General features: G+C 43.0%; 1 protein-coding gene across 1 annotated transcript; it reads right to left on the minus strand.

The window, feature by feature from the left end:
* Positions 1-28,866: 28,866 nt before the first annotated feature.
* fhdc1 (FH2 domain containing 1) lies at positions 28,867-59,208 on the minus strand (the record flags this gene model as incomplete). The annotated part of the gene is made up of 13 exons (XM_080760505.1): positions 28,867-31,107; positions 31,567-31,731; positions 33,052-33,169; positions 34,998-35,068; positions 37,446-37,553; positions 40,385-40,455; positions 41,868-41,968; positions 45,701-45,786; positions 46,337-46,439; positions 51,641-51,702; positions 57,271-57,492; positions 58,292-58,538; positions 59,126-59,208. 13 exons carry the CDS (start codon positions 59,206-59,208, stop codon positions 28,867-28,869), a joined length of 3,678 nt encoding a protein of 1,225 aa, XP_080616631.1.
* Positions 59,209-72,089: the final 12,881 nt, after the last annotated feature.

A 72,089-nucleotide genomic window follows, 5' to 3' on the forward strand; every position in this document is an offset into this window, starting at 1 on the left:
AGGTGAAAAGAAGCAGCTTGGACTCCTCATGCATAGAAGGAGGCATGAGGTCAGTCCGCTGCCCCCCCAGGTTGGCAGAGGAAGTGTAGCGCCCAGGATTACATTAGACAATTGGCACTGGGTGAAAAAGAAAAACTGGTTTACAAAATCGTGGGATAAAAATTTTGGAAAAAAAAAGATCAGCATAACATAATGCTATAACACCAAAAGGGGTTTCCGTTCAGAATGGGTTAACTTTCAATAGTGGTTGCATTTGCATAGACTAGCCCAGCTGAAATTGATACATTGTTAATGATTCAAGGTGAAGTTGACCACACCTCACACACGCGCGCACACAAACGCACACGCACGCACATGCACACACACATTGAAAGTCAATGAAGAAAATTGGGGAAACACGTAACTCTGTCATTTCTCAACCGTTTCAGACGCGGGGTGGCTCGCCGGAACCGGGCCGCCCCCCTGAGCGAAACCAAATGGACACACACACACACACCAACACACAAACACTCTCTTCCTATTGGCTGGCCTTTACACAGCTCTAACTTTTGCTTGCAGCATGCTACAGTCTTGAAACTTGCTCCATGGACTTGGACCACCAATAGGAGCACGCTGTAAATGTTTAATTGCTTAAGCCCCGCCCCTCTGTCTTCCTATTGGCTGGCCTTTACACAGCTCTAACTATTGTTTACAACATGCTACAGCCTCAAACTTTGGTACATGGACGTAGACCATCAAGAGGAACAAGCTGTAATGGCTTAATTGCTTAAGCCCCGCCCCTCTGTATTCCTATTGGCTGGCCTTTACACAGCTATAACTTTTGTTTGCAACATGCTACAGTCTTGAAACTTGCTCCATGGACTTGGACAACCAATAGGAGCACGCTGTAAATGCTTAATTTCTTAAGCCCCGCCCCTCTGTCTTCCTATTGGCTGGCCTTTACACAGCTCTAACTATTGTTTACAACATGCTACAGCCTCAAACTTTGGTACATGGACGTAGACCATCAAGAGGAACAAGCTGTAATGGCTTAATTGATTAAGCCCCGCCCCTCTGTATTCCTATTGGCTGGCCTTTACACAGCTATAACTTTTGTTTGCAACATGCTACAGTCTTGAAACATGCTCCATGCACTTAGACCAAGTTGACCACCTCTCACACACGCGCACACACGAACGCACATGCACGCACATGCACACATGTGCACGCACACACACACAATGGAGAAAATCGGGGAAACGCGTAACTGTCATTTCTCGACCGTTTCAGAAGCAGGGCGGCCAGCCGGAACCGGGCCGCCCCCCTGAACGAAAGCATAGCATTAGCATGTTAGCATTAGCATGTTAGCATGGTAGCATTAGCATGTTAGCATTAGCATGTTAGCAGGTTAGCATTAAAATGTTATCATGCTAGCATGTTAGCATGTTAGTATTAGCATGTTAGCATTATAATGTTGGTGGCAACATAATGCGCAATAAACTTAGACAAAATACCCCATTGAAAGTCAATGGGGAGACCTGGCTCACATGTAACCAAATGGACCCTTCTGAGAGGCTAAATGTCATCAAATGGTGGTCCGTGGCTCAAATAATGCACAGACTTGGCGAGCTTCAGGCACCCAGTAAAATTTCTTGAAATTTTGTTTCTAGTTTTCCTTTAGTTTCCATTTAGTTTTCATCTGTGAAAAAAGGTAGTCAACGGACATTTTTTGTCTTAGTCGACGAAATCAACACTGGTGGAGACAACGCTGGTGTGCCTGCAAAGTACCTTTCTGTCTGAAACTCTTGTCACAATGTTTGCAGTGGTAAGGTTTTTCTCCAGTGTGGATACGCAGGTGTGTCCGTAAACAACTGACAGGGAATAATTATATTCTCTGTCTGTTCATATACAATCCCCCTTATTTTTCATTTTACCATGTTACATTGTGAGAGGCCTGCACAGGCTTGCGCAGCTGTGTACACTCCTCTGCTTTCCACTCCCATGCTTTCCCCAAGGTCTCGCTATATCTTGCCACAGTCATCAAATGGGCCAGTCAACGTAACTGGTTGAAACCAGTTGCTGCCCAGTATCTCAGAACTTGCCATGTCAGGCCACACCCCCTTTGCTGATTTCATGTCTTTATATATGCAATGAAAGTCTATCTTTTCTCATGTTTTTCCCGATCTCTCTTTAAGAGAGGTCGTGATCTCATCACTCGTGCACGTTTGAATTACTTTATAATAAATTGAACATCGTCAGACCAGACTTCTCTCTTCTTGACTTTATTTCACACTGTGCTGAAAAGTTCCCCTGACACAACATATGTCAATGAAACTCTTGTCACAATGTTTGCAGTGGTAAGGTTTTTCTCCAGTGTGGATACGCAGGTGTGTCCGTAAACAACATATGTCAATGAAACTCTTGTCACAATGTTTGCAGTGGTAAGGTTTTTCTCCAGTGTGGATATGCAGGTGTGTCCGTAAACAACATATGTCAATGAAACTCTTGTCACAATGTTTGCAGTGGTAAGGTTTTTCTCCAGTGTGGATACGCAGGTGTGTCCGCAAACAACCTATATCAATGAAACTCTTGTAACACTGTTTACAGCAACAAGGTCTTTCTCCGGTGTGTAGACGCTGGTGTCTTGTCAGCGTAGCATCTGGGAGAAGCTCTTGTCACATTGTTCACAATGGAAAGGTTTTTCAGAATCATAGGTGTTATATATGGTCGTGATTCACCAGGATCTTAAATGGTTGGATTCTATAGGCTTAAAATAATTTATATCAATATTTATTTTGTAAATCTCTATGGGGAATAATGGCAGATTTTTCAGTGGGTCCATAAAACCAAGCCCACTGTCCATCCATAGGGTTGAAGCGGTTCATTTTGAAGTGCTTCTGGACAAGTCTTGTTTCAGCGTTATTTGGCATGACCCTCTACACCATATACTGCAACGTTTCATAAACACTTGACTCTGCATGGATGTATTAGGGGCAGAAGAAGAATTTTCATAAAACTGCAATTTTCATTGGCTCATAAAACTAATAATTTTTTTCAACAAAAAAAAGTACTCCCAATGTTTTAATTTTACTTTATTTGTTTATTTGGACAGGACAATGCATATTAATGGACGTCACATGGACGTAAATACACAGGATATAGCACAGTTGCTAATTTTCATCCACAGTCCTCACAAGAAACACAAAACTAAGAAGTGGTGCAAAAAAAATATTCAGGGCCTTATTCTTCCGGTCATCACCCACAGCTTCGCAAAACGTATAAAAGGTTAACCCATGTTGACCTGGTTAACCCATGTTGACCTGGGAACGATTCTACAAAATGTTTTCTAAATCCTGACAGTAATCTGAAAAACCCTATGTTTCAAACATTTTTCACGTCAAGGACCCCCAAGATTATATCTAATTGGCCGCCGTAGCTGCAGGTGTCAGATTATGTGATTCCACGACTTTAGTATCTACCACTTGTCATTGTCATCCTGGAATAGAATGAAAGATCATTCGATTGTATGTTATATCATGTGTCAACTCAAATGGGGAAAATGGGGATTTATTACTATTACAACTAACCACTTCTTCCCTGTATAATTCTCAATTTCCTCCTCATTATCCTCAGATGTGCATTTTGACCCAAGCATTTGCCACTAACAGTCCCCCCCCCCCCCTGTATGAGTCTTCATTCATCTATGGGCTTTTCCCCTGTATGAGTCCTCATGTGTGATTTTAGATTACTACTCTGAACAAAGCCTTTGCCACAGACGTTACAAGTAAAGGGCTTTTCACCTGTATGAGTCATCATGTGTGTTTTTAGTTTAGTAAAGCCTTTACCACACACGTTACAAGTAAAGGGCTTTTCACCTGTATGAGTCCTCATGTGTCTTTTTAGTTCACCACTCTGAGTAAAGCCTTTACCACACACGTTACAAGTAAAGGGTTTTTCCCCTGTATGAGTCCTTATGTGTGTTTTTAGTTCACCACTATTTGTATAGCCTTTACCACACACGTTACAAGTAAAGGGCTTTTCCCCTGTATGAGTCCTCATGTGTGTTTTTAGATCACCACTCTGTCTACAGCCTTTACCACAGACGTTACAAGTAAAGGGCTTTTCACCTGTATGAGTCCTCATGTGTGATTTTAGAAAGTCACTCCGAGCAAAGCCTTTACCACAGACGTCACAAGTAAAGGGCTTTTCCCCTGTATGAGTCCTCATGTGTACTTTCAAACAACCACTCCGAATAAAACCTTTACCACAGACGTTACAAGTAAAGGGCTTTTCACCTGTATGAGTCATCATGTGTGATTTTAGATTACTACTCTGAACAAAGCCTTTGCCACAGACGTTACAAGTAAAGGTCTTTTCACCTGTATGAGTCCTCATGTGTGATTTCAAATGATCACTCCTAACAAAACCTTTACCACAGACGTTACAAGTAAAGGGCTTTTCCCCTGTATGAGTCCTCATGTGTGTTTTAAGAGCATTACTCTGTGTACAGCCTTTACCACAAACTGTACAAGTAAAGGGCTTTTCCCCTGTATGAATCCTTGTGTGCATCGTCAGAGTATACGTCCGATTAAAACATTTGCCACACTCTGTACAACTAAGGTGTTTCTTCCCTGTGTGGCTCCTCATGGAGTGAGTTTGTTTTGATGGTCCTTGATGGTCCTTGGACAGCTTGCTGCTCAAAGACAAGCTTTGTCCTTCCACATTTGTCTTGTGTGATTTTAGTGTGTTTAAAGTTGACTGACCTTCACTGGGCTCCTGCCACTCATCACTGTCTTCAGTGTCAGATTCAGAACAGTGTGAAGAGAGGAGCTGGTCATCAGCAGTTGGTTGTGATGTTCCACAGTCCTCTAGATCAGCTTGTGTTTTAATGTGTTGAGTTGAGGTGCCGGCTACAGGCTCTGTCTCTCTGTTTTCATCATCATGAACATCTTCACTTTTCACTGCTTGTAATGTCAACGTTGACCCAAGTGGTCTTTGAAGTATCTCCTCTTGTTCGTCATTAATCTGTGGTGGTTGTGCTTCCTCCTGGACCAGACTGGAGCTCCTCTCCTGTTGTTCAGTAAAAACCTCCTCTTTACACACAGGGAGGTGCGGGACGGCTAGAAAAAAAAAGACACAAAGAGAGAAAAACATTTAATGTTTGAACTTTGCATTTTTTAAGGAACATCATCTTCTCCATTTCTAATCAAAGACAGTTTTCAGGGCTTGACATTACATTTTTGAGCCACTTGTCATTTGGACAAGAACATTTACTTACTTGTCCAAGTAAAGATTTTAGAAGACATCTTGTGTTTGTATTGATTATAATGTTTCATTTGCATAATGTTCAACAGAAGGTTATGACAAAATGACACAAGAAAAAAATAAAAGAAAACTGTAAACAATTGACACAAACTCAATGTTCCAATAATACAATGATGTTTGAGTGTGTCATACATTTATTGTGTAGTGGTGACTCCAGGTCTTAATCTTTAGTTGATGCATGATTTGTATAAATGAAATAATATCACAATTACATTTTTTTTTTAAATACCATTTTTATTAAGAATCCCACCCGTGGGTCCTGGGACCCATTGCAGACCTAACAACATCACTGTTGTACATTCCGTTTCCTAGACGGGCTCTCTACCCATTCAGCTATGGCTGTCCCTCTCTAAGGAAGGACAATATCAGTCACTAGAACCAGGGATGGGTGTTTTCTGTGTATCTACAATGGTTAAAATGGAGTTTGAAGTTACAATGGGTTGTTCTGATAAAAATGAATATACAATATCTAAATACTGAATCGAGCAAATTAAAAACTGTCCAGAGTATTCACAAAAAGCCAGAGTAGACGATAACATTACCCACAATTATTTTGAAAGTGAAATATCCCTTTATGTAAGTAGGTAAATAAAACAGCACATACCTATACGGTACAACTTTACTACAGGTTGCATCTTCGCATCAAACAGTCCACGTCTCTGGTCCACCTCTGGCTGTTCCTCTGACAACGTTGAATGTCTTTTGGAGGCCATCTCTCTAGATACGGTAGACCTCTCCCTGTGGTGCTCTGTGGAAATCACCAGTAGAAACAACTTGTACTCATCATTCAATAAGGGTTTACTGAACAACTGAACAACCAGGAGTAGTCTGGTGACCACCGGAGAGACGCGTGACAGCTGGAATGTAGACGGCACCCGGGAGCAGTATGGGTTGGTGCCCCAGCCTGTGTCTTCCGTGAGGAGGAAGCCCAACAACCCCACGGTGAGGCCTTTAGGAAGGCCATTCAGGCTGCAAGCGGAGTCTGCAGCACCACCGTTGCCCAGGTGGAGCCTGCAGCACCACCGTTTCCCAGGTGGAGCCTGCAGCACCATTGTGGCTCAAGAATCCACCACTCCTGAATGAAGTGTCTGATTGATGACCATTTATGCCAAAAATCTTAATCGCTAAACATGATTATGGGTTCAAACCTGTTGGGCTATACTTTCGTAGCGGCACGAGCACCAACATGCTGTGTGTCTGTCTGTCTGTCTTTTGGGGGAACATGAGTTACCAAACTATATATTTATCGTTAGTTGCTGAATGACCCTTTAGTCTAGTTAGAATGAAAGAACGGAAATACATCACATAGATGCACCTGGTATCCTCAGTGATGTATCCCAAGGTCATCGGGGTTCAGGGTCTCGCGAACATCATACCCCTCACTCGGGTGACCCAGCCGAGTGAGCCGAGTAAGTCCCGACTTACGTCCCAGTAGCTACCCTCGATCTAGACTGGAACTCAGCTATGCTTTCTATGGCATAGGCAGCTCCCGGCAGTATCCGCCGGGAGAAACTAGACTGCAGGAAATTAGACTAATTAATTAGAGCGACAGACAGGAGAGTGTGTGTGTGTGTGTGTGTGTGTGTGTGTGTGTGTGTGTGTGTGTGTGTGTGTGTGTGTGTGTGTGTGTGTGTACGTGTCTGCGTCAATTTAACAAAGGTGCAGACGATCAGAAATCAGCAGAGAGAGACTGACGTTTGCACTACTGTATGCCAAATTGAAGTGGACTCTGCCCCAACCTTTTTTTTTCTCCCTGGAAATAAAAACGTCTGGGTTTCCGATAGGGCTGCGAATCTTTAGGTGTCCCACGATTCGATTCGATTCCGATTCTTGGGGTGACGATTCGATTCAAAAACGATCTTTTCGATTTTTTCGATTCTCGATTCAAAAAAGATTTTTTTCGATTCTAAAGCAGTTTATTTTATTTTATTAAAAACAATTAAATAGAATTTTAGCATGATCTACTCCAGTCTTCTGGCATGAAAGCAGAGTACATTTAGTAAAAAGCTTGTATAATTGTAAAGGTTTTATCAACTGAATGATTTAAACACACAAAGGTTAAATCCAAGAGTAAGAACATGTCTCATGTATTTAGCTTGCACAAATTTGAACCAGTACAAAAGTTACAAAATCTCTTCTCACTCAATACCAGAACAATACATTAGTATTAAAACAGGTGTAAAATAAATACAATTGGCAGGCTTAGCTTAGCTGGTAGTAAATGCACTATGCAGAAACCCAGGCCATAATGCATTGCATGCACAGGTACATTTGTGAAAGAAAAGAAAAATTTAAAAAAAAAAAAGGTTTTTTCTTTTTTTTTGAAAAATCGATTTTTGGAAAATGAGAATCGATTCTGAATCGGACAGCATTAGAATCGCGATTCTAACTCGAATCGATTTTTTTTGACAGGCCTAGTTTCCGAGGCTACCCTCGATCAGACCCACTAGGGAAAGACCAGGTGGAGGGACTAGGCTCTGTGGGTTGACTCCAGTCCGGGCCCCTCCTACGTCTCACCAGGTCCACTCCTGCTCTCACCACGAGTACAGCCAGGACCTGTGCGTTGGACCAGACTCCCAGCACCAGACACTTCATTCAGGAGTAGTGGATTCTGAGAATAATACTAATAAAAATATAATAAAAATATAAATTTGTTTTACCTGAGAGAGTATCGCACCACATCTTCCTACGTAGTAATGTTAAAGTTCACTCACCAGTCTCCTCTTCCTGTTCTTCTTTAATCTGTGGAGGGTGTGGTTCCTCCTGGACCAGACTGGAACTCCTCTCCTGTTGTTCCTCTTTAATCTGTGGATGTTGTGGTTCCTCTAGGACCAGACTGGATCTCCTCTCCTCATATTCAGATGAAACCTCTTTACACACAGACAGGAGGAGAGAGAAGGTAGCATCAGCAGAGCAACTCAAAGATGACATTTATTCTCCTATTTGTTTTGTCAGGATAACCCTCGTTTCAAAAAATAAGTGTCTCGCCTTAAGGCGTTTCGAATAGAAACTGACATCGGTCTCCCTGATGTATCCATCATTTTAGGCGCCGATGCCCGATATCAGACATTATTTCACTGATGTGGCCGAAGTCTTTTTTTATCATCATTAATGTAACCTACACATGTAAAATGAGGCACCCTTGTTAACACGCTCTTTTGGTTTGATAATAATTCATTTCTAACAGCTGCCTGTGACTCTGGAGCCTAGGCTGCAGCAGAAAACTCTGCCCTGCGAGTGACTGTCATAATTGGAAGTCCAGCTGTCATTCCGGACCCCTCGCCCTGAGAAAATGCCGTTTGTGTACAGGCCCGTGAAAATATATGAGAGATGTTTGAAAAGATAAGACATATTTGAATAAACAAGCATTTTCTAGCAGAACTTTTACATGGATAACTAGAGGTCAGTATCTCACTCCACGTCTTTGGACATATTTATTGGGCGAGTACAAACGGAGCGCGGAGCACATTTATTGAAATGTATTGAAAAGATTTCCTGCACAGGATGAAGTCCTCTACGCCAGACTCATAAACAGACATAATATACATCAATTGAGTGTCAAATCTGCCCCAAATCTGATTGTTTGTAGTACACTCACGTCGCCACAGCATTTATAAAGTGATCGCAAGCAGCTGATCCTTCCTTAACCCACTAATGGCCAAGGACGTGTTTTTTGACGTGCTATCAACTAATCCCTCAAGGCCAAGGACGTTGTGGACGTGGTAGACAATAATTCCAAAAAAAATTAATAAAATTATCATTCTTTTCCGATTTTTTTGCATTTTATTTTTATGTAATCTACTAAAAACCGGCCGAAATCCGCGCGATCGTGCACTATCGTGCACGCGCGCCGTCTCTATGTGAATCGCGGCAAAAAATCTGATATTTTGGGATCTTCTGGGCTCGATTTGGGTGATTTTAGACTAACTTATGATGAAGCTATTGTTAGCCTAGCATTCCGACAGAGTGAGGCTATCTTGTAGGGGACAATCTTTCATTGGTTGTTTACGTCCTTTTGAACCGGAAGTGTTATACCAGTTTACACATTATAGAGATTTTCTGCATAATGGTACGTTCCCGCCATCTGGTGGAAATCTTGGGGTACTACTTGAAAATGACTCTAAAAGATGGTATGATTGTATTTTAACGCAGAAGTTTATTTTTGCATAAAAATGATGAATTAAGAAATGGGGATTTCGCCAGAATTGGCTGGCGTTGGCCAGCAATCTAATGGCAATCTAAAAATGTGAGATGTGACCACAATGTCACAGATTGTCTCATTTTGAAGCTGCAAGTCTGTAGTTTACAATGATATAAGAATCTTCTTTCTAGCATTTGCCATTATTTATTAATAAGCATTTTAATACACCTTGGTTTCAGTGAACTAAAATGCTTCATTTTTGCTATAAGTGCTATAAGTAAACAATGGAACATGCTAGAGACATGGTTATTATTTCTTTGTAAAGTGAAGAAATGCAGCTTGAAAATGAGATATTTGGTGACATTGTGCTCATATCGCACATATTTCTATTGTCATTCAAAAAGTCGCCAAATCTGGCCTAAGGCACAAAAAGATGTGATTTAAGGCTGGTAATAAGAGGGTTTTAATTTTGTTGCCTTGCTGTCATGTCCACGCACGCACGCATGCACGCACCTCAAGGCTACATGACACATCGCCATGAATGCCCCCCGCCAAATGCAGCTTCAATTTAATTAAAGTGCAAACATGTAGGCTACTGTTGCAGAATATGGAACATAGTGCAGGCACAGGCTTAAAACATTTTTTTTTTAATCAGGGAAAAACAATCAGTTTATTTATCCAAAAAGCCCAGCACATTGCAGCATGACATCTTGTAGATCTGCTGCCCAAACTCCCCAAAGCCATGTGTTGTTGTTTTTACTCCACCACTGAAATTTGCCACTTTCAAGATCCTAATTTTAGGTCTGGTGCTGGGAGTCTGGTCCAACGCACAGGTCCTGGCTGTACTCGTGGTGAGAGCAGGAGTGGACCTGGTGAGACATAGGAGCATAGGAGCTAGCGTTGGCTAATGTAGCCTTAGTTCTAGGTCTACCACTGTTACACCTTCTGTCCCTCTCAGCGTGGATTTTATTTTTGTTAATGCAAGATGAAAACAGCAATGCTTATGGTTACAAGGTTACTCCTTCTAGCCCTGGTCCTCTCTCTCTTTACTCCTTGTGTGTGGAACTGGGAGGGAGGGAGGAGCAGTCGGAGCGTGCTGTCACTGCTGTGCTCTGTGTCTACTCCTCTCGGTGTTACAGAGACACGCAGCTAAGCTATACATCTCCTTACAACCGTACTCTACCGAATTTTCAATGAGAGTGGAGTGGTTGTTGTACTTTTTGCGCATCACTACCAGAAATGCGCCCAGTGAGAAACGTTCCGCGGTGAAAAATAAAAGTGCAAATCTTTATTTAACCGTCAATTTGTAACGTATAGCGTTTGGTGGACGCTACGTCACTACTTGGGTCTAAAATAGCTACACTACAGAAAACGCTACTTGGTTCAAAAGGAGCGACGCTACCATCAAGCTACTGCCCAACACTGATAATCAACGTTTATGGAGTGATTTGATCATTGATGAACGAATCATAAACATATGGATGAAGGCTTGTGTGCTGGTATGTGCTGGCGACGCACGCCGCGGTCCCGACTTCCCGACTCCCGCTTTTATCTGAAGCTGTATGCTTGTCATTGTCACTTGGAAATAAAGGCATGCAGTCCATTTATGCCTAATTTTTTTTTAATAATATCAGTGATTATATAGGCATCTGATGTCACACTCATGCGCTCCCAAATCATCTCACCAGTGCGCTCGCATAACAAGGCCAGTAAAGCACTGTTTGATTAAGCACAAACTAATACATTGTAAACATGTTATATTGTTTTTAATTATTGATGTATCCGTCATTTTAGGTGCCAATGCCCGATATTGGACATTATTTCACTGATGTAGCCGAAGTTTGTTTTTATCATCATTAATGTAACCTACTACACTTTAGAATGTAATACGCCCTTATGAAACACGCTCTTCTACATCCTGACAGTTTTCTGAAAAAGCTGTTTTGTCAGTCGTTCTTCGATTTTTCAAAAATAGCAGATCTGCCACGAGCTTGTAGATCTTCAATAGTTCAATAGTCAAAAAGCTAAAGCATAACATAATGCTAACACCAAAAGGGGTTCCCGCCCAAAATGGGTTAAGCACAAACTAATACATTGTAATCATGTTATATTGTTTTTAATAATTGCGTGATATTAATTGCTTGTAAAGTTGGAAATCTATCTTTTTCTTTTACATGCATATACATACAGTTTTATTTTAACATTTTAGGAGTGAATACATATGCTTAGATGCCTGTGACAGCATGTCAGCAGTTCAGACAATGCTGCTCTGCTTGTGTACGACAGAAAAACAGGTGAGGACGTTCAAGTTAAAGGTTTTGCGGAAATGGTAAATGCCTGAGAGAGTATTGCACAACATCTTCCTACGTAGTAATGTCAAAGTTGACTCACCAGTCTCCTCTTCCTGTTCCTCTTTAATCTGTGGAGGTTGTGGTTCCTCCAGGACCAGACTGGATCTCCTCTCCTGATGTTGTGGAGGTTGTGGTTCCTCCTGGACCAGACTGGATCTCCTCTCCTCATATTCAGATGAAACCTCTTTACACACAGACAGGAGGAGGGGAGAGAAGGTAGCATCAGCAGAGCAAAAAGATATGCCAGGAACACACTTACACAAACACATGGGAAATTAACTTTCCACCGAACTGTTCTCATGGACACACATGTCTTACACAAAACCGCCTTCTCTCCTATTCTTTTTGTCAGGATAACCATCGTTTAAAAAATGTCAAATGCAAAAAATGCAGAGCAAGGTGTTGCGAGTAGAGCCCGACATCGGTCTCACCGATGTATCCGCCATTTTTTGCACTGATGCAGACATTATTTCACCAATGCGTTTATCATTAATGTAACCTACACATGTCTTTTAGAATGTAATACGCTCTTATGAAAAGCGCTCTTTCGGTTTAATATTAATTTCTTACAGCTGTGGAGAATGGATTTAAAAAGGCTCTGCATGCCGTGCCTGTGACTCTGGAGCCTAGCTCTGCAGCAGAAAACCCTGCCCTGCGAGTGACTGTCATAAATGGAAGTCCAGTTGTCATTCCGGACCCCTCGACCTGAGAACTTTTACATGGATGTGAAACTAGAGGACAATATCTCACTCCACGTCTTTGGAATTATTTATTGGGTGAGTACAAACTGAGCACGGAGCACATTTATGCTGCCCATGTCTCCTTGCTCACTGGCAGCGGAGGCGTCTGATCTATTGTAGCCCTGATACATGACTGCCATGATGATTATCATGACAGTCATGACGTAACTGCACCCTGTTTTTTGCGATCGCTACATTTACACAAAATCCGTATATATAAACATTCGGATTACAAATATAAAGTACTCACTTTTTATCCTACGGGTGTTAGTTAGTTGCTGCTCTAGCGATTAGAATTGCTGCATCCGGCGTTGTTTAATAAAAAGCATTTTTATCCGAGCGCCCCGGCTACTTTTTTCAAACGGGGTTCGTTTGGGAAATCCACAGTTGCACACCGGGAGCGCACTCGCCTATTAGTCTGTATTGGCAGGGCGGTCAGCGTACCTATATCGAACACACCGAGAGCCACCCTCCTCCCGACCGATAGGGGAGCGTAGTTGAAAGCCAATGGCAAAATAACAGCTCGGATAAAAATGCTTTTTATTAAACAGCAATTCTAATCGCTGGAGCAGCAACTAACTAACACCCGTGGGATAAAAAGTGAGTACTTTATATTTGTAATCCGAATGTTTATATATACGGATTTCGTGTAAATGTAGCGATCGCAAAAAACAGGGTGCAGTTACGTCATGACTCTCGTATGAATACGAGAGTCATGAATCATGGCTAGATCTATGGCTGTGTTTACAGGAATATTATGTAATTTATGTATGATCACAGACATTCTAGGGCTAGTACAACTACTGGGAGAGTTCCGTTCAGCTAGTTTAATGATACTTGTAGCTAAGCTGGTGTTGTTCAGAATCTACTAACCCGCAGTGTGTATATCGATGTCCATATCAAAATCAATGTCCAGCAGTTTGTTTTGTGTCTCCAGCAGAGTTTGTAGTGTCTCCATCTCTCTCTGGAAGAGGTTGACCATGAACTCTCCCACCGCGCTGAGGCGCTCCAACACAAACACTCTGACGCTAAGCTCCGCACTACAAACATCAGCAGCGCCATACTGCTGTTTGTCCACAACAAACAATATCTCTTCTCCCACCGACGCTAGCTGTTCATTTATCTTCAGCCGTACAGACTCCATTTGACGCTTTTCACCTCCTTTAGGAGACATTTCCACCAAGCTTTCTGTTCCTGCTGTAATATAGAATGTGTAATAAAGGCACAAACATCAACAATTCCCGAGAGACACGACAACATGTTTGACTTGTTCAACAGCGGCCATCGTGATGAAAAACTAGACGCAGTCACGTGACGTGATCACGTCACGTGACTGCGTCTAGATTGCCATTATGATCATTCCATTACGTCGTGATGGCATCACGTGATGCGAGAGAGAGAGAGAGAGTGCAGTGCACGGCTCAACATTCACAGGTCTCATTCTCTCCTGATTGTTAGATTTTTTAAATCAAACTAATATCTGTTGCAAAGGTGTTGTCATCCAAACAGGACAGGGCTGTTTCTGTGTAGCTGCATGACTGACTAGACTGGCTGGGAAAGTGAGTGTGGAGAATGGAGATTGACTCCAAATTCCAATCAAGGTTTGGGGGATTTAGCAGGTGTTGGGAATTCACTAATCAGGCCTAGGCTGGGGTTGCTATTTCTACATATTTTAAAAAGTGGTTTTCAACCAGTGGTCCAGGGACCACCAGTTGTCCTTGAGGTGCAATATTGGAAGCTTTTTATGGTACAGTTTTTAAAATGACAATCTTTTTTTGATTAATCGTTAATATTGAATTTGACTAATCAATTTTCATTTTGGACACAATTACACATCCCTACAAATTAATTGTATTTTTACAAGATGATAATCTATTAAAATAAGACAATAGGCTATTTATGCCGTGCATCATGTGGATGCCATCGGTCTGTTCAGTTTCATTAATTCATGCATTAGTGCGTTCAATAATCAATGCATTACAATAATATAACGTTACCAGTGTGCCCTGGTTGTGCTTTGACATCACTTGTATAAAAAAGTGAATAAATGTCAAATGATCATGGCTGTTTCCCTTTGCAATATCTGTGATCAGACTGCTTCTTGACAAAATGGCATTCATATTGGAATTCAATTGACACCATTGAGTTCTTCCACATCAAAATACATTCATTTTGATATTTGGATCATGAACACATTTCTGTGCATTGAAGTTGTACATCGAAAACCTTTGTGCATTTGAAGAGGTGGCCATCTTGACAACTGGTGGCCATCTTGGATTTTAAGCTGGATAACATACTTTTCTTAGAAAGTGTAGGATAAATGATGATGGGACACACTGTCCGTCGGATTGGATGAAGACCGCAGTTCAAGGTTTTAACATGGTATATTTATTGTAGCACAAGGGATGGGGACATGGGAGCAACATGACATGATGAGCACTCAGGTTCCACTACAGCACTCTCCAAATTCTGCCCAAACTCTCCTTTTCTGGAAGTATATATGTTCCATGGGTTGTACCCCCAGATTTGGGTTTCGTCCAATAGAATCACTCCATATCATTTTCCTGTCCAAAGTTGTTATCGCACGTGAATCTGGCTTGTTATTCACTTTTAGAGTTACCCAATAGAATCACAGCACTGTTGTTCCTACATTGCTAGGGCCTCTTCCTTACATGTGTCTAGTGTGCGTGTGCCTACGCAAGTGTCTCTGTATGGCGTGGCAGATGTGTGTGCGCTACACACTGTTTACTCTGAACCAGCTGGTCGTATATCCTGTTATTGAGTTCTCCTATTTCTTGACCATAACATATAGACCAACCTGAGACCTTAACTTAATGCAGCTTGGTGTCTAGTATGCGTGTGTGTGTCTTCATCTTACCCTCATCTTACCGACACACAATAATTGTGAAATATATAGCCCATAATTAATTGGAGAAATACAAGTATGTTTTGTGTGTGTTCTACAAATTACACTACAAAAGTACATCCTGGACATAATTTGTGCCAGATTTGGTGCTTGTACCACCAAGTGAAGGATTATTATGGAATATTGACTTAATCTGCCCCAGTTTATTGTTTAATTCCCATTGTATCATCATAATAAATTCAGAATTGGATACTCAAAAACATATATTTTGAAGTAAAGCCCATCAAAATAGGATTTTAGAGCTCAATATAGCTCAAACACTGTTTAAAACCACCTCGAATGGTGGCCATCTTGAAAAATGGTGTCCATTTTGTTTTTTTCAAGTGGACAACGTACTTTTCTGAGAGAGTAGGTTCCGAAGCACTTGTGTGCCAATTTTGGTACTTGTACCATCAATTGAACAATTCGGATGATATATTGACTTAATATCCTCCACTAAAAGAGGAAATACAATATGACAGTCAGACAGTTTGTACCAGCATCAACTAAGATGCTGAACGAGGCTCTGAAACAGCGTTAACTGCGTGAGGCTAGATTATCCACATCATGTGTGCAATTGTGTAATGTTGTGTCTTCCTCTGTAATGCATTTTTGTTGTCACTTGTCATTGATGTTTTATGTGTGGCTGTAGCTGGGGTGAAAGCCCAAGACAAATTTCCCTTGTGGACAATAAAGTTTACCTTGACCTTGAGACAGACAGACAGACAGACAGGCAGACAGACAGACAGATCACCTGCCAAAAAGGAGTCTCTAAAAGCGTAGTGTTATTGTGTTACCTGAACAGAACTTAAAAATAAAATCTGACAAAGCATAGAAATGATTAACATAAAAACCCAAGAAGACAAAATACAAAACATTAAAGCAGTAGTCAACTATAAATACATAGACCTCCAGATACTGTCGGTATAAGTGCGTGCATGCGTACAGTTGTGTGTGTACGTCCGTGCGTGTATGAGAAAAAGAGAGAGAGAGAGATAGAGAGAACCAATACAAAGGAAACAAAAGTCCATTATATTATGGCTATGGATGTACAATATCAGACACTCATGGGTGACATGGAGGTATGACGTCTGCGTCTGGGTCTTTATGGCGGCCCTATAGGACCTCTGTCTGTCTGGGTCTTGTCTTTCAGAGTGCTGCCTCCTGGATGGAGATAATTAAGGCTATGTAAAGAAGGAAAGGAAAGGACACAAACACAAACGTCACCTTTCTCGGTCCGGCAAAACCAGCCAGGAGATTCATTGCCCTAGTAGTTTCTGAATGTAAATTAATACAATTATATAGTGTGCAGGCAGATTGATTGATTGGTTGATTGGATTGATCGATTTAATACTGTATTAGTCAGAAATGTAAACAGTACAGAGTTACAGTAAGGCATTTACTGTAGGCTAAAAGAAGACCGTTTATGGGTATTTTTACCTTTGACACTGGTGACAGAAAAGACAATGACAGGTGGCAGAAAAGTCTGATATTTTTAGACAGACAGACAGACTTGATTGTTAAAAATCATTGTTTATGTCACCTGAACAGATCACCTCCAATCTGTGTCTGGACTGTTCATATTCCTGAATTCTTCCACACTCCCTCAGCGAAGACTCAGATCCGTCACATGAAGATATGAAGCGCCCTACAGGTAAATACCGAGCTCGAGAACTCATTTTTGCTGAAACGGCAGAGCCACAGTTCAGTCGCCGACACAGCACAGCAGATGCATTGTGGCTCCATTCATCGGAAGCAGCCACTGGTCTCCACTCTTCCTTGTGTTTCACCCAAGGGGCCAGCTATGCACTCCAATGTTGAAGCGCTGGGCCCTAGTGGTAAGAGGAAGGACTGCAGGCGGACCCGTGGATTCTTGACAAGGAAACCCCGTGCAACCGAGCGCCCAATGTAAAGCCCAGGTGCACTCTGGGTGCACTTCCGCATTTGGACACCAAAATTTGGTGTCCAAATGCGGAAGTGAAATGCTGAATCAGCGAAATAGACGGTACTTCCGGCAGCCTTCCGGGTGCTTCAAAACGCCACTGAGCAACTTCCACTGACATGAATAGCGGAGGGGGCGGAGCTTCGCGCTAGTTTAGTCTCTATCCTTTTAATACTCTATGGTTTCACCTCCAGTGCACCAGAGCAGTGGCTGGCTCCTCCCACCAACATGACATCATCAGACTCTGTACGGAGACAAGAGATTAAAGGCCTGGTCAAACCCAGACATGATCAGAGTGAAAGACGTACAGAGTACAGGGACGTGCACACGTAGACATCAAAGGGGGCTTCAGCCCCTGCCCTTTTACCCGTCTGTAAAACAACTGCCCTCTCCAGACCACGAATACAGCAATTGCTGGTGAAAGAAATGCAAATGTAGTTTCAGTAGCACACTTTGACAGTAGTGTGCAGACGTGGGAGGAATACTGTGAAATTCTTGATCTTTTCTTGACAAATGGTGAGAAGAAACGGGCTGTTTTGCTAAGGTGGGCGGTGGGCGCACAGACATACCCACACGGAAAGGACTTATATGAAACGTTCATATGTGCATTATGAGACATATATGCAACATATATGCCCCATTCAGGTCCATATACTGTATGCAGTGTTGGGGAGTATTAAGCTACATGTAGCTGAGCTACGTAGCTTAGCTACATTTTGCTGTAGCTTGTGGTATTTTAGCTACATTGATGTACCTCGTCAAGTAGCTCAGCTACTTTTTGGGTCATTTTTTGTAGCTTAGCTACTCAAGTTACAAGCTACAATTGTGGGTCTCCCAGAGGGGAGGAGGGGTCTCCCAGAGGGGAGCAGGGTGGGAGGGGTCTCCCAGAGGGGAGCAGGGGTCTCCCAGAGGGGAGCAGGGTGGGAGGGGTCTCCCAGAGGGGAGCAGGGGTCTCCCAGAGGGGAGGAGGGGTCTCCCAGAGGGGAGGAGGGGTCTCCCAGAGGGGAGCAGGGGTCTCCCAGAGGGGAGCAGGGTGGGAGGGGTCTCCCAGAGGGGAGCAGGGGTCTCCCAGAGGGGAGCAGGGTGGGAGTGGTCTCCCAGAGGGGAGCAGGGGGAGGAGGGGTCTCCCAGATGGGAGCAGGGGGAGGAGGGGTCTCCCAGAGGGGAGCAGGGTGGGAGGGGTCTCCCAGAGGGGAGCAGGGGTCTCCCAGAGGGGAGCAGGGGTCTCCCAGAGGGGAGGAGGGGTCTCCCGCATGTACATTCTCAATTTAACGCTGAAAAATAAAAAGTAGCTGAGCTACTTTTCCTATGTAGCTGTAGCTTTACAAGCTACATTTCTCCAGGGGTAGCTATGTAGCTTGATCAAGCTACTGCCATGGTGAGCTACTTGTAGCTTTACAAGCTACGCTTTCAAAGTAACTTCCCCAACACTGACTGTATGTGCATACTGTATGAAGGCAATGTTGCTGCTAATATACGTCACGCCCCGCTGTCAACAAATTGCGTTCCTGAGATTCCTCGTTGACACCTCAGCTGGTGGTGACTCGACTCGTACTAACCACGAAACATTAAATATCAATAAAATAAAAATTTACGTAATTAACATTCAGTTTCTGTTGTGCGACGGGCAGATGCAGCCACCCGCCTACCCGGAAATGTAGTCTCTGGGTTGTTTGACTCATTTCTAACGCTTATTTTGTTACTCTTTGGTTATATTTGTACATTTCCACCTTCAGTTGATGCTTCATATCCGTAGGAGTGAAAAACCTTCTCACCTATTACGTCCTCCCTACCCCTATAAATCTCAACCAATGGCTGGGCGAAGATCCATCATGCCCCCTGTGTTCAACACCAGCTACACTAAGACACATACTCGTTGGGTGCAAAGTGGGCCTCTCCCAAGGACGATACACCTGGAGGCACAACCAAGTACTCAAGGGCTTGGCAGCAACTCTGGAAAGCAGGAGAACCACCATCAATGCCTTGCCGCTGAAAAGGAAATAAGACCCTAGCTGGTCTCCCAAATAACTATAACGCAGCTCAATTTTTTTTACGTGCGTATGCCCCCATGCGCACGTATCTATATATCCTCCCGGAAGGTCCAGCACAAATCTGCTGCGCGTCTGACAGATCGATGTAGCCAGGGCATTTGGCTTAGACACGCATGGTCCGCGCATTTTTTTGAGTAAACGCACGAGAAAAGCCTGGTGTAGCTTGGCCGTCAGGAGACTTTGACCTGTGTGTCCACGAAGGCAGCGCCCAGCTCCTGCACTGCGTCGCCAAGGTCTGCCGCTCACTCACTCACACCTGAAACAGGCAGGGAAAGCATATGTTTTTTTTAAATGACTGGTTAGTTTGATTAGAAAGTTCTGCATTGTCCCTATATAACTCATGCATCAAATCACAAAACGTGTCGGCTGAGTAAAAATACAGAAGGGATTATTCTAATGGTTTGTTTGTTTGATTGATTGATTGATTGATTGATTGATTGATTGAATACTTTAATAACAGCTTGCAAAGAAGTACAGATATACAGATAATGCTAAAAGGATAACACAGGCCTTGTTTCCATTCTGGTTCTATGTTCAACTCATCAAGCGTGGGCAGTGTGTGTGTACAGGTTGACCTTGCAACAGTGCATATAAAAGTGAGATTATACAAAAGTTGCCTGCTAGTGATTGTAACCATTTTTTGCAATTATATACTCTGTTCATCTCTCTCTCTCTCTCTCTCTCTCTCTCTCTCTCTCTCTCTCTCTCTCTCTTGCCCTGCCTACAAATCTGTCAGACCTCACTTCTGCATTGCTGCACTGAAACGTCCCACACCTGTCCTCAGACGATTGAGGGTTGTCCACTCCATGCGGGGCAGGTGCTGGCTGGCCAGGAACATCTGTTGCATCCTTGATGTAGTGGTGAAGCCTGGATGTTCTGCTGCCTTCCACTTATCCCTCCATCTCGCCATCACCCAGGAAGCATTGCCTCCAATGCTGGTGTTGTGTGAAGCAGTTCCTGGGCCTGTGGCAAAGGGGCACAGGGACTTGTTGTATGGTTAACCCATTCTGGGCGGGAACCCCATTTGGTGTTTTAAGCGTTATACTTTAGCTATTGAAAAATAGCAGATCTACAGATCTACGTGCTACGAGCTTGTAGTTCTGCTATGTTTGGAAAATCTTGAAAATGTGTCGCAAAATCCGCAAATATTAGAATAATTCAGAGCAAACGTTTTAAACGTTTTTAACTCCAATCTTTACTCGCGGGGGGGGGGGGGGGGGGGGGGTCCCTGGAACTACATATTTTTAGATGGGGGTCAGCGGCCAAATACAGATAATTCTGGGGTTCCGTGACATAGGTTGAGCACCACTGACATGAAAGCATAGGTTTTTCAGAAAACTGTCAACTACAACTACAACTGTTGAAAATACTGATTAAGGTATCAGATAAAAAAATAAAAAAATCATCCGCTTGCAGCAAGCTATACACCTTGAAAATTACAGTCATGACTCTTACTAAACACCAAAGCTCAAGTGTAGGCTACACTTAAACTGTATGTTGGCTTGTTTACTGTTGAGTGAGAGACCCACAGTTTGGAAAACACTGCATTAGATCAATGTGTCTCCCAAATAGAAGGGAATGAAACAGATTGTTTTAAATTCTGGCTATTCCAAAGGTATAAAACAGGAGGGGGTTAGACAAAAAAGAAAAGGATGAGCTGTTATGTTATAATTGCTACTTTTTTGTGTGTGTAAGAGGTGTAATTACAGAGCTGTCTATACTGCGGCCCGTCCGCACCCACGTTGCAAAATGTAAAACGTATGTGTAAAATGTCAAATGTAAAAGAGATGAATTGTAGTTAACACAGTACCTCAGTTCAACCAGCAGGTGTCCTACTAGACCACAGAGCATGGAGATCAATGGCTCTGATGGAGACCAAAGCGCTGCAGATGGATTAACCTCTTACAAGTCTAGATTCCATAGAAAACCAGTGGTTTTCAACCCTTTCCATATCAAGGTCCATTATTTATTCTGCATCTGAGCCATTTGATGACATTTTGTTGTCGTCGGCTACGATTTTGTCTACAATTCCACTGTGGTTTTTTTCTTATTATTTGACAAAAGTATTTATAAAACAATTATTCGCAAACACACACACACACACACACACACACACATCTCTACATTCATCTAAAGTCTAATTACCATTACATCCTGATATATATGAGAGAAAATATTACAAAAGACACAGATACAATAAGTTGTTTTTGTATAGCCTATGGACAATGCAAATCAGTTGGAAATATTACATTTTGACACCACATGTAGGTGTCGTATTTAAATTGTATCTTGTATTGGCATAATAACCACAATCCAGCCAGTGCTTTATAGGTGACACAGCAATATGTGATTTTATTGATTTCTTATTTTATATCATCATCAGAAGTACATCAACTGCAGTAGAGTACAGTAACAATATACACAGCCCTGTGGTATGACGTCATATATGATGATGATACTCTGCTCTCCATGGAAACCAACCATCACACACACATCATGTTGTAAAGCTTCATTTATACCAGAGCCATTGAAAATAGAGTTCTGCGATTATTGAGGGGGCAGAAAACGGCCCGGTTCGTGTAACTCGTTTGTCCATAGACTCGGTTCAGTCCGTCAGTTCGTCACACTTCGCCAATAGAAGTCTATGTAGAAGAGTCCATGGGACTGGGCCCATGAAGTGAACGGAGTTGTAACTCTCTCATTCATACGACTGTGATTTGTACCAGTGCTTTTCAAACTGATGTCTGATGTGGACCAACGTGGGGTCCTTGAGTCCGCAAGCAGAGTGCGCAAGTACTGCGATCGGCTGGGTATGTATGTCGATGTTGTCCACCGGCCAATAAGATGTATTGTATGTCGGTGTTGTTGCCAGTAAGGGAGCTCCAAGGTGACGTAACAAAGGTACGTTTCAAGGTTGGTATAAGGTCAATAACGGGTCTAAAGGATTTAGAACAGCAGTTGTATAATAGACATTACTTAGTAGCAGTACGCTACTTGCACGCTCTGCTTGCGAACAAGTAGGCCATGAATGGCCTACTTGGCTATGAATGGCCTACTTGTGTGCAAGGAACCTCGACGGTCATGTGGTCTATCCCAATGGTTCTCAAATGTTTAGATGTCAAGTTAACTCTGACACACATGGAACCAAATAGACCCGGCTAACACAGGGATATTTCGTTCCATGTGTGTCAGAGTTACACGGTCAATTTAGATCCCCCGCCTAAAGGAACCTAACCTGACTCGGCCAGCTGGTGGCAGTAGTGAGTTCCTCCTCCTGAGAATCCCTGGAATCCACTTTGAGAACCACAGGTCTATCCTAACATTAAACTGGGGGTCTGTGGTCTGATGTGCATCTTTTCTGGGTGTCCTTGACACGGACAAAGTATGGAAACGTGACACTGACACACTATAAGGATGGAGAAGTAAGCTTTACAACAGGGCTCAAGTAAGTATAGTACCACCAGGGGAGCAGAGCAGCTATTTAACCTCCTCAGAAGGTGTGAGATCTACAGCAGAAACATGCTCAGAAACATATTTACCACACAAGAAACACTTTTTAGAACAAGCAGAGAAACACCTTGGACATTTCCCCTCTGCGTGTGCACAAACTGTCGACCTTAAAGCCTGATGCTTCCTTTTGCCTATCCACAATGCGACACATGATGTGAGCTTGTAGATCTGCTATATAAAAAAAGAAGAAACAAAAAATAAAAGGTTTTTGGCGTGCCCAAAATAGGGACACCAGGTTCAACGTGACTATAAGAAACCCATGCTGACGTGTGAGATTAACATGTAGCAATTGTGGTGGATGGTACACAGATGAAACGTTTCACATACTTCAAACATCAAAGTCACAGTTGTCATTGTGCAGGTGACTGTTAGAAAGAGTGTGGGCCAAAAGAAGCTGCTGACATTCAGGGTCAATAATGTCACAGGCGTCAATGGCGCCTGTAGTGTGTGGGTGAGTTGGGGCGCCAGGGGTTGTAACTCTGACAGGATTTGGAGGAGGCCTGCATTGACTGCAGCTTTAGAGGGCCATTAGTTTTAGACTTTTAGTGTTTCTTTCTCTTTTTTTGTCTCCCGTCCATCAGTCTCCTCTATGGACTGTGTGTTGCAGACTCCCCCTTTTAGCCCAGGTTACTATGGCAACCAGCCCATAACTAGGAACATGGGAACGGTAGGAAGGGTGACTGCATAGGGTACTTTTTTTTTTAGGGTACTGCAACTTTAAAGGCAGCACTGGCTTCATTGCATTTCTTTCTTTCTTTCTTTCTTTTTTATCCCCCAACGTCAAAATGTTCACATCTATCATCTACCAAATCTATTAGTTTAAATCCAGAGTGGACTGGACTTGTTTTTACGTCCGTATACCCCGTCCAGGACAGTAAGAAAAATGTTTCACCCACGTGAATTATTATTTGTTTTGAATAAAAACTATTTTTTGGTCCAGCATCAAGAATCAAAGACAAAAAGAAAAAAACAGAAGCACCCTATGCTGTCCAAGTATAGGTATTGAAATTCCACAGAGCCTCATAGCCACCCCTCCCACTGTCGTTGGTCGGCGACATTTAATGTAAAGGCCACCTATTGTAGCAGCCCTGGGCTCCTAGAAAGGACTCGCAGCAGGAGGCATTGTGGGATAGTCTTGGGAGGTCTTCTCTTGAGAGGGAAGCCTGAATAGAAAGCCGAGGATTGGGGGGGTATAAATTGTGTCTGTCCGTGTGTGTGTGTGTGTGTGTGTGTGTGTGTGTGTGTGTGTGTGCGTGTGCGTGTGTGTGTGCGTGTGTGTGTGTGTGGGGGGGGGGGGGGGGGGTAGCCTGCACAGCAGCTCAGCTGTGAGATGGACTGTATAGTAAAGCTACAGTGTATAACGTCATGTCTGTTACAACAACACACAGTATTACGGGCGGCAGTGGCTCAGGAGGTAGAATGGCCCTCTGGGGGATTGCTTATATAGTGTCCATGAGCTCCATGCACGATTAGTCTTTCATCATATCGGCTGGTATTTACTTAAACACATTTTGGTGTTATAGCATTATGTTATAATTATGTTATAATGCCACCGAGTGGCGCGCTATACGAGCTTGTAGGTCTGCTATTTTTTTTAAATGGAAGCACCACTGACATAGAAACATAGCTTTTTCAGAAAACTGTCAGGATGTCGAAGACATTTTTAGAATCTGATCTCAGGTCAAAATGGGTTAAACATCAAATAAATTGGTAGGCCATTTCCCAAATAATCCCATTATCTTTAGCCAATATTCTATTTCATAATCTTTACTTTGAATGTGAATCTGAACCAGCCTTTTGTTTCTGATACAAGATGCTAGAAGATTCAATCAGTGTTTTCTGGTTGAGCTTTCAAAAGGGTCAACCTGTGGAGAATAAAAAGCAAACGAGTTGTAAAAAAGATAATTGCTACATCTTCAGTACATTTAAGTCATTATATTATTCAGAGTTATACTATGTCTATCAGAAGACCTAACAAACCAGGTGATAAGAATGTATTGTGTGTGTGTGTGTGTGTGTGTGTGTGTGTGTGTGTGTGTGTGTGTGTGTGTGTGTTTTCTTTTTTAGAAGTCTTCTGTACCTCGAATCACAGTTACTCTAACAACAGGTGTAAGTAAAAACTTTACCGGTTGTCAGATGTACCCTATCAGACAAAATGCCAATAATTTGTGCATCATAAAGCCCAAACCACAAAGGGTCGGGTCGGGACAAAAGCTTTTTTTAAGGTCAACCACACAGATGCAACTCCTTGTGGTGTGGTTTAGCTTAACCCATTTTGGGGCGGGAACCCCTGTTGGTGTTGTAAGCATTATGTTCTACTTTCTATTGAAAAACCGCAGATCTACAAGCTCATAGCGTTCCACCGAGTGGCGCGCCAAGAGCTTGTATAGGTCTGCTATTTTTGAAAAGTCGTGAAAATGGGCGCAAATCTTTGAATATATATTTCAGAGTGAACATTTTTAACTGAAATATTGGCTTCTGGGGGGGTCCCTGGAACAACATATTTTCAGATGGGCCAAATACAGATAATTCTGGAGGTCCTTGACATGAAAAAGGCTGAGCACCACTGACATAGAAACATCGTTTTTTCGGATTTTTTTCGGATTTAGAAGCCTTTCTTTTAATCGACCTCAGTCCAAAATGTGTTAAAAAAAAAGGTTTTGTCCCGACCCGACCCTTTGGTGTGGTTTGGGCTTTACAGAGCGGGACACTTTAACCCACAACTGCACCACTCGCTCTGGGAAAATCACCACTGGGTCCAAGGAGAGTTGTCATGTTCAAATCCTTCCTTCCTTTCATGATGTTGCAATCATCACACCGAGTGAGGTTGAGATAATTATTATGTATGCTGAATATCGTCACTTGTCAGACAGAAACCTTATTTCCATATTACCGTGAGTTTCTTTTTAATAAATTTATGCCCTACTTGATTTGTGTGTCACTCAAAAGTATCAGAAATAGCAGATCGACAAACTCAAAATGCATTGCACCGGAATGCGTTTTGAGCTTGTGGATCTGCTCTTTTACAGTTTTGTTTGCCACCCAACAGCAACATGTTAAGGCAAAAGACACATGGATATTGCATTAATGTATGTGACGGTGTATGTGAAAGTTACCCCCCCCCCCCCCACACACACACACACACATACTGTATGCAGTGTGCACCGTTTGTAAAATGTTTGCATGTTTGATGTTTGTAAAACAAAAAAGAAGAAAAAAAGAAAGCCTACATTTTGATTTTATCAAACGTAATTTGACTTTACACAAACTCTTTACTGTGGGAAATAACAATGCTGTCTGTCTCTTGCTGCATATGCTGTTCACAAACAGTGACATACAACACAATCTAATCTCAGTATGCTGTACTCGTTGTCAGTGCTTTCTTTGCACAGAAGTGTTTAGGAAAATAAGTGAAAGTATCAGCAGTCTGGCTCGAGAGACTAAGTTTGCCATAGATGGCATCTTACACTGTGTAACCCTGAGTGTTAGTTATATTCTGAGAGTGCACTTACAAGTGGATCAATTAACACTGAGGATATTGGTGTCCACCACGATGCAGTTTTTTCATCATTATTTGTAATGAAAGATATGCAGTACCTTCTTTCAACTGCAGAGCCAGAGGAGCGATAAAGATTATGTTTTATATATTTATTGATATTGTATGCTTCATGGTCACTGTGTTTTTTTCACCCTTCAATGTATGCTATGTAAACATATTGATCTAGCTCTAGATATTATAGTCCAAAAATACTATGTCTTTACATTATTTACAACGTGACTTACTAAGCAGGGTGGATCACAACATCCACTTGTGTTTTAGGCGTGATGGAATGTAAAGGGTCGAGTTCTACTAACTCTTATTTACAATCAAGTGTCTACTGGTGATGTGTTTTTGTGTTGTTGTTGTTGCTGGAGCGGCTACATTAGGCTTTATGGTAATGTCCCGTTGTTTTGATGTTGCTGTTGTCTAGGCAATGGCGCTGTGTGAGGAAGGCAAGCGTGTGAGGTGCAAAAACAGGGCTGGAGTATCCTATAGTCTATAACTCTATAAAATAAATGGTATATGTCATGGTGGGGGTTTCAAAATGTACATACAGTATATATATATATTCTTGGCCAGGTTTTGTACATTTGTAATATAACTATATACACAGTAGTATAATTGTTTTGGTATGGGATGAGCAGCTGTGTTGATCATTTTCTATTCTTGAGACGCCAGCGCGAGTTCGCACAAAATAAAAGGAAATCTTATATATAAAAATATAACAACATTCACCACAGGAAGAAAATGAAATCAAACATTACCGCAAGAATAGCATCCAAAATAATTACATTGAAAATATCATGTTTGTCAATAATCACGTCTGGGGTTATTTAAATTCCAACGGCTACAGTATGTGTTCAATGCTTTTGTTTCATAGCATTAGCGTTGATCTACAGGATTAGTCTATAATACAGGAAAAAATACTTTTTTTCCTACGTGCAGTCTACTCCATATCCAATGGAGGTGTTCTAAAACATTTACACATTGTGACCACTGATATACACTGTACATACATACGTATTGTACATACATACATACAATTAGTGGAAGATGCACCACAGCTGGTTTGCACTGGTATAATTCCAGTAACCCCACGTAATGCAACAACAACAACGTTGCACTGCAGATGAAATCACAATGCCGACTTGAACAAGAACCAATTCCAGGCTCTGTTAAGGCTCATACATAGTCTGGATTTTCGGTGGTCAGGTGACCACCGAACTACAACATGACGTCACGAGCTGCGGTGAAGAGCAAACCACCGCCACCGCTCAGCCCTTCTCTCTGTTTTTACTCATCACCACTCAACGTTATTTCAGCTCCGGTGGTCAGCTCACCACCGGAGCGGTGGTCACCTCACCACCGAAAATCCAGACTATGAATAGGCCTTTAGGGTCCCGATCAGACAGCACGCATTTGAGCAGCTTGGGCCGAGCAGCTTTGTAATTCCTTTTAGTGAAGCTTTTTCCCGGGGCAACTTGCATTCTTGTGCTCTATGTGCCTTGAGTGTTTGGAGTGCCCTGGACAACTCAAAACAGTAAAACGTCACACACCCCCCCCCCCCCCCCCACACTGTCAAGACAGTATGCTGTAGTTAAACTCTTTTAACTAGCCGCCGTACGTACATGTGATATTAATATACACTGAGCAACTGCATTGGCGCATTTGCTGCCTATACAACGTTATCAGCAACATATTATGTAAAATTGAGGTTGTTTGCACACATGCCGCCATTGTTCTTTTAGCACAGTCACCATGCAACAACTATAGCGACAAAAGAGAGTAACAGGTTGCCTCTCGACACAATAGAAAAACAACACTGCAAGCTGCTGTAGGCTAGACTGTAGACTGTAGACTGTTTGATCAGGGGCCCTTAGTCGTTCTGGTACAAGGCCACTACAGTCTAACTGAGGTATGAAGCAGGGAGATACGTAGAAAAACAGAACAGCATTCAGGACAAACAAAGAGGCAAAGAAAGAACAAGCAGCCAGGTAAAGTGTCACGACCCTGAAATGAAAGACAATCACATGTCTCACATTGTCAAAGCTAATTACAGTAGCAGCATTATATATTTCAGTAGTGTTTGTTTAGCCTACTTGGACCGAGTCATAACAGACAGTAGTATTACAGTAGACCACTAAGCTGGCCATGAACGCTCTGTGTCGAATGTGGGATCATTTGCCTTTCATCAGTTTAGTTCATCGTCTGGTATTATTTCTCTTCGCAATTCATGAACCAAACAATGAAAGCAAAGTGGAGCATCCTCACACAGACGAATATTCGGTACACAAGTCCATGTTCTCAAGTCAGGAAGGAAACTAAACGTCTATTGAAGGGAATCAGTCCCCCTTCATTGAAGTTCCCGCAGGTCTATAGTTCTATTTCCAGCTTGGTTTGGGGTATTTGCTGGATGGTACAGAGTCTTTGGTCTGGACGGACTTCTCAGTAAAGCTATTACTCTTGCGAGCGTCTTCTCGAGTTGAAGGTGCCGGTGGTGGTGGTGGTGGTGGTGGTGGTGGTGGGGTGTCGCTACAGTAGGAACTCTGTCTGGGGGACTTTGTGCTCTGCGCCTTACGCAGACTGCCTGTCTCACTGTGTGGAGCAGTGGCATGGGTCGTAGGCGATATTTTATTCTGTTTGGCGGAGGCTGTCCGAGCCAGAAGCGAGGGGCTCCTGGAAGGAGTGGAGGGTACAGATGGGGGGCCGAGCTCCTTCTTGGTCCTGGAGGAGGAGGCTACGGTATTCCGGGCAAAGCTGGGAACCTCCGAGGTGATCTTGGGGACAAGCGTCTGTGAACCGCTGACCTCAGAGGAGCTCACCCCGGCCTGGTTCAGGTTCTGGCTCTGGCTATGGGCCATGAGGGCCAGGGCTCTCATGGTGGAGCGGCACATCTTCTCCTCCGGCGCCAGCTTGGGGATGTTCCTCAGAGGCTTGGCGCTGGGCTTGCGGAAGGAGGACTTTATCGGAGTGGAGTCACGCATCGCCCATCTGGAGACGCTGCACGTGAGGCTGCCTGACCTGACTTTGGACTCGTCCGGAGGCAGGCTGGAGTGTCGCGGGGTCCGGCAGGTCTTCTCACTTCTTCCTCTGGCCGGGGTACTCTGGTCACGAAGGGGCCGATGTGGCTCACTGCCGTCCAGGCATGCGCCTCGCTCTGTCCGTTTCACGTGGATGCCGGCCCTGGTGGATTTGGTTATAGGCACAACCTTACGCATGCCCTGGTTCTCACTGGTGGTCAACGTTCTGATGCCATGAGTTCCACTGGCCTTGGATGCTTTGGAAGCCACCTTGCTCTTGAAGTTGGTCTGTACGGCTTTCTCCCCCACCTGTCTGCCTTCGGCAGTGTCACAGCTATCAGTGTCCCACTCTTCAGCCGCAGCACGCGGAGTAATGGACGCCACGCCCGGAGAGCGTGGCGCAGAGAGCTCATTGGTTGATGTGGAGATAGTCCGGTCGTTGGTAGACATGGACTCCAGGTTAGATGACAGGGAACTGGGATTCTGCTGGTTCTCCTGGCTGTCCTTGTTATAGTCTAAGGTTCTCAAGTCGGACGTCAGTCCTTCTCTCGTCAGCGGTGAGCTGTCGATGTCGGAGCAGTCGAAGGCAACAGAGCAGTCCGTTTCTGTGCAGTCTAGGATGTAGAGTACTGGCTTCTTATTCGATACCGAGGGATCCAGAGGGAGGGTCGTATCGCAGGTCGTGGATGAGACGGTGCTGTTGTTGTCTTCATCTTCTTCTTTCCCTTTATGAAGAGACGTCACCAACTGGGCATGAGGGACCGTGTTTCCTTCCTTGGGACTCACTGCTCTTCCTGAGGTCTTATGACCTGGAAGGTTGTCCAGGACAGGTGACTGTGGAGGGGTCTCCATCTCCAAATCAGTAAGAAGTACGTCCCCTTGGTGGACAAAGGGTGTGTGACGATTGTTATTGTTTGGACTGCACAGGTCAAAAGCTTGCGGCACGCGGACCAGCAGGTGCTTCTCAACGCTGACATTCATATGCCCCATGGTTGCCAGGTTGTGCGCTTGACTTGTCTTCTGAAAGACATAAGAGTTGCGAGGCAGGACGCTGCCCTCGGACACAGACGAGTAGCTTATCGTGTTGTTGTTGAACGGGTCTTCGTCTGCGCCGAACCCCGAGGTGGAATATCTGACCAGCGGGCTGATGGGTTCCGTCTCGGCTCGCGGGGACGTCGCCGCGAGCGGCCTGTCCCGGCCCGTCAGCTCACGGTTGTCGTCCTGGGACAAGAGCCAGGGGGTGGTCCTCCGCTGAGGGGTTCGCCCGGAGCGAGGCAGGCTGTTGAACTTGGAGTAGTCGGAGGAGCTGCCGCCGAACAGCTCCAGGTAACCTTGGAGCTCACGTTCGGCGGCCACGGCGGAGACAGTGTGGCGGTGGCGACGTGCGCTGGCGGAGCGTCCCAGAGGGCTGTGGGGGCTCTGGGACCTCTGCTGGAAGAAGTCCAGGAGACCCTCCTTGGTGAGCAGCTCCATGTCGCTCTCGCTGCTGCTCCGGCCGATGCCTCCGCTCTGGTCGGCAGCTGACCAAGCGAATCGCTTCTCCTCCAGCTCTCGAAGGCGACGCTGCCTGGCCTCCTCCTTCAGCTCCCGGTCCAGGTTGTCCTGACGGTGGAAGGTCAAGAGGTCAAAGATCAAGACTTTGTGGGTGTTCTAGCTAACATGTTAAAGGAGTAGTACACCCACAAAATATTCAATCAATTACACACCTCATGAAGCCTTGAATTCATGTAGATGTTTTAGGTTTTTTTTCAGATTCGTAAGCCAATAAGCCTAAAGAGTCTCAGAAGGAGACTCAAAGGGTCTCTTACTAAGACTCCTATTGATCAATAACCCGGTCATCAAATGATTGGCTCAGCAATGAGACAAATAATAATAATAATAAAGACTTCATGGGGTGTGTAATTGATCGAAAATAAGTGCTTTTTTGGGCGAACTACTCCGTTATGACAATCTTTGCCCCCAAAGGGAAGATCAATACAACGAGAATAAGATAGAAAAATGTTTATTTCGGGAGATTGCTCAACCACCTCAAGTAAGAAAGTATGTTAAAGAGAAGCTCACCTTCACAGCCTTCTTGAACTTGAGACAGAAGTCCTGAAAGATGCGAAATCCCTCGTCCAGTTTGAAGGTATCCTTGTCTTCACAAAAGAAGTCAATGAGAGCGTTTCCTTCTTTGCGAAGCTCCAACCTGCGCCGTTGCAGGTCCTGCAGGGTCCGTACTGAACTCTGACACGCACGCACGTGCACACACACACACACACACACACACACACACACACACACACACACACACACACACACACACACACACACACACACACACACACACACGCAGAACACCATTAGATTAGTTAGATCACTGTTTCCCCAAACACTGGGTCGGGAGTCTGGACCCATTTGTGTTTCGTGGACACATTTGTATGGGTCCTTTTACTTTTTGTTTTCTATATTTTGTTTAAAATTATTATTATTTCAAAAACTTTATAAAAAAACATTCCCAAAAAAGCAAAACATTGGAGGTGATGGAGGGTAAAGGAACTGGTTAGAATAACGTGTTCCATGTGGCCACAAGGGGGCGGGCCACGCTCATATTTTCTGGTCTTGTCCTAAAATTCAGAAATACTGGCAGGGAATTCACTCCACCTTGGAGACCGTTCTATGTTTTGAGATACCTCTGTCTGTTTCTTTTCTACTGTTGGGAAATATCCCTGAAGAGTTTCTAACACATGATAAATATCTAATCAAGATCCTCTTAGCATCAAGTAAAAAAGCAATCACACGACGCTGGTACCAACAGGACCCACCAACGAAAGATCAATGGATGGACATTATTGAGGAACTGTATTCTATGGAAAAACTAACATTCATACTGAGACTACAAGAGGATAAATTCTATAAAAAGTGGGAAAAGTGGAATCTATTCTCTCAGCCTAGCGATATTGCAATAGGATTTCATTAAATGTTTGTTGTAATGTGAAAAATGCAGCCTTTTTTCTTTTACTTTTTGTCCTTTTCTTTTCTTTTTCTTTCCCGTATTGTCTTGTTAGTTGAGTTCTTTTTTTGTCTGTTCTTCCTTCAATAAAAATTAAGTGAAAAAAAATAATAATAATAACATGTTCCTTCCACGCGCTACGTCCAACCAGGGAAACTCCCCCCTGTCAGGTGAAAAGAAGCGGATTTGGACTCCTCATGCATATAAGTTACCATAAGGTCAGTCCGTTGCTCTCCCCAGGTTGGCATAGGGAGTGTAGCACCCAGGAATACATTAGATAATTGACACAGAGTGTAAAAAATAATGGGTGCAAAATCTTTTTTTGGGTCACAGTCTAAAAAGTTTGGGAACCACTGTGTTAGATGACAATTGATACAATAAGATTACATACGATGAGAATGAGATCAGATCAGATAAGAGTAGGCCTACACAAGCAGTGTAGTTTGTTGGTCCGTGCATAGTTGCGTGCGTGCTTGTGTGCGCGCACGTGTGTGTGTGTGTGTGTGTGTGTGTGTGTGTGTGTGTGTGTGTGTGTGTGTGTGTGTGTGTTTCACCTGCAGAAAGGGCTCCAGCTGCAGCAGGAGGTCCTGTTCTCCTTGGACCTTCTCCTCCATGGACCTGGTCCTCACATAGAGGGAGGAGAAGTCCATCTCAATGTTCTCCACTGAGATCCTGTAGGAGAACATGGACACACAGTAGACATTACCAATAAATACTGACCCTACTGAGATCTTATAAGAGAAGACAGTAGACAAGTAGTCACTGAATGTGTGGATTGTTGTAAATCCACCACATAAGTTAATCGACTAAAACGGCATATTTTGGGTTCAATGCTGAATCCGATTTTGGAGAGCCCTATTAGACTACCAATTACTGATGTTTTGACCAATACTTAAAAAACCCTACTTAAAATTATTCAAAAATAACAGTTTTTTTGTTTGTTTTTACTTGAGTAATGACATGCCCAAAATAGCGACACCTTGTTGAAAGTGCATGGTCAAAAAATTAGGACACATTGGCTGCATAATAATATTGATGATGTGAATGTCGTCCAATAAGTCAAATAATGGCCAGACTACTGTATATCAGCAATAATGTCTGGCTCTAGAGAACCGACAGCACATAAACCCCCTCCTGCTGCTACTGTATGTGTGTGTTGAAGCTCTCAGTTTTATTATCATAATGTTGAGCATTATGCTGTGTCATTATATTCTGCAGCTTTGTAGACTGCAGTCTAACAGCCTGCGGAGCGTGGGAGACACTTTAAAGGACTCCACAATACAGCCAGTACACTACAGTATGCTGTGAAACAGCCCCACACGCAAACATTGTTTGTCATACACTGTTTGGTTTCAGAAACCGAAAACATTTCATTTCCCCCACCGAGTCAGGCAGAAAACTCGTATGTCCATTGTCCATATTCTAACGGTTTGTGTTTATCTGTAAATTAACGCCCTACTTTATTATACCACAGCCGGCGTCACACAAAAGTAGCAGATTGGCTGCGTTTTTTTTCAAGCTTGCAGATCTGCTACTTTTGCTATTTTTGAATTTGAACAAAGTAACAGCTTTGGACATATGAGGTTTCCACCTGACAGAGACGATATGTATAGTATACTGTAGTATTAGTATAGTAGTAGTGTCTGAAATCTATATTTGTGTTGACTAATCCTTGTCTCTCCGACGTCCATCCATATGGCGTGATGATTACTAGTCATGTTAGTACCATGATGCTGCCATGCAGCGATGACCGTGACAAACTCACAGAGCCTGGCAAGCCACTGCCTCCCAGAGGGACTAGAGTACAAACAGTACAGTCTCGGTCTAAGTACTGTACTGTACTGTACCTGGCTTGCATATTAATGTGTCTGCAGCATGCACTGTAATGGCTTCAATCCAACAATGAAATACACAGAGCTCTATGTTTAGCAGATTCTGATTCACACCAAACATGCACAGACAGATAGTATACTGTATGTAAAGCAAATTACAAAAAAAGGGGGAAAAAAAGGTAGAAATATATGAATTGCTGCAGAGTGTGAATTCAGTTTCAGCTTCACCCAGCTGAAGGCTGCTCACAACATATGGTCAGGTGAGGAGCTGTTTATATAGTTACTTTAGGGGTTAAGTGTTTTATGAAAGGACTGTTTATCAAACACTGGGTTGGGGACCCATGAACTTAAAGGGGGTGTCAGTGATTTCAGTCAAAAAACCTTAGGTTTCGTTTTTGGCTGTGGGACCCAAGCTTTCATCCAATCAGGATAGAGAACAAAAACGAAACCTAAGGTTTTTTGACCCCCAGGGGTTAACTGGGGACAGGGAGGAACGGCTTATATGGTCAGCACACTCTATAGTAGGGAGGATTATCACAACAAAACAAAAAAATAAGTGATATTTGAATTAAGTGAAATCACTGACTCTACCTTTAATATGGGTCGCAAGTAGAAAAAAAAAAAGATAACAAATCTCCAGCTGTGGCGATCAGGCCACTAAACTATACCTTGCGGCGCTTTGAACATGTTGAAGTTTCTCTGGAAACTTCAGTAGCTTCTCGTCTTTCTTCTTTGCCTCCTACATGCATGTATGAGAGAAAGAGAGAGAGAGAGAGAGAGAGAGAGAGAGAGAGAGAGGACATAGTTTACATCTTCATCATAATGTTGTTAAGTTTATTTTTACTGAAGAAGTGACTGCTGTCTGTCTGTTATGCAAGTGTCTTCTGGGTGCCATCTGCTACCTCTCCGGCCCCTCCTGCAATATTAATCCCGTCTCACGCAGTTTACCCGTCGTCACGCCCCCTGCCGTGAACGACACACAACCGTTTCACCTTCCAGGCCTCTCTTCTGCACATTGCTTATTATTATTTATTTAAAAAAAAAAAGTGTTATATAATCAATGCCAGCCAAAGAAGTCATCAATCCATTTAAACGTTCAAATCAGAGCGATTGCTTTTTTCCCCCCCAATATGAAATATTCATGTAGAAAAACAGAGAGAGGAGGAAGATGAGTAAAATCCACCAAGGTGCTCTTTCGTACAAGGGTGATAAAGATGATCTCATGTATCGTATTCCCACGCTCATTTGTATCGTCCGATAAAGGCTGCATGGTGTTTGCTGCAACGTGTTTTTTTTAGTTTTAGTTTAATTTTTGTACCCATGCTACTCTTTATAGTGTCCGCCTTGAGACTGGGAGGTCGGGGGTTCGATCCTGCCAGGCCAGGTCATCATAGTAAGTAATAAAATGGGACCCGATGCCCCCCTGCTTGGCACTCAGCAAAGTCGGCATCAAGGGTTGGATTGTGGTGTAGGGCTGTCACGGTTACAATTTTAAGCCGGCGATTAATTGTATTGGGCATTGAATAGTGGAACAAATGAATACAACTTTAACATTTTGTTTGGTTTTTACTATAGGCTTCATAACCACAAATTGCACAGCAGCCGATATGACAAATAACTAACTATACAAAGAAATTACAAACACTTTTAATAATATACTTTCAAGACCATAGAGGAAATAGCTGATCTTCAAGGAAGCTTGTAGATCTGCTATTCCTGATATTTGTGTAAAATATTTGAAAATGTATGAACATTTTTCATCATGGAATTAGACCAGGGGTAGGCAACCTTAGGCACCAGTGCCAACATTGGCACAAAGGAGGGTGATCACTGGCACACTGGCAAGTGTGTGAGAGAGTATTTTTGGTTTTAAATAAACTATTTAAAAAAATGCAGTGAAATAAATGTCCCTCACATTTGTGTAAATTACATCCTGCATTCTACATTCATTAAAACTGAACTCTATATTGCTCTGAGTCTAATGATCAACAACGTGAAAGAAAATATTAAAAAAACTCTACATTTGTGGACAATCAAAATAAGTTGGAATTTTTCACGTGGTGTCATTCCAATTAATTAATGTTGATATGGCACACTGACGATCTAGAAATTAAAAACATGGCACTTAATTAAAAAAAAAGGTTGCAGACCCCTGAATTAGACGATGATGTAATAATTGTGACAGGCCTAGGGGTAAGTCCCTGCGACTTACTAGCATCAAGTCCAGAGAGTGCACTTGTACAGTACATCATGTCTGGGGGATACTTGTACATCAAGCTGCCTCACGCTGTGGGAACAGGAGATAGCTACGCTATGGGCCACATATCCTGGGAACCAACATGGCTACTTACTTACTTACTTACTTACTTACTTACTGTATGCATTAGCCATACAAACACAAAGGCTCAATAGAGTGTAAGAGTGCCTTGGTCAAGATTGATTTAATTTAAGCAACAAAATAAATGGAATACCGATGTATAATTATCATGAACCCTGTAACTGGGAACGAATGGACTAAGAAGAACTGAAACTACTCAAAGAGGGTTCCCTTACTCTCCTGGAACTGTACGACCCGTAACACAATGAAAGTTAATAATGGAAATGTAACAAATGACTTGTAACAATTACGAAATGTACTGTGATGCCCAACATGACCCACCTGTTTACAGAAAACTCTAAATAAAAACAGTTAAAAAAAGAATGCCTTTGTCACTCATCCTTTTTTGCATGAAATATTAATGCTTTGAAAAGGTCAGTCTGACTCATATACCGGTGAGTTCCTTGCTAAAATGAGCATAAGAAACATGCATACAAAGATACTATCAAGTAAAGCCGTCTATCAAGTAAAGCCGCAAGTTCATGTATAATTAATATATAAAGGACTCTGGAAACATAATAATATAATTTCTTCATTTATAAATAATACAGTATTATCACATTTATACGTACACATTATATAAAGAAGAGGCTGAGCTGCTGGAGATGGGTCTCTCGCTCGGAGACCCCATCTCCACGAGGCACATCTGGTTGCTGGAGACGGTGATTGGCAGAGGAACATTATGGATGGCCTTATGGATGCCATAAATATGTAAGTAATTCTATGAAGACGCACTCACCAGAGCCACAAAGTGCAGGAGGTTCATGCCTGGTTTGTTGGCCTTGGTGTCAGCCAGCGAGAGGAGAGAGGACAGCTTGAATCCCACAGCGTTGCCCGCATAGCCTCCCTGAAACACACGACACCACCATAAGACACAACGCAACCATAAGACACAATACAAGAACAATCCGATTCAACGATGGCTTGCAGAGAAGGCAGCTCAACATAAGCAAAACCAGATAAAGTGGCCCTCGGGGGAAACAGGTCAGGTCAGGTTGTGGCCTCCTGGTGGCGCTATGATAGGCCAATGTGAAAAGGCTGCCATTTCTTCTTACGCCTTTGGATGGCAATTGGATGATTTTGAGGCATTTGAAAAGGGTGAGGCATTTGAAAAGGGTGGAATATATTCCTCAAACTAGTAGGAGCGTCTGTGAAAGATTTCACGCAAATTGCACGCTGCGTCCATGATTTGATGCTTTTTTGTTCAAAACAGGCCAATCCTGCAAACTTTGAAAGCCAATGTTAGCCAATTAGGATGGAATATGAAATATCGGACAGATCCGTCTTGAACACATATCTATAGAGATCGTGTGTAACGATTTGCGGGATCTTTGGACAGAATCTGGAGGAGTAATATCAAAATATGTGTTTTTCAAAAGACGGCCTCCCGGCGGCGCTATAACAGGCCGTTCTGGAGAATTTGGGGCAGAGGTTCATTGTTGGCATCCAGGGAGTGTGTGTGCAACATACTCTCTCCCCATGCCTTCGGCCTGGTGGAGACAACAACACTAAATGTTGACTGTGAGTCATATTGTCAGATTGTAACACAGTACACTGAGTGAGTACAGTGTACGAGAACGAGGTGCAGAGAATGAGAAGCGCAGCTTCATTGATGCCCCATAAGATGCCAACAAAAAACTGATGTACAAGCTTAAAGGGATAGTTCAGATTTTTTGAACTTAAGTTGTATGAAATACTTGCCATTAATATAGTGGTTGCAACTATATTAATTGATTGCCCGAGTCCCGTGGTGGGAGTTCTGCTCTGCTTTTCGCCAATATTAAAGGGACACTTCACCCTTTTTGCAAAAAAATATATGTTAATGACGTTTAGGAGCTTTAGAACACTTTCCTGGGGTTATTTATGTATGTAATATGTGGTTTTAGATATTTTAGATTGTAGCAGTGAGCCTGTTGTCTCTGATGTCATGGATAGTGGGCTCACTTCCTTCCTGGACTACATGTTGTCTCAGTAAGACAGCTCTCCCCCCTATCCACAAGGAGGAGCAGTGCACCAAAGAATTATGGGAATTGTAGTCCAGGAAGGTAGTGAGACCAGTGTCCATGACATCAGAGACAACAGGCCCACTGCTACAATCTAAAATATCTAAAACCACATATTACACACATAAAGACCCACAGGAAAGTGATCTAAAGCTTCTAAACGTCATTAACATATATCTTTTTGCAAAAAGGGTGAAGTGTCCCTTTAAGTAGTTCCAGTAATGTTGTGGGGGGCACTGGGGCCACGTAGTAAAAGTAAATTAATCCACAAAACGAACGTTTCGTTCAACTTTGACCCCTCTATCACATGGAACTATTTTTTGGGCGTAGTGATATGGACACAAAAAACATAGTTCCGTGTGATACAGGGGTAAAAAAATTACGAAAATTGCACTAATATTTTTGAAATAGGTCAACAATACAAATAACGTTAGTTTTGTGGATTCATTTACCTTTACTACGTGCCCCCCCAGTGCCCCCCACAAAATGACCGGAACTACTTGATATTTCACCAAAACCAGAGCAGAACTCCCACCACGGGACTCTGGCAATCAATTAATAGGCTACAGTTACAACCACTATATTAATGGCAAGTATTTCATACAGCTTAAGTTAAAAAAAATCTCAACTATCCCTTTAACAATGTTTTGTGACACAACCAGATATCTTCTAAATCAGTTACTGTGGGTTTGTAAATCAATGATTTGTCAGCAAACAACACCATTGTGAGTGTTAGAGAACTTAGAGAGGACCTGGGTAGATGATGTTGCAAAATGTTCCTTTAAAAGTCAATTAAACTCAAAAGCCCTAGTGATGAAATGTCCTCCTTTCCTTGGTGTGGGTTGTAATTTCTTTCCATGGCTCCTGAACATGACAGTTCTAGGACCAGAACTCTCCGAATAGCCTACTTGGTGCTCTGCATTTAGGAGGTCTACTGTCACACACACTATAACTTTGTTACTTGTAGTCACTTGTTATGTAGTCTCTAGACTGTTGACTCTTTTTTTTTACTATTTTGAAAAACATTAAAAAATTGTTCAACTAGCCGATCTACATCGCCAAGATGTGATCGGCTATTTTAACTATTCAAATTACTATTTTGAAAAAGTTTTCAAAGCAGATATGGAGATAAGATGTTTCTGTCCAAAATCAATGATATAACATTGAGACTGGTACAAATAGTAAAACAAATATAAAAAAACCCATTAAAGATGGAAACCCTAAAACATGATCATCGGGTATTATTATAATATAAGGAGGAAGAACATTTTACAAAAAGTGTACGGTATTTGTTAAAATCATGCTTTTATGTGGACACGCCCACCGGTTCATTAAGTATGCCTGGTTTGCCTGGTGGGTGGTGATGGGTGGTGATCCACCTGAACTGAAGCCACACCCACAGCTGTAGTTGTATGATAACAGGGGAGGGGTTAGGGGAGGGGCTGATAGTGTCTGTCACAATATTACTGTTTATTTCACTGGCCCGTTTGACTGTCAAGGGTTCAGCCTCCAGGAAGAAACCCTAAATACAAAGTTAATACACCATTGCACATAAAAAACGACTCCAGGGTGTCGTCTAATGTATACTGTTACCTCATAGACACATGAAAAACTGGGAAAATGTGTATAGAATACAGTACTATAGAGTTAGACGCATGTAGAGCTGTGTACTCACAGCGTTCATGATGTTCCCTGCCTGCAGCACCAGGTGCAGGATAGCATGAAGCTCCTCACAGTTCATCAGCTCTGCACAGAACAAAGACACATCAATATCACTGCAACACACCACCCATTGGCACCCAGTATGTAGTGTCGAAAAAGAAAACCGGGCCCATTGCAAGTTGCTATACTCTCTATCTGTCCTCGTCTTACCCCAATGGTCACCAAACGTTTTATTCCGTGATCCAAAAGAGAAATTATGTTTATGTTTGCCCGGGACTCAAACGAGTGAAAATACCCAATCTATATACAAGCTCACAACATGTCGCTTTGCGCCGCATTGTGTGAGCTTGTAGATTGGCTATTTTCACTGCTTCTTAAACATTTGTTTTGTAATTTATGGAATTCCTTTGATTTTGTTTAATTTATTCATGAAATTACTGAAAAAAGAAATTTAATTGATTTTTTTTTAATTCCTGGAAAAATATAATTATCTTGGGAATGTTTTTTTGAAAATGTTTTTAAATAGGCCTAATAATTATTAAAAACTAAATGTAGGAAACAAAAATATAAAGGGACCCATAAAAATGTGTCTGCGACCCACAAATGGGTCCCGACCCAGTGTCTGGAAAACAGTGCTCTACCCTGAGCCATCACACCACAGCATAACGAGCAGGGTTTGATTGATTGATTGATTGAAATATGTATTAACAGTTTGCAGAATTACAGTACATTTCAAGCACAAACTCAATGGGGTCATAGTGTTTCCTTTTCCTTGTAGAGCAAGGTTTGGGATAAAAAATAGCAGATCTACAAGCTCAATGAGGTCATAGTGTTTGGGATACAGTTATGCTTGTTGCTTCAACTACAAGGACAATGCCCATTTAACCCATTTTGGGCGGGAAACCCGCATTATGTTATGCTTTAGCTATTGAAAAAGCTCATAGCGTGGCACTGCGTGCCGCACTATGAACCTGTAGGTCTGATTTTAGAAAAAAAATCAAAGAACAACTGACATAATTATAAACATAGCTTTTTCAGAAAACCGTCAGGATTTAGAAGACATTTTTAGAATCTGATCTCAGGTCAAAATGTATAACATCGTCAAATATTGGTGAAAAATGCAACATCATCACTTGGTTGTTGCCATGTGTGTGTGTAACTGTACCTGTGTGTACCTACACTGGGTCATCTCGGGTGACACATTCCAACCACTTCACATAGTTCACTGCTGGCTCAGATAACTGGGTCACCTGTCCGAGAGTGTGTGTGTGTGTGTGTGTGTGTGTGTGTGCGTGCATGCGTGTGCGTGTGCGTGTGCATGTGTGTGTGTGTGTGTGTGTGTGTGTGTGTGTGTGTGTGTGTGTGCGTGCGTGTGCGTGCATGCGTGTGCATGCGTGTTTATACGCATCACTTTTTAGTGTGTGTAGGTTTACACAGATTGCGAGTTAGAAGTTGTGTGTGCGTGCGTGCGTGCGTGCGTGCGTGCCAGCCATTACCTTTAGTGGCGACGTGGATGACATCGATATCGCGGCTCATCACCGCACAAGACGGAAAGAACTCTTCGCGCAGGACCATGGCCTCGATGCGCACCTCAAAACTACACAGGGAAACACAAGTACACAGGTGTCACATTCATAATATACTATCATATAGCCTGCCATTATGTCACCTGAGGTAAGAGGATCGATACAAGGACTGAGAGGGCGATACGGTAAGCTCGTGCTGATCGGTCAGTTGCCGTATAACCCCTATAGGGTGGATATGGAGGATGGCCATTCAACACAGCTAAAAGTGGCAAAGCTGGCTGAACTGGCATAGCGAGCCACTTCTCAAAACTCTGAGGCCTCTAAGCCAATGGGAGACTTACCCATAAAACCCATAGTGTGAACGCCGCAATGTGAAGCCGTGAGCTGATAGGCAGATCGAGGATGCGGCACAAGACTGATTATAGATGTTCAGCATCTAGCTGACCATGATAAAAAAGGTGAGTATGTGAATGTACCAATGATAAGTATAGGCCTACCATATCAGGAATGGTTTACTAATGAATGACATTGTTTCGGTACTTAAACTTTTAGCATTCCTACTTTCTCTAGTGTCAACTCTAAACAACTATCCTCTCTCTCTCTCTCTCTCTCTCTCTCTCAATTCAATGCAATTTAAATGAACAAAAATGCACTAAATCGTGGCGAGTTCTCCGGATACACCCATCAGACCTCTTAACTCCTCGCAGCGCAGATCTACAAGCTCAGACTGAAGTCTATTTATTTAGTATTTTATTTATCTCTACTCTATCTGTACCTACTGTATCCTGTACCCCCCCCCCCCCCCCCCCACAGGGATCACGTGACACGTTAAAACCTTTCAATAAACCTTTCAATCCTGTGAAAACACCGGAGTCATTCAGATATCAAATGTCCTCTGATTTCTCCGGTTTCTCATTTCAGTGGTGTACGTGGAATCTTGGATGCTGTTCAAGTTCTTAAGCCATGCAGCCAATTTTGACTGAACGCCATCTTGGCTGAACTGCCTGCCTGTCCCTTCCTTCCCTCCCTATGACACTCTGGCCAATGCTCCAAGCATCCTAGACTCTCCTCCCTTCCTGGCACCTCCTGGCTCCCAAGCTGTACAATGACCCCCCCCCCCCCCCCTTCTCTTGGTCATAACTGCAGACTCACTCCCCATTTTCCACTGCAGTCTGAAAAACTCGCCTCCTCATTCTCTACCTCTAGCACACACCTCTTCAGACTCCACCTCACCCCCTATAGAACACACCTCTTCAGACTCCACCTCACCCCCTAGCACTCACCTCTTCAGACTCCACCTCACCCCCTAGTACTCACATTTTTCCCATAGACATTTCAAAACGTATTTATTTAAAGACCTTATAAGCGTCGTACGAAGCCAACTCTTGTCGTGACAAATCATGACAACAAACACAATATTTTGGACCAAACAAATAATTGCAAAGAAGAAAAACAACAAAAAAAGTGTTTAAACCTGCGGTTTTCTTTTTCTTTCTTTGTTCAGCCCGAAAAATTGTGTTTGTTGTCACGACAAGAGTTGGCTTTGTCCGTGGCGTAAACGTCTTTAAATAAATACTTTCTGAAAAGTCTATGAAGAAAATGAACAGGGATTTATTTTCCGGGTCTTTCGAGGGGGCGGGACTGCGACGCTCTATAGCACTCACCTCTTCAGACTCTACCACACCACTAGCACTCCTCATTCCTTGCTTGTATACATTTTTGTTGGATATTTTGTGATGCAGATATGTTGGCTAATTATTCATACATGTTATTACGTTGTTAGATACGTACAGTAGGTATAATGTCTCTGTCGGGTGGACATAGGCCTGTGGGCCAGCAATGTTTAGAATTCGCCAATCAGGATGGAATGAATGAATGGTTTATTTCAATCTTTCAGTTAGACATTATAAAAATCTTTTTTTTATTTTATTTTTGTTTTTAACGTGATCGAAAAGGTATAGGCAGAAGCTTATAGCTTATTTATGCCTATCCTCAATCACATAATGACAACAAATAAAATGTAAAGAACCGACACAATATGAAAATTCAAAATTCAAAGATCGGCCTCCTGGTGGCGCTATAAATGGCAGATGTGAATGAAAAATGTGAAAGACCCGTTTTGTTTAGTGATTTATAGAGAAACTGTGTAACGATTCGCATGATTTCTGGACAAAATCTATAGGAGTACTGTAAAAAGAAAAATGTTTTGCAAAAATCACCCTCCTGGTGGCCCTATAACAGGCCGATGTAAAACAAATTGTGGCAGAGGTTCTGCTCTGGCAACCAGGGAGTGATAAATAAATGCTGGCCCTCACGGCAGGGTCTGTGAGTGACACCTATAAAACGGAGACATTTCCATCTATCTCTCACCACCCAATGAATGGGAACATATGATATTTTCTCCTGCTCTTAACCACTTACTTCATCATACAACAAATTGCAAAAATGTAACTGCTAGACCGGTTATTTTCATTATTTCATGAAACATTTTGTGCCATTTTTGCCTGTAATGGAAGGTCCCAAAATAGGGACACCTGTTTGAAAAAGCCCATTTTGGGCGGGAGCCCCTTTTGGTGTTAATTAATTATTATGTTATAATTTAGCTATTGAAAAATAGCAGATCTACAAGCTCATAGCGCGCCACCGAGTGGCGCTCTACGAGCTTGTAGGTCTGCTATTTTTTGAAAAATCGTGAAAATATTTATTTCATAAAACTGGAGGATTTAGAAGATTTCTTTTATCATTTTGAGGTCAGGCCTACGTAAATGGTTTAACCTCCTAAGGAATGAACATGCATGCTAGCAGAACTCATCACAGCTCACCTTACTACAACGCCAACCAACCCAAACAGAGATTAAAGACTAAATTAAAGACTAAAGACAACAAACAATGGTTGCTGGGTAACTCGGCACATATATCAACAAAGGAGCTGATGCTCTAAACAGCTTTTACTGTTGACTATTTAACTATGGACCAATATAAACACAATGCTTACCTGGCTTAGCATGGCTATTGCTAATGTCACCAGTTTACTGTTTGCTTGTCCACAAAATGTCAAGAATGGTAGATAGCATGCTGCTTTTAGACAGATGCTAGGTTTGATTATGCTGGTATCCTAGTTACTTAATTGTTTTCTTTGCGTTTTATTTAACGTGATAATTTGCCCTGACTTTGTTGACTGTGGTTCATGACATTTCACTCAAATTTAAAATCTTGTAAATCAAGAGCGTCTGCCTGCCCTATACCATTGCACCATATTGCACACCATTACATTTCCCAGGCTAAATAGACCAGTTACACAACAAGTCAGGCATTTATCAAACCTTCTTATCCAGATTGACTTAGAAAGTGTATGTTATTGAGTAAGGCATTGCAAATAGCAGATCTACAGCCTTGTCCTGCTGTGCTTGGTTCGTGGCACCAACACACAGCCGAGTATAAATCAGGCATGAGAGACACAAGCTTTGTCATGTGGTCGAGGTACAAAATCCAAATAAGCATCTATCTATGAGCAAATAAAGACGTGTTAACAAACGTGTCTACTTGACTTAGCCTGGAATAAAACACATTTTGGGCGGGAACCCCTTTTGGTGTTAGCATTATGTTATGCTTTAACTATTGAAAAATAGCAGAACTACAAGCTCATAGCTCGATAGAAAAATCGAAGAACGACTGACATAGAAACATAGCTTTTTCAGAAAACTGTCAGGATGTAGAAGACATTTTGAGAATCTGATCTCAGGTCAGAATGGGTTAAGAATAGAAGGTAGAGTTGCAACTTGCATAGTAGAGATAGACGTTACCGTGGGATATGGATGAGTTGGTACATGAAGTTATCCACCAGAGTCAGCTTGCTCGGGTCCCCTTTAAAAGACTGCAGCTTCTTGACCTGAGGACGCAACAGAGACACAAACTTGCAGGTTATCAAAGGGAAGCAAAAACACAAAACTCCTCAAATGCTTCTACTGTATGGAGGCTACTGTATATAGAGCGTCGCAGGCCCGCCCCACGACGAGCGGCCCCGGAAGACAATTTCCAATTCATTTTTCCCATAGACATTTCATAAAGTATTTATTTAAAGACCGTACCCCTTTTTTTTGGGGGCCGAACAAATAATCGTCATGAAAGGGGGCGCTCTACATGGTTCTTCATAAAAGAACACATCTGGGTTTCTTTCTTTGTAAAAACTGAATTGGTTACATTATCAACAGAGCAAGAGAACCCTCTTTTTTGATGAGAATATATCTATTTAACGGTTGATTTACAGTATGACTTGCATCGTATTTTCAGCCATCCACACCGACAATGAGTCTTAGTTAAAACCTTAGCTTTAAAATATCTGTACATTTTCATTGTTGCTAATATGATGCTGTTTTGTATCATATTGCTGTTTCTCTGAATGCACGCACGGACGCACGCACACAGTCACACACACACACCTCCTCGATGTCAGGCAGCAGTTTGAGCAGGTCTTTGAGCAGCTCTGCTCCGTAAATCTTTCCGTCCCCTTGTCTGATGTCCTCTACGATGGAGCTGTTGGACCTGCCAGGACGTCACACAAAAGCATCAAAAGTAGCAGATCCACACGCTCATAATGCAGCGCGAAGCAATGCGTTTTGAGCTTACGTATGTACTGTAGATCTGCTCCTTTATCTATATTTGAATTTGAATCCTGAAAAGTATACAGTTTTGGGACATACAGTATGAGTTGGTCATGCATGCGACAGAGATGATATATCACATTTGATTCTCTTAGTTTGCATAATTCCATACTCTGTAGATGTATTCCATGAATGAATCCATGATCAGCCTTGCTTATTCATGTATGTATCTGTGGCTGCTTCAGTAAAATCTGACAGCTATGCCAGGGTACTATTCCTATGTTAATTGGTGCTGTTGACGCTCGGCAGCTTTTGTAAGACGGTGTATGGTTGTTTTGGTTATTGTCATGTCACGTGCATGCCGCTCAACAACTAGTCGATGTAGTGGTTTCTATAATTCAATATTCCAATATTTTTGGACACAGAATCGAATGTTTTATGGTCATGAATCATGATTGCATGGATGCGCTGACCAGGCTTATAATAATGAATATGTTGTCGGAAATCACTATGGGAAAAATGGGCTTTTCTAGATCTTGTGCAACGATAACATGGCCGCCGTAAAAAAAAAAAACTGTTTTCCCACTACTGAAAGCTACTGTACTTTTACTGTGCTGGGAGAAGCCCAAAGGAAGGTTTTCTGGCCAAGACAATAAAGTTCCATTCTTTTCACTTCAGTGAAATAGAGATTATCACCTGGCCAAGGCATTCGTCGTTGCCCAAAGGTTGCCTGGGTGATCATTTGTTTATCAGATATACCCAATACCTAATTACAGCAGGGAGCCAAGCTGTCTGGGAAAGGGTCTGTCAGTCTGTCTGTGTGAGTCTCAATGCCCAGTATAGGCCACAGAAGTACCCTGTCTAGTTCATTCACAATATAAAGTGAAAACATAATTTGATCAATGCCATGGTGACAGCTGTTTGCTCATGGTTACAGATTATTTTTTAGATATATTTGGGGCTTTTCCACCTTTATTGAATAGTACAGTTTAAAATGACAGGAGACAGGGAGAGAGAGAGCCTGCGTTGCGACATGCGACTTGTTGCATTAGACGTCCTACATGTATGTATGTGGTATACGCCACTAGGACTATAGCCATCGGCACACCATGGCTACAGTTTGAGCACCTACTGGCAGCTTCTGCCATAAACTAAACTGTTGCACTGTAAACGAGTGTACAAATGGTCCTAATAAACCCCTCTTGATCTTGATTCTTGTGGTATGTACACTCTCATTAAATGAAAAATGCACACTCATGATTTCACCCCTCCCCCCCCCCCCCTTACATATCAGTGTTGATTTTGACAGCAAATGTTGATTTAGTTTTAGTCATAGTCTTTTGACTAAAATTTCATTTATAGTTTTAAATCACATTTTAGTCATCTGAAACGTTTTAGTGTCAGTCTAGTTAAAAAAATCATCAGGTCTTATCATCATACATCATTCATACTGTACATTATCTCATTCCTCACCTTCGTCTTCAATGTTTGTATTAACACAATATTTGTGTCGACTAAATCTACAGTAAATTGAGTCGACTAAAATGTATCTTAGCAGGCCATGATGACGTCGTAATGCTTTATTTTTTTACTTAGCTGCATGCCGGAAAAAGCAGATCTACAAACTCACAACGCGTCGTCCTGCACGTTGTAGATCTGCTATTTTCGGAATGTGAAGCTATACTTCTTCTCCACTAGTCCCTCCCTAACATTTTAGTCTCGTTTTTATTTGTCGACGAAGTTGTCAATATATTTAGTCTTAGCCATTCATCATAGCTTGTTTGTATTAATTTTTAAATAGTTTGTCAGTGGAAAAAGGTATTTGGCAACGGACATTTTTCATCGTAGTTTTAGTAGACGAAATCAACACAGCTTCAATCAATCAGGACAAATAATCAGTGGTTCAGTGTGGTAACCAAGTAACGAGAGACCATACGTCTACGTGCATGCAGAGTGTGATGACCTCACGGATCGTGCTCAGATTAGTGGTGTGTAGACAATGACAGTCAAATGTGATGGAAATGAGCCATATGCAAATGAGCTGCCACGCAAATAAGAGTCAGACCTGCCTTCGTCAATGCAGTGCAACACTACATGGTAGAGTACAGTACACACAGTGAATACACCCACGTTACGTAATGAAGAACACACACACGCCAGATTCATTTAAGCCATTAGAAGACCTGAAGCCGATTCTAAAAAAGATCTTCTAAAACGTATATTGCTATTATGTAATCAGAACCTTTTCATGTCAAGGACACCCAAAATTATATATATTTGGCCACTCACCCCCATCTCAAAATATTTTGTTCCCGGGACCTCCAGAAGTAAAGATTTGAGTTAAAAAATATATTCAAAGACTTGCAAAAAAAAAAACCATACGAGCTTGTAGAGCTATTTATATATCAAAGGATTGTTGTAACATTTTGTATTTGTACATTACATATGATATAACAACAGAGTGTGGAGGGGTGTTGTCCAGGGGTTTTCTTTGTTTTTTGACTGCTAGTTGTGTTTTGTTTTTTCTTTGTTTTTTCTTGTCTTTTTCTTTTGTGTAAGTCAGGTGAATTTTGTATGCTTTATTGAAAATCATTAAAAAACTTTGATGACAAAAAAAGAAAAGCGAAAGTGTAAAATTAGTGGTTAACACAGATGCTTTCCCGGTTTGAATGGGCTAAGCCGGGGGTTCTCAATTGGTGGGTCGCGACCCCTCGGGGGGACCGCCAAATTATTTTTGGGGGATCACCAGATTATTTTCTGGCTTTTGACACAACTGGACTCCTAAAACAGTGAGCGTTTTGTATTCCCAAGTAGGGACGCCATGCAGGGTGAAACAGGTGAAACGGGTCTGTGGGGTTTAGATAAAAGTATTAAAAGAGCTTGTGACTAAATAATAATGACGTTGGCTCCGTTGGAACACAGGTTATTATTACATACAGTATAACAAGGTTTCCACCCGACGGTGACGATATGCAGTACCAACTATCCATTCTGTTTCGTATACTCGTCGTTAAAACATTATGGGGGCGGGAATGTTTTAAGCATTACGTTATACTTTAGCTATTGAAAAATAGCAGACCTATAGGTCTGCAAAAAAAATAATTAATCGTGTAAATGCAGCACAAATCTTTGAAAATTTAACATATATTCTTTCAGAAGACTTTTTATTTCATTTCATTTAAATGGGTTGAATTGGCTTCCGAACTCAAATGACACACACCGCCATCCTGCATGAGATTGCATCATCAGGGAGCGTTAGACCTGAAGCAGGGGTGTGTGCTCAGTGAATATACATTTAGAAACTCCTCTGATCAAACCATGAATCCGTTCAGTCTGAGCAGCAAAGTCACCCTTGGGGCCAATTAACATTCATTTTGGCCTCCTCCGAGTGGCCAAACAGGAGGACATGGTATATAAAGAACGGAGCGCTGGGACATTTCCTGCAGGAAATGATTTCCTGACACCGAACTAGCCTCCTGTATCTCTCTCTCTCTCTCTCTCTCTCTCTCTCTCTCTCTCTCTCTCCCCCACTATCTATCTGTATATCTATAGATCTACTTCACGCAGTACCGTGTCCTTTCTTTCTTTCTTTCTTGCTCTGTTTTATTGTCTCCCTCTCCATACTGTGAGGGCCCCTAAAGCCCCTCCAACGCGTGGCTTTCAGACATGTCAGACATGTGGCAAACCAAGTCTATATGGACTGTATTGTTTGCTTTAAGCGGTGACGTCATGGGGCAGCCACAGTGGGCGCCCCTCACTTCACGCAAGTGTGATTTTTCTCATGCTCTCTCTCTCTCCTTCTCTCTCTTTATCTCTCCTTCTCTCTCTCTCTCCCCCTCTCCCTACCCCCCTCCATTCCTCCCTCCCTACCCCCCCTATCTCTCTCTCTCTCTCCCCCTCTCTCTCTCTCTCCCCCCCCTCTCTCTCTTTCCCCCTCTCCCTACCCCCCTCCATGCCTCCCTCCCCCCCCACTCCCCCCCCCTCTCTCTCTCTCTCTCTCCCCCCCTCTCCCTACCCCCCTCCATGCCTCCCTCCCTACCCCCCCCTCTCTCTCTCTCTCCCCCCCTCTCTCTCTCTCTCTCCCCCTCTCCCTACCCCCCTCCATGCCTCCCTCCCTACCCCCCCCTCTCTCTCTCTCTCTCTCTCTCTCTCTCTCTCTCTCTCTCCCCTTCTCCCTACCCCCCTCCATGCCTCCCTCCCAACCCCACCCCCCCTCTCTCTCTCTCTCTCTCTCCCCCTCTCCCTACCCCCCTCCATGCCTCCCTCCCTATCCCCTCTCTCTCCCCCTCTCTCTCTCCCCCCCCTCTCTCTCTCCCCCTCTCTCTCTCTCTCTCTCCCACCACCCCTCCATCCCTCCCTCTCTGTCATTCAAGCCACTGTTCTTCTCACGCTATAGAACATAAAGAACTATGACGGGGCACTTCGTAACACTCTCCCGCCTCTCTCTACCCTCCTCCGCACTCGGGAGGAGTGTGAGACGTCACTCCTCGTTCTGTCTCTTGTCCCCTCGCTGTGTGTGTGTGTGTGTGTGTGTGTGTGTGTGCGTGTGCGTGCGTGTGTGCGTGCTCTTGTTATCAAGCTGCCTGACACTTGAACCCGTTACACAACCGTGTTGTGTTGGGGAGACCAGGGGGGGACGCTCCCCTCCTCTCCTGTCCTATCCTGCAGCGATCAGTGGAGTTGTAACGATATGCACACGCTCCGCTGGGCCCCACCCCAAACCCACCCTCCTCCACTTGGGGCCGTCAGCAGCTCAATCCCCCCCAGTACTGGACACACATTTTCTAACGTAAAAAAAAAAACAGACGTTTGTTTGAGGGGCGCTATAGCCCCCTCCTATGTCCAGCTTTCCGGGGTTTGTGTAAACACAAAAGTGAAGATGGAAAAGTGAGTGACGCAATACAAAAACGGTCCGACTCCTTAACAGTTCCCCCGGTTTCACGATTCATATACCTCACTGTACCTCACTGGTTCTCAAAGTGAGGTATATACACTCGTGCTCTGGGTTACTTTGATTTGTATACTAGAGAGTTATGGGGTTTCCTTGAAGTGAAAAGGTCTGAGAACCAGCGGTATTTGTGACGGTATATATAGCAGGTCGACATGAAGTCGAAGGCATGCAGACAGACAGTGTATACTTACTTCTTGAACTGCTTGAGGAAGATGCCAACGTTCATGCCCCTCTTGGAGTCCAGGATGCTGATCTGAAAGCAAAGCAGCACAGAGACCAAAACCACTGAGTCTCCAGGGACTGACAAGCCAAGTCAGGGCAGTTCGTGTGACTCTGATTCATAGTTTCTGTCACGTCTTTCCTTTCCTTTCCATCCCGCTTCTATAAAAGGGCGAGGTCGCAGCGGACTCGCCCGGCAGACTGCTGGGCGAGTGCTGGCGCTTTGGCATTGGGGGAGGCATTCCAACATATGGAATGCCAGGTCAGCTCCATATATGGAGATCTAAGGGTAGCAGTGGGGGCTGTGTCTTGAGTGTACAGGGTTTGGTGAGGTCTGGCCATATATGGAGCATGTCTTGAGTGTACAGGGTTTGATGAGGGCAGATCAACATGTGGAATGCCAGAACAGGTCAGCACCATATATGGAGATCTAAGGGTGGCCCAGGGGCCGTAATTTGAGTGTACAGGGTTTGATGAGGGCCCAGGTAGGGCCAGGTCTTAATTTTCGGGCCTGTTGAGAACTGCCGGGCACTAATAAGTCCCGTCTAGAGTTTGAATGGACAGGTATCAGTCAAAAGGGAGACATCGAAGAGGAAGGGCGGGTGGGGAGGGATCAACATATGGAATGTCAGAACAGGTCAGCTCCATATATGGAGAACTAAGGGTTTGAGGTCAGACGTAGAGTTGCTGGCCGGCTCCATATAAGGAGATCTAGGTGATGATCCAGTCTTCTCCATGTATTGTCATCCAGGGTTTGATGAGGTCATCTTCATGTATGGAGACGGCCATATATGGAGCGTGTCACTATAGGCATGACGGACTGACGGCCATATATGGTGACGTGATGTGTCATGAGGTGTGACGGGCTGACAACCATAGATGGTGGCGTGACAGAGTCACTGACAGGGTCACTGACAGGTTTTGCAGGTTTTCATCTGCGACCTATACGGTCACAATTACTATTATTATTATATTGACATACTTACATAAGTGTTTTCTTGCCCCCACATGTTCCCTGTCACCTGTGTGACACCTGTATACAAACCTGTAACCATGTCACCCTAACAGAGCGCACATGCACGCGTGCAACATGCCACCCACCATGGGAATTGCCGCCTTGTGTTGCCATCGAGTGAATGGCGAGGCGGTACTGTGAGTTCTGGCTAAAGGAACCGTCTCCGAGGCTAATTATAGACTTTAGCCACAGCTGTGGGTTAATGAAAGAAATTGGAACGCGCGCGAGAGAGAGAGAGAGAGAGAGAGAGAGAGAGAGAGAGAGAGAGGAGAGGAGAGGAGGGGAGAGACCTCATCGGGGAGATGTTTTGATCCAATCGAGGTTAACTTGTCTGAGATGCAACTATTGACAACTATTGTCATGAAAGCAGCTAGAAATAAAGGTTGGCAAGAATACACTGTTTAAACAATACAAATATTTGGATATGTACAGGGATAAACTGCCTTAGCCTACTGGCAGTGTGCACAAGAAATCTGGCACTGAGATTAGCCACAGGCTGGCGTACTACATACTGTACATGCAAATGGGTCAAATCCTGTTCTAATCTGGCCCATTTAGGCCTGACGTCGGAATAAAAAATAACGTTCGCTCTGAAAGAATATATATTCAAAGATTTGTGCCGCATTTTTACCATTTTTCAAAAATAGCAGATCTACAAGATCATATGACCTTGCAGATTTGCTATTTTTCAATAGCACCCAGTGGTTCCCAAACTTTTTTGCCCGTGACCCAAAGCAGAAATTCTCTCCGGGGACCCAAACTGGTGAAAATAGCCGATCTACAAGCTCTACAACGCTTTATGAAGTTATCCTGAAACAAATCATAGAGTTTTGCTTTAATTCATGAAAACCTTTGCTCTTTTTGGGAATGTTTTTTTTTTTATTGTTTTGAAATAATAATAATCCAAAACCTTAGGGATAAAAAAATAAAGGGACCCATAAGGCCATAAAAATTTGTCCGTGACCCACAAATGGATCCCGACCCATGTGTTTGGGAACCAGTGTCCTATAGCCGATCATAGAATCCCAACAGAGCTTCTCCACCTGTTGCAATGCCGGCCTTCCTGACGACACAAGCTGCCAAACAGGGTAATTGTTCTGTGTGTGTATATACTGTATGACTGTACACTCTAATGGTACTATCTAATTGCGACCATAGGAACTACTAGAGAACTTCTCAGCGGACCCAATTACTTAAGGCCCTCATCAAACCCTGTACACTCAAGACATTGCCCCCGCTGCCACCCTTAGATATCCATATTATGGAGCTGACCTGTTCTGACATTCCATTATGTTGATCTGACCGACTGACCTCATCAAACTATGTACACTCAAGACACGCTCCATAAATGGCCAGTACAGAATTCATTCCATAATGTTGATCTGACCCCCCCATCGCTTCTCACCCTCAGGGTCGAATACTGTAGTATTAGTATACTGTAGTATTACACTGACATGTATGATATCTGCTCCTAAGCGATGTCTGACCTGCACAAGAGACTGTACACACAAATGACTATTTGAATATCTGCTGCTATTTAAATGCTGTTTTATCACTATTTTACATTGCTATTTATTTTAGTATTACGTTTTTTTTTTATCCATGCACCTTACATTTTACATATGTGGCCTGTTTTCCTTGTCTCTTTATCTCTCAATGCTTTCTCAGTGCTTCACCCCTTCTTGAAACCGCTGACAATGTGAGCTTGTATGATAAAAGAATAGCACGCACCATTCTTTTAACGCCTGTAAATCTGTGACGTGCATGACAAAGTGTCATTTCTCAGCTTTCCAACTGTCCAACTATTTGGGGCGCATACTTAGTTTAGACTAGTCATTGGTTAGACATGGGTTAAGGTTAGGTTTAGGTGTGCTGACCCGTGGGAGGTTAGGTTTATAGGGTGAGGGTTAGAGATAGGTTGTAGTTGTTGTAGGACTAATGACTGGTCTAACCAATGGCTAGTCTAAACCAAAAACTGTCTAAACTAAGTACTGCACATGTCTATTTCACTAAAGACGACGCACAAAAGGGGAGACCGCAACGTCGTGTCACGACATATATATCGGGGTGCATACTTAGTTTAGATTAGTCATTGGTTAGACATGGGTTAAGGTTAGGTTTAGGTGTGCTGCCCCGTGGGAGGTTAGGCTTAGGGTGAGGGTTTGAAATAGGTTCTAGTTGTAGGACTAATGACTGGTCTAACCAATGACTAGTCTAAACCAAAAACTGTCTAAACTAAGTACTGCACCCTATATATCACGATAAAAAAGCACTCCACATTGCTGTAAGATGGCCAGAGATCAGTGGTGGGAAAAGTACTCGCATGTTTTACATAAGTAAAAGTATCAATTATGTAATATAGTACAAAAGTAATGGCATCAAAATCTATTTAGTATACTAAAATACCAAAAGTAGAAAGTACTCATTATGCAGAATGTACCATTTCACAAGTGTAAACAAAAAAAAGAAGCCTGTAGATCGGCTAATCGGCGAAATGTATAATGGAGCTGAAGTGGTTAACGCATGTTTTATAATGATAAATCAAAAAATCTACAAAGTAACTAATAACTAAAGTTTTCAAATACATGTAGTGGACTAAAAGTACAATATTTGAATCCAAGTCGTATTGGAGCAGAAGTATAAAATAATGGAAATTAGTAAAGTGCAAATACCTCAAGTTATTTTGCACCACTGCCAGAGATTATGGCCTGCTTGCGTCAGACAAGAGACAACCCTGGTGTGTCTGTGAGCACAGCACAGGAGGAGGCTATATTTGAAACCCCCCGGTGGCCCAGTAAAAACCGTCAGCGTTAATATGATCTATTTGTAACTCAGAGAGAGTATAAAACGGAACCGAACGTACGGCGCTCAGAGTTGAATTTAGGCCGAGGATTTTACTGTGTATATGCGGAGGTTTCCAAGAGACTTCTGTGTGTGTTTTACAGTAAACCTGCGTTACACACTATTGTGGGAACACAGAAAAGGGTGTCGCGTCGTGACATAAGTGTCCCTTAAGCCTCACACGGATTACTTTACCTCTCACACACATTACTCTCCACGAGCGCACATTGACGGGTGAACGCTATTGTGTTGGCGATAAGTACAGGCAGCCTAAATGTATTTCCTCTTCTACACTTCTCTGAAGAACGAGGGTGTGAATTATAGCCCCTTAAGGGGGAATTTGGCTTGTCAGTATTATAGGTAAGTGGTTCCCAAAGGTGTGCCCTTGGGATTTTGTGACGACCACACATTATTGTTGTCAATGTAGAAAAAAAAAGTTGGTCCATATTTACAGAGGACCTTCCAGACCTGCCATCTCTATTTTGGGCATTCTGGTGGTGGTCAAACACCGTACTGTGTAATTGTTGGGGTCCTTGACATGAAAACGTTTGAGCACAAATGGGTTACACGTGAGGATTTTAGAGTGTGGGCAGTCCCGCTGTAGATTGTAGCGTGAATACATTTAGATCATTTGAGCAGAAAAGGCGTAAGGATTGGCAGCATGGAGACCCAGCAGAGGAGTTTGGCAGGAGTGGGTTCTTGTCCATCTGGGATAGACATGGGTGGCTAGACATTGTATGGCTTAATTGTGGGCAGAAAAAGAAAAAAACAACTTTGGAGATATTTATTTTTGGCATTCTTGGCAGAGGAGGACAGGCACGAGAGACGAGACGGGAGTTGGATTTGAACCCGTGCTCTCATGGCCGCAGGGAGAGCTGTGCTATAACTGGCTGAGCCACCAAGGAGAAGAAATTCAGCTAAAAATCACTTGTGTGACCTTTGTTTCTTAAAGTGTGTGCATTCACTAATGTATACCCATACAATTTACACTTCCATGGATTAAACCATCCTACTCCCAGGAGTGCAATAGATGCATTGTTCACTCCTGTACACTGCTTGTAGAAGCGGCTTTCCCCACAAACACCTGGGACAAGTTGTTTGTTTTACTACTGGAGCAGTGGTTCTCAAACTGTCTGTATTATTGTTCAATATTATGCTTCCTGCTACTGACACCACATTTTTGGTGTTTCTGTCTTAGCCCATTTTGGGCGGGAACCCCTTTTGGTGTTTTAAGCATTATGTTATAATTTAGCTATTGAAAAATAGCAGATCTACAAGCGCTCTATGAGCTTGTAGGACTGCTCTTTTAGAAAAATCGTGAAAATGTGGCGCAAATTTGGAATATATATTTTTTCAGGACGTTTTTAACTCAAATCTTTGCTTCTGGGGGGTCCCTGGAACAACATATTTTCAGATGGGGGTCGGCAGGCCAATTACATATAATTTTTGCGGTCCTTGACATATATTGAGCACCACTGACCTAGAAACAAGAAAACTGGAGGATTTAGGAGATTTTGGGTTAACTTCTTTTTATTTTAGACCTCAGAAATACACCCGCCAAGTGATACGTCTATCGACCGTTCTGGAGGTATCGTTGTTGTCTGGCAGAGACCTACTTAACTCCATATTCTATCTTTTTTGTGTTTTTTCATAATTAATGTGACAGTGTTGGACTTTCCACCCCTACAGGGGACATACATACAGCCGTACCGTACCGTACAGGGTGTCCTGGTTTCCCACACTCACCTCGTCCTTGCTGCTCTCCCTGAAGGAGCGTGAGCGGGCGATGAGGGCGGGCCGTCCGCTGAGGGGCGGGGACTCCCCCCGGCCCACCCCCCCCGCGGTCACCCCCGCCGGCCCCTCCCCCTCCTCCTGCTGACCGAACAGCTCCTCCACGGAGCGCACGTCGATCTGGTACTGCTGCTGCTGCCGCACGGACATGGACCAGATGTTGGGCCTCCCGCGCACCTGGACACAATCAAGTCACAGTTTTATCCGAGATTCAATCGAGATTCAAGATTCAATGATTTATTTGCCACGTCAACAAGGTTGATCGGAATTTGTCTTGGTTCATACTCGACGTATACAGACAACCATGGATACACAAACAAGAAGGACAATACAATACAAAAAAAACGGCAGCATAGGCAATTACATTCAGTTTTTTAAAGTGCTATTTAATGCATATTTCTACGAGTTCAGATGTCTAATGGCTACGGGGTATAAGTGCTATCTCTGAAGCGAGATGTTGAGCTCTTGATACTTCTATATCTCCTGCCTGATGATCCAGAGTGAGATATCAAAGAGTGAACAAGTATAGAGTACAGGCAGAGAGGGCAGAGAGTACTGGCTCAAAGGAACTATAGGATAAGAAATGAACCTGGCATCTTTCTAAACAACATACTACATCCAAATGTGAATTCTGTACGTTTGAAACGGACACGAGCAGGTAAGCAATGAACCTAACATCTGTCTAAAACAAACATGCTACTGTATCTAAATGACATTCTCAACACCAATTCTGTTGGTTGAGAAAAACAAATACAGTGTAACGTCTCTGTCGGGTGGAAAAAAACCTCATGTGTCCAAAACCTGTTACTTTTCAGGATTCAATCAAAAGTATAGCAGAGCTTGTGAACCTGCTATACGTTTGATCCTTTGACACTGTATGATCAAGTAGGGCGTTCAAAAAAACACAAAGAGATGGACATAAGAGGTTTCTGTCCGACATGCTACAAAACGTAAATACAAAACAAAAAACTAAAACCTTCTCCTCCGGGATGGGCTTCCAGAAGAAACTCCGCACGCGCCGCTTCTTCCGCACGCCGTGACTGGCCGGCGGCGTGGTGGAGGGGGGCAGAGGGGGCGGGGGAGGGGGCAAAGGGGGCGGGGGAGGAGGGAGGAGGTGGGCGGAGTCTGACTCATGCTGGGAGGAGCCGCCCCGTGCGTCGAAGGCGTGCATGGAGGACATAGGGGACGGGTCGGAGGTGCTGGTCGGCGTGGAGGTGCAGGGGCTGTAAAAATAAAAACGTCATTAGTTGGTCGCTTCAGTGGTTCTCAAACTGGGTTTTTTTAGGTTTTTTTTAGCTTGTAGATCTGCTATTTTGGCCAAATCTTTGAATATATGTTCTCTGAGAGCGAGCTTTTTTAACTCAAATCTGTGAATATATATTCACTAAGAGCGAGCTTTTTTAACTCAAATCTTTGAATATATGTTCTCTGAGAGCGAGCTTTTTAAACTCAAATCTTTGCCTCTGGGGGGGGGGGTCTCTGGAACATATTTCAGATGGGGCTATCTGGGATAATTACATATAGTTTCTGGGGTCCTTGACATGAAAGGTTTTTCAGAGACATTTTAACTTATGCAAAGATATGACTGAAAATAATAATAATCAATTATAATGAAAATAAATTTCCGTTAATGTACTGTATACCATGGGCCAAAACAGGCCAAATATATATTAATGTGATACGTTGTGAGCTTGTACAAATTATGCACAAGCTCACGACATATCGCATTGCATAATATAATAGTTGCGATGGTCTGAAATCAATTGCGATCAAAGGCGACGATGCAATGAATATCTTTTGCCAATCCTACGTGGAGACGCTGGAGAAGCTGCTTCCCTCGCTGCTGCAGGCCTCCGTGTCATTGGACGGAGACGGGCCACTCATCACAAGCATCACAGTGGGGGGACGGGGACGGGGGGGACGCCTCCTCAGTCCCGAGGGTGAGAGGTCAGCATAACGAGCCTCGTCACAAACCACCTGGTCACGGCGCTGCAAAGTTCTCGAAAAATGATTAACAAAAACAAAAAAGTTAAAATGAACTATATAGCTAGCTTTCTTTCGGTCGTATCAAGTCGACTCCGAAGTCTTCTTCACCATGAGGAAACATCACTGTATCGCTTTTGCCCAGACGTCAAAAATGTCCGTGGTGGGGTTTACGGTGTATAGGAAGTATCCACTTCGTTCTCAAAAAGTTCTCTAAAATTATAAACAAACAAAAGGAATGTTTAAAATGTAACTAGCTGTAGCTTTCTTCAGGTCGCATGCTATAGGTCAACTCCGAAAATGTCACGACGATAAAACATCACTGTGTGTGTCGCCACCGCCAAAATGGCCGCCGGTCGCAGGGGTCAAAGAAGTGGAGGGAGCGCACAGCCAGGGGAGGCCGCGGCCGTGTCCTTTGATGGTGTCCGTCTCCATCACTCAGCCGCTCCTCCGCCCACCTCCGCCAGGCCTTTGAAGTGCGCCTCGGCCGGGACACGGCGAAGAGGAAGAAGAAGCAGTGGGGTTGTTGTGGGTGTAGTGGCGGTATAAAAGGGCCATGGAGCTGTATAACAGGACGAAACACAAAAAAAAAAAAAAACAAGAGACGGGACGGGATTATGAGGAGGCAGTCATGCGTGATGTCGTGACCCGTGTGAGGTTGAAACCCGGGTCAGCGGAAACCGCTTGCAACACATCCAGGGCCAGTCACAACAGCTCACAATCAGGGGAAATGGCAAATAATCCTATTGTGGTTTTCCTTCTCTCTCTCTCTCTCTTTTTTTTTTTTGTTGGCCTTTGAAGTCAATCTGCGGGGTGTAAAATGACCGGTGGCACACTGGGTACGATGTACATACAGCATGTAGTAATATCCTCTCATTGCTGAGAGCGCTCAAACGGAACCAAATGACGGTGCTGTATAAGCGATATTTTTTGGGGTTGAAACGAAACATTTATTGTTGCTGTTGTTAGACAGGTTAAAGCTCTATATTCTGATAGTAATCATTACTATAGAGTGTTTCGGTAACGGGGGTCGATCTCCCCTTCTCAGGGAAACACATGCATGTGGTGGGTTACAAATGTAGTCCAATCACTTCCTGATTCCATTGTTTATCATGTTGTCTGTATGAGTTCTAACAAAGGAAATAGAGCATGCACCTCCACTCTAGCCCAGGTGCTGGACAAAAGGCAGTACAAGAGGAGAAAATAGAGTCCGCTGTCCGAGTCTGTTGCGGACTCTATTTTTTTCCGTCTGTATGAGTTCTCCCTCCTGATTGGGATGAGATGTGTATCCCAATCAGGAAAAAGTGCTGGAGAGAAGGGGAGACCCACCTGAGAAAAGCAGTGGTTCTCAAAGTGGATTATGGCCTTTATAAAATGTCTTCAAGTTTTCTGAAAAAACTGAAAACTGAAAATATGTTGTTCCAGGGACCTCCCCGCAGAAGCAAATATTTGAGTTAAAATGTTCACTCTGTAATAATATATATTAAAAGATTTGAGGCACATTTTCACGATTATTATTTTTTTTTGCTAAAGTATAACATTTGTGGTAAGGAGGCTCTCTCTCTTTCTCTCCCCCGACATGAGGAAGACAAGATGGCCGCCCCACCCTAGAGTTGGGTTCTGCTTGACGTTTTTCGTTACCACTGTCGCAAAATTGCTTGCTCAGGGTGGGGTCTCTGTCTGTCTTTAGCTCTACGTGTAAACATAAAGTGTCTTGAGACAACGTGTTGTGATTTTGACACTTTAATAAAAATGTATCTGAATTGTACTGTACTGTACTGTACTGTAGGCTGAATACCAAGAACAGTGCAGCTCTGGACTTGCGTCAAGGCACCCTAGGGTGACGTGCCACCCACTTTGAGAAACCCTGCTTTTAGGAGGACCTTACAGGTCTGTAACTCTCACAGTATACAAATGGAACCAATTTGGTTCCATTTGTATACTGTCAGAGTTAACCCATTTTGGGGCGGGAACCCCTTTCGGTGTTAGCATGTTAGCATGTTACGCTTTAGCTATTGAAAAATAGAACGAGCTTGTAGGTCTGCTATTTTTGAAAAATCGACTGACATGTCGACTGACATAGAAACATAGCTTTTTTTTTAGACAACTGTCAGGATGTATAGAAGACATTTTTTTAAATCTGATCTCAGGTCAAAATGGGTTAAAAAAAGGGGAGACTTTGAAAAGTAAAAGCTTTAGATTCGAACCAATGAACCAACTTAAAATAATATCACTTACATCCGTTACTCCCCAATAAAGTAATGATTTTACTGTGTAGATGACGTTACATATAGTGACCGTTTTGTGAAAAGACCTCTTCAGCTAAACCGGACTTTCCCCAAGGCTCGTCTCCCCCCCCCCAAAAAAATCCTTGTTCTGTAGGTCAAATCAAACCGTCTCGATTTCCAGACAAACACCCCTTCCGTCCCCCCCGTCCCCTCCGCACGACGACAATGATCCTCCACTCTGTCTCAACAAGCACACAAAACAAACAAGACGAGACAGTTAGTGGATATGATGAGACGCGCGAGCAGCAGACGGGGCCCCAACTATATAGATCTCCCTTTCAGCAACCCGAGAGTCAGATTTGGGGCTCGAGGGCCAAACAGTGTGATTGAAGAGGAGACACCCATAGTGTCCCGCAGGCTGACATGGATGACAAGAGAGGAGAAGGAGAGCAGAGAGCGTTGCTCTCAGGTAGCATGCTGATCAAAAGCTCCGCTCCACGGCTACTTGTAAAAGAGGAAGCAGTCTGTCTGTCTTGTCTTTCTTTCTTTCTCAAGGACACCCTGACCCCCTATATACAAAAGTATCTGTTTCAATCTATAAAGCCATATTTTTGTCAACTTTGGAGAAAAAAATAACTGGTGTGGCTTAGAAATCGCAATATATTTAACATTTTAAAATGTAACATAATTTCTCCAACTATCTTTTGATCAGCCAGTTATCATCTATAAATAAAGCTATGGATTATATTATATTTTCTGTATAGGAGCCCACTACAATATAGCCTACTACCGGTACTACTACTACTACTTAACAACAAATAAACGACGGAAATCTAACTATTATTTTGGTGCTGGAAAAAACAAAACACGCCTATAAAAAATAAAATAAAATAAGATATGCTGGTGTAGCTGTCTGGGCACCCTGACAGCATGTTGCAGGTTGGACTCTGGATCAGTCAAAAGGGAGACATCGAAGAGGAAGGATGGATGGGGATCAGGATCAACATATGGAATGTCAGAACAGGTCAGCTCCATATATGGAGATCTAAGGGTTTGAGGTTTGAGGCCAGATGTAGAGTTGCTGGCCAATATTGATGACATCAGGGATCTCCATATACAGTATGGGCTTAATATTGATGACATCCCTGATGATGTCACGTGCTCCATCCCTGATGATGTCACGTGATGTCACGTGCTCCATCCCTGATGATGTCACGTGCTCCATCCCTGATGATGTCACGTGATGTCACGTGCTCCATCCCTGATGATGTCACGTGCTCTCTCACCCTGACCACCATATATGGTGCCCGACACACGAACTGGCAGGAAATGCCAGTTCGGTCGCAACTAATATTATTAAAACAAACCCTATAACAATAACCACATTATGAAAACACTTAACAACACTCCTCTGAAACAGGTTGATGACTACCTAAGTATTTGGGTTCATATACTATATGTTCTTCCCAAAAGGACTTTCAAACTAGGAAGGGTATGGCCTGGTCAGCCTGCAATGACATGCGTAAGATCTGGTCATCCCAGCTTAGTAATACAAGTAAGACGCGCAAACGCGGGAAGCGAACGCAGCTCGTACATATTTGGGTTTTTTTAAGATTTTTTTTTAAAGTTATATTTTTTTTAAGTTAAGTTTTTTTTTAAGTTAAGTTTTTGCGATTGATGCAACACACTCCATATTTGGACGTATAGCTGCTTTGGGGACTCCTTATATGGTTAGGGCTGAGTCATGGTGACATGAGTGTGATGGCGTGACAGCTGCGCCCTCTGGTGGCGGGCAGGTGGTGTAACAGCGGGACAGACACACAGACAGACAGACAGACATGATCTGCTAGGTCTCATAGTTAGTGCTCACTGCATTCGCAATTAGTAATATTTAGGACGACCGTTGAGCCATGTCTCGGAGCCTACTGTATATGGCTCCGAGACATGGACACTTTCAAAGAAACTAGAGAAATGGTTGGATGGCACTTACACCCGCCTTCTAATGAGAGCGCAAAATCTGCCTTGGAAGAGCCACCCATCGACTAATCTAATATACGGCAACCTTCCCTAGTGTGTTTCTTCACTAGTCCAATCCAGAAGAACACAGTTTGCCGGCCACTGCTACAGAGCTGACAATGAGGTTATATCTTCCCTTCTTCTCTGGAGTCCTGCCTCAAAGCAGACCAGAGGTAGAAAACTGCCGTTCCCTGATGTCATCGCTAGGGACACAGGCATCAGTAAGCAGGAACTGGGGGTGGCAATGAAGGACCGGTAAGTCTGGCGTGTTATTGTGAAATCCACGATCTCGACCGCGGTCGAAACATGATGATGATGACTAGAATGAGAGAGCCGCTACAATCTAAGAGGCACTTCCATTTTCAAACAAATAAATACTAGAACAAACATCAGAGAGAGGTGCATATCGGTCAGAGGGGTCAAGCTGTGGAATGGATTAGATGATGAACTAAAAAACTGTAGTACAATAAATACATTAAAAAAATTGTATAGATCAAAAATAGTAGAAACATATAGAACATCATATCATTGATATGATGTTTTGTTTTCTTGTTTTGTGTTCTGTTTTTGTTTGTTTTTGTTCTTTTTTTGTCTTGTTCCTGTTAACTGTATTGTCCTGTTTGTCTTTGTTTTTGTTTTAAGTTATGTTTCTTTGTTTTTGTTTTTTTCTCCCTTCTGTTTGCTTTGTTGTATTATTTTACTTACTAAAGCCATTTATTTTCTAGAAGGGTATAGGCACTATAAGCTTTGGCTTCAGCCTACACCTTTTTGGTCTGTTTCTTTTGCAAAAAATAAAAAATAAAATAAAATGTATTGATTTGATTGATTTGTTATAATGACCAAAACAAATAAACTCTACTCTACTCTACTAGTAATATTAATATTACTTTTACTAGTTCTAGTCTACTCTACTACAGTTATAAGTCACGGTGGTAAGGAGCTGGTCTACCTGATATCCAACCTTCATTACGAATTAACACAGGAGCTGACATCACTGATGGCCTCATGTTGCATGCATGGTCTCCTTCTAACACACACACACACACACACACACACACACACACACACACACACACACACACACACACGCACACACACACACACACACACACACACACACACACACACACACACACACACACACACACACACACACGTCCTCCACTCATGTGTAATTCATTGGATCTGAGCTGAGGTTCAACCTGACCTCGCTCCTGCATGCTGTGAGCAGAGGAAGGTGACAGTGACACAGCAGCTCTGTCACCCAAGACACTGCCATCCAAAACCAAAAAATAAACAATACCAAACCACATCATATTTGTTCACTCACACAAATAACACCTTTGGAGGATGTGAAGTTAACCATGCGGTGTCCTTTCCATCTGATAGAACCGTCGTGTTGCTGCTGTCGGGAAGAAACCTCTTATCGTTTTAGTTTTCTTCGTGAATGTACTTGATCATCACACAAAGACAAAAGCATCTTACTTTTCCGCTATTTGGTTGTTGTTTTTTTAATCGTGAATACTAACCGTTTTGGACATACGAGGTTTCCACCCGAGAGAGACGATTTACACTTGGTGTGATTCTAGAGACCAGACAATATCTCAGTTTATTATTATTTAACCCTTTTTTTTAAATGACATCAGCATTGAAAATGTCAAACTATGTAGACGATGTGTCACGTTTTTTTTTTTTTTTTTTAACCACTGTAGCCCTGGCATGGCATTCTGGGCATGCCATAATAATAGGCGAAGATTTTCAAAAGTTTTCAAAACATTTAACATAGCTATAGTACACAGTATATAGTATATAGATTGAGTCCCAGTCAGGGTCTGTGTGATTGTGTAGTGATCAGTGGCTCCAGGCACCGAGGTGTCAAGATCAGGATGGAAACATGGAGGGACAGCGTTCAAATGTCTGCTCTCGGCCTGTCTTCACCGCCCTCTCTTTCATCTGCAGTCAGCTTCACTGCAGCGTCAGCTGTTTTTGAACCAAACAGACTCACACACGCATGCATGCACAAATATACACACACACACACACACACACACACACACACACACACACACACACACGCACACACACACACGCACACACCGTCAGCTGTTTTTGTGCCATACTGTACACACACAGTATGGCACAAAAATACTCATACTGTACACACACACACACACACGCACACGCGCACACTCACACACGCGCGTGCACGCACACAAGCACCGTAGTGCAAACAAAACATAAACAAAACAAAGTGTGCACACTGCTAATTTGCACCCACTGTGTATTGCAAGTCGTTGCCGTCGGAACAGAAACTTTGTTATCTTTCAACTCTCTTTAAACTAATACTAGCCATACTTCATATAGGACAAGATTGTTGTGTGAAGTAGTGGAGACTATAGAGCTTGTAGATTGGCTGTTTTAACAACACCAAATGCCCTTATGGGGGGGGGGGTCCCTGACTCCCTGGCACAAAATCTTTTCAGATGGGGGTCCGTGGCCAAATACAATAACAATTCTGGGGGGGTCCATGACATGGAAAAAGTGTGAGAACCACTGACCACTTTAAACGACTTGAACTGCAGGGAACGCGGGTACTATACCACGTATACTGACTGACAGGGCTAATGTGTCCCACAGACAGAGTGTGAGAGGGACAAAGCAGACAAAAGTCAGAGGGTGTGATTGAATGACGGGCAGCCACCTGCCAGCCAGCCACCTGCCAGCTGTCACCCTGCGTGCACCTGCAGCAGCTTGGCCCTGATGGGCCCTCTGGCTCCAATCTGTCTCCATTATACTGACACAGACCTGACACACCCAGGACCTGAGGAATGCTCCCCTGACCGCTGGAAACTAACCTGTGTGTGTGTGTGTGTGTGTGTGTGTGTGTGTGTGTGTGTGTGTGTGTGTGTGTGTGTGTGTGTGTGTGTGTGTGTGTGTGTGTGTGTGTGTGCGTGCGTGTGCGTGTGCATGCGTGTGTGCATGCTGGTAACATGAGGTCCAACACGCCTTTAGGCCGATGGTCTCTCAAACAGACCAGAGATCAAAATGATGGAGAAGTGAGAACTGTGTGCGTGCGTGCGCGCGCGTGCGCGCGCGCGCGCGTGCGCGTGCGCGTGCGCGTGCGTGTGCGTGTGTGTGTGTGTGTGTGTGTGTGTGTGTGTGTGTGCCATGCATAATGTGCTGCTGTTCTCCTGCAACCAGCTTTAAGTCTCAAACCAGTAGTACTGACCTCCAGTCAGTCAGTGGAAGCACATTAACGACTTCTCAAACCAGTGGTACTGACCTCTCCAGTCAGTGCCGTCTCTCACAATCATGACATGTTAGGCCCTGTCCACAAGTACAGTATATCGTTGCTGCCTTGATCATACGGGGCCACACAAAAGCACCAAAAGTAGCAGATACGCAAGCTTGTAGATCTGATACTTTGCCTTTTTTCTCCTAAGATATTGATATATGACAACACAAAATCAGCATTTCTGTCTGCCAAGTCAGAGTGTGATACCACAGCTCTTGGCTTGTGGGGGCATCTCCTTGGTTTAAAATATAACGCTGGTTGTAACACTGCTAACATTTTACATGTTTACTACGCATAAACGTGCCGTTACTATTCCACAATATTGCGGAACAGGCGTTTTGAATGTTTTGCACCAATATAAAATCCCGAACAAGGGTTGAAAGTGGTTAAAAGAGAGTGGACAACACAACATGGAAAATTGGAAACTATGATGGCTATACTACATTTCTGTTAAAGCGCAAATAACATGCATTTTAAAACTGCTTTTAATATTTAATATCATATTGTCCATGTCCCTCAAATTTATTTCTAATGGTTTGAGCCTCAATCACCACTCTGATATAACCAGCCTTGTCAATTATTTCTGGACTTTGAAAGCAGTTTTAGCTGCAGTACCACAATGTCCTGGGGTGGAGAGGGTGCTGATATGCAGATTATTTAATATTTGAGTCATTATAATACTCATGCTAGATAAAACCAGGCTTGTTTCCATTCCATGCCAGCTTGGAAAATCAACAATGGTGGACATTGTAAACAAAGTGGAAATGCAAATTTGCAACTGAAGACTGAAGAAAAGGAGGAATTATACAAAGTAGGGTGACATTGATGACATCACGATGAGGCCAAAATCAGTCGAGCTGTTTCTGAGAGCAATTTCCATTAAAACACCCATATGACATGAAGGCCTGATTGTTCAAAATTGGTTATTTGTGGGGATAGAAAACACACATGGGAGCCCCAAAAACACAAAATAAATTGAAAAAGTTGAATTTTATGTTATAGGTCCTTTAACCCATTAAGACCTGCGGCCGATTCTATGTCTTCTAAATAGAACAGTTTTCTGTTTTTATACAGACGATTGGAAAATAATCTAATGATTAAGCAAAGAATAATTGTGATTACTGTATAGCTCAAATAATAACAGGTCTCTGGCGGGTTGAAACCTCATAATGTCCAAAACTGTTACTTTTCAGGATTCAAATGAAAAATGATCAGAAGTAGCAGATCTACGTCGCGTCGCGCCACGCTTGGTGAATCTGACACTTTTGATGCTTTCGTGTCATACAAAACGTTAGAATATGGAGATGAAGGGGTTCCAAACACATTTGGAGTTTAAAAAATGCCATACTTTTTCTAGAACCCCATAATGTCAGGCCCTTATTGGGTCACTCCCCGGGGCAAGTTGAAGTGTCAGAGAGGAAAAGTGGACGATTCAGTGTCAGAGGGACTTCCAGGGTGGCCAGGTGGGGTGCTGGAATAATCACTGACCCGGGCAGGGACCAAGGGGGCGTTCCCTGCCGGGAAAACAGAACAGTAGTAATAGTCTGGAAACATACTGTAAGTATTATTATTTTTTAAATCACACCCGGGTGAAGTGAGGGGCGCTCTTCATTGCACATGACCGTCATGCCGCGACGTGTCGATTTGCTCAGATACATGTGACGTAAATGTATCCATTCATTGTCAATGGGAATGTAATGTTTGTCTCCCCTCAAAAATGTATATGAAATACCTGTTTATTTTATTTTATTGTTGTTGTTTTTTTGTTTTTTTTTGTGTTGTTGTTGTTGTCTTGTTTTGTGATGGAACCGGGGAGGGTGGGGTATATGTGGGGTTGTTTGTCTTATAAATAAAGTTATAAAAAAAAAAAGAGATGAGAGGTTTCTGCCCGGCAACAGCAACGTTATGTAATGATTGTGATAGGCCTATATACCCGGCCGGCACTGACCCGTCGCAGGATTCTTGAGTGAGCCCCCCCTACCCCCCCCCCCCCCCTCCCATCTCAGAAGGTGTGTGGCTGACAGGGGAATTTGACCCGATCTTGTGCCGTCACCATCGTCACGGAAACGCTCGTTAGCGAGCAGCAGCTTTGTGCGCACCCAGTGGGAGTAATCACTATACTCCACTGGGGGGGGGGGGGGGGGGGAGGGGGCCGGGGGGGGGGGTGTTTGTTTTTGATCCCGTTTCCGACCCCGCTGACCACCAACCAACCGCCGTGGGGGTGCGGGCGGTTGGAAGACCGGCCTTTTCATTCCCACGTCACTTAAACACAGCTATAGGAGCACAACAGGAGTTGTCTGCATGTTATGGATTGACTTTTTTCTTTTTTTTTTGTGTGTTTTTTTTGCTTTTGTTTGACCTGAAATTCTTCATGTAAACCTGATATTATGTTCCATGCATATTCGATGAGGAGCAAATCTGTGGGTCAGATAACGTGGTAACTAATATTATTAACCGATGACCTCAGACAACCTTTCCAGAGCTCATGAACTGCTTTATCAACAAGGTGAATTGGACGAACGGAGAGAGAGAGAGATAGATATTAGTTAGGTAGAAACAGACATACAGTACAGCATGTAAAGGATACATAACAAGTATAGAATAAGTGGTAACACTAGTAAAAAAGAAATAGGCTAACAATATAATATGCAAAAAGATTATAAAGACCTGGGAGTAAAGGAACTAAGAATATTAAAGTAGTAAATATTCAAGTCAGTAATGAGTCTGTGATGTTATGTTTTGTTTTATCTTGTTTAGTCACCCTGATAAAGGCATTGTTGCCGCCCGCAATAGTCAAACTATTAAAGTGCCTTGGTCTTGTAATGTATTGTCGTATGTATTGGATTACAGTAAATACAGATATATTACAGTCTCATCCCTTTTTTGTATCAATTCTGTCACCCAGCTGTACCATAGAGCACGTTGTCAGATATTTTTACTCTAGCCAAACAGATGCCGTCCTTCCTCGCTTTTTCCTGTAAGCTACTGACACGCGCGCACAAACACACACACACACACACACACACACACACACACACGTGAATACGTGCACGTGCGTCACACACACACACACACACACACACACACACACACACACATACATACACACGCTACTTAGGACAAAGAAAATAAGCTACTTAAAAATAATACGCACAATTTGGCTGTTTTCAAGAAAAAACTTGAAAATGTGTTAAAAAAAAGGAAAAAATATGTATTTGTCTGCAGACAAATACATAATTTGGGTTGTTCTTGACCAGAAAATGTTTGAGAACCACTTGTTTAACCAACGTTAGAGAGCAAGCCCAACTAAGCAAGTACACATTTGCATATAATTTACACATTTGCAGCTACCGCCAATATTTACGCTTATAATAAGCAGACGTGGCAACACTGACGTCGTACACCCCCTAACAACAACCCGGAGACCAGACAAAAGCAGCTCATATAGCCCAGACATGCTCATTCACACACACACACACACACACACACACACACACACACACACACACACACACACACACACACACACACACACACACACACACACACACACACACACACACACACACACACACACACACACACACACAGAGGTGTATGAAATGACATCTTTCAGTTGCATGTGTGTCAAACAGAACAAACATTATAACGCCGGCCTGGCAACGACTCAGCAGACTCTTGCTCTGCACTACTTCACACCGTGTGGCTGAAGGCGACGGATGACAACAATGACCCTCTCTGCTCGCACGGGTCTTTCCTGTAATGTACTCTCTAGTAGCATGGTAAACCATCCCGGTCGCGTCAATTCACATTACCGTGTGTCTTCTGCAGACTGCCTCTGGCCCCCAAGCACTGGCATGGTAATGGGCGTTTTGCTGAAACCAAGATGTGGAAGAGAGCCAATCAGTGTCCCTCAATCACAGGGCCCTGAGTGCACACACTGATTCCACGAGAAGAAGTACGGTAGAAGTAAAAAAATATATAGCGTTTGTTTTGTGTGCTCCTTTTTCGATCTATTATCTCAGTAGAATGTGGAGATTACTAGCTGCTTGTTCCTTTGTGTTGTTTCATTCTCAAGATTTGAAAGAGTGGCTAATTTTATTTTGCAGATACCCTTTTCACACCTGGCTACACTGGCATTTGAACAAAAAGACAATTGCACTGTAAATAAATAATTTCAAGTGTGTGTAAAAATAAGGCTGAGCTACGTTTGTTTTATTCAAAGCGCAGATGAGTGGCCTTTCGGGCGGCTATAGTACACTGCATGCCAACAACGGTTTAATATTGAACTGATGTTGTATTATTCATTAATTTCTGTTATGAAGCAAGAGGGAGTGAGAGCTTTGGACAAAGTAGCGTTTTATTCAGGAAGGCAATCCATCCAGGAAATCCTAGATTTATTGAATATTTTGAAAGATTGAAAGATTAGTAATCTTGTTTCTAGTTGCACCAAGATGGATTCAGGCAAAGTTTGAAAGCCACTGTGATCCCATGAATAAAGTCATGATGTAATCCTCCTCCGTGGCGGAAAGTATATTTAATCAAGTAGTAGTACTTCAGTGGTACTCAAATGACCCCCAAAAATGTACAATTACAAGTCACTTTGCATATTTAGATTATTATTACAAAACACACATTAACCAATCATGTCTAATTTTGATATTCGAAAAAAGTCTACTTAAGCTCACGACGCGGTGTGACGCTGCAACTTTCTTCTCTTGTTATTTCTGAAAGACATTTTCAAAGCCTTTTGTAAAACCTTGTGAAATGGGTCACTTTTAATAAAATTGTGAATTCAATTCAGAGACTTAACTTGTAAGTTGTAAGCCTTTTAACAGACTATTTCTATATAGTGGTATTTCTACTTGTACTTACAGGTAGGTGCAGACGCTCCTATGCACAGCTTTGTGTGTATTTCCGTTTAACCACGGAATGTGTTTGTAGCACGGACTGTGATGATTTGATTGGCTGATGTATGATGATGTTCTCATCATCATCATCATGATAAAATGCACCGCGCACTTCACACAAGTGTGTTTTTTTTGTTATTTATTTGTTCATAATGTGATAATCTCCTTGTCACTCTAGCGCTCGAATAAACAGATTAAAAAAGATTACAGAATATACATTTTCAAGTATACCTACAGTATCAGTTTAAATGTTATGGTGTTCCGGTTTACATTTGTGTGTGCTCACTTCTTTGTGTCATTACCTCCGAAGTATCCTGTAAGAGTTCTCTCTCCTGATTGGAT

The sequence above is a fragment of the Protomyctophum bolini genome (assembly GCF_963924005.1).
Source record: "Protomyctophum bolini genome assembly, chromosome: 3".
NCBI classification, from domain to species: Eukaryota; Metazoa; Chordata; class Actinopteri; order Myctophiformes; family Myctophidae; genus Protomyctophum; species Protomyctophum bolini.